The 60,948-nt window shown below is 49.8% G+C and overlaps 1 protein-coding gene across 1 annotated transcript; it reads left to right on the top strand.

Annotated features, from left to right (window-relative positions):
• The first annotated feature begins 246 nt into the window (after positions 1-246).
• On the top strand, positions 247-36,533 carry APOB (apolipoprotein B). The gene is made up of 29 exons (XM_081155922.1): positions 247-408; positions 750-788; positions 1,856-1,971; positions 3,226-3,371; positions 5,314-5,467; positions 6,280-6,435; positions 7,927-8,051; positions 8,714-8,799; positions 9,939-10,158; positions 10,829-11,056; positions 11,281-11,398; positions 11,506-11,652; positions 12,358-12,569; positions 12,835-13,072; positions 13,641-13,817; positions 15,146-15,337; positions 16,254-16,421; positions 16,898-17,112; positions 17,605-17,772; positions 18,575-18,705; positions 20,522-20,732; positions 21,291-21,466; positions 21,587-21,774; positions 22,250-22,395; positions 24,515-24,888; positions 25,407-32,960; positions 33,358-33,472; positions 33,575-33,755; positions 34,641-36,533. Exons 1-29 carry the CDS (start codon positions 345-347, stop codon positions 36,246-36,248), a joined length of 13,653 nt encoding a protein of 4,550 aa, XP_081012048.1. The 5' UTR covers positions 247-344; the 3' UTR covers positions 36,249-36,533.
• The last annotated feature ends 24,415 nt before the right edge of the window (positions 36,534-60,948 follow it).

Below are 60,948 nucleotides of genomic sequence, written 5' to 3'. Positions count from 1 at the left end.
CCCATGGCCTCACCCTCTGAGACCCCCCGCGAAAGGACAGACCAACCAGGGGAAAGGCCAGGTGTGGCCCTCGCCAGCCCCTCCTCAGGCTCAGAGAAGAGCCCAGTCTGGAAAAGCAAACAGGCCGGGAAGCTGCCCTTTGGACCTTTTGCAATTCGCTGGACGCACTCTAAGGCGGGCTGCCTGGCCCTGGGCGGGTGGCCTCATATAAATAGGGTGCGGACTCGGGGCGTGCATTCGCTCGGAGAGGCTGCCTGTGTGTACCCCTGCTTGTGGAGCCAGCAAGAGTAGTGACCCCAGGCCTAGCCAGCGAGACGCAAGGAGGGAGCCGACCCAGGGCGGCCATGGGCCCGCCAGGCCCCGCGCTGCTAGCCCTGCTGCTGCTCGTGGCAGCCAGCACCCGGGCAGGTGAGTGAGGCGGCCGCCACCGGCCCGCTGGGGCGCAGTGTCGTCGGGGTGTCCTGGAGTCCAGCCAGAGAGGGCAATGCCAGTGGCAGCTTGAACCTGGGTCAGATGGAGGGCAGTCACAATGGAGGGCCAGGGGGCCAGGGCAGGTGGGGGGGATCCGCAGGCCCCAGGATGGGGGTAGGAGTGGGGGCAGGGGAAGGAGGGCCTGGGGAGCAGGTTCTCCAGAACCTGAGTCCTCCTAAAAGAGCAAAGCCCTGTGCATGCAGAGGTCCTCCCTGTAAGACCCTAGGGCCCATCGGAAGACAGGAAAAACCCACAGCGTCTTTCTCCATTTCTTACAGAAGACAAAGTGCTGGAAAATGTGAGCCCGAGCTGTCCAAGTAAGGCATTTCCCCCGCTGGGCAAGGAAAGGCACCCCCAAACCCCACCCACCCACCTGCACCTCGGGGTGCTGATGGATGTGCACTGAGCTGAGCCCAAGAAGCCAGTTCCTTGGGCCCTCGCCCACCCCCAAGGGGTCTCAATTCTCTTCTACCTGACCTCCTGCTCTACCCAAAGCCAGGGGGTAGGGGGTAAGGGGTAGGGGGTAGGGGGTAGGGGGTAGGGGGTAGGGGGTAGGACGTAGGGGGTAGGGGGTAAGGGGTAGGGGGTAGGGGGTAGGGGGGAAAATGGAATGTCACTCGGTTGGTCCCTGGACATTTCCAGACATCACCGTCCTGTTTATCGGTGGCTAATCATTGATTCAAAGCAAATGAGGGTGAAGAAATGCTGACTTTAACCTTTGTGCGGAGACCCAGACCCCCACCCCTTTGTATTTACCTGACCCCCAGGGGTCAAGGGAGCTGGCCCTGCTGTGGTACCCAGAGTGTTCCCGGTGGAAGCTGGCCTCTGATGGGGAAGCACTGCCATCTCGTGGGCGCCTGCCTCACTGCATCTGGGCGCGTGTCTCAAATGTTCTTTTTCTGAAATTGTTCAGACAATTCCCCTCAAGCACCGTGGAAACACCCAGATATTCCTCCTTGGGGGTTTCTTCAGTCAGCCAGATGCTTAATGAACTTCGTCTCAGGTGTTTAGGAGAACCAAGAGAGAGCCACAGAACTTCGCTATTTTCCAGCTGAGAAATCATTAGCGATACCTGCTTTATGCTCTCCTCTTAATTTTTCAGTCTCTCCTATAGATTTTCTGAGCCCCATTACTTGAAAATCACCTCTTTGTATCTCAAGTGATATATTCAAGGAGCTCCAGCTAATTTGAACATTAGCCTCAGCAAAACATAATGGAGAAATTAAATCTATAAAAGAAAATTAAGTATAATACCAAGTCAATTAAAAAGAATTTGAGTTTAATTCCCTATTTTTATTATTGCCTCTGCCGCCGCCCCTCTCCGCCCGAGCTGGCCCCCAGGAGGGGTGTCTGCCACCCGCTGACCCCTCTCTCCGCATTCTAGAGGGTACCACCCGCTTCAAGCACCTCAGGAAGTACTTGTACAGCTATGAAGCCGAGAGCGCCAGCGGGGCCCCGGCCACCACCGACTCCAGAAGCGTCACCAAGATCAACTGCAAGGTATGGGGGGGGGGGGTTGGGGACCCGCTGGGGGCCCCGGAGCCCGCGGCTGAGCAAACCCAGCTCATGCCAGGACGGGACGGGACGGGACGGGACGGCTGTGACCTCGAAGCGCTGGGGGCTGGCCCTCCGTTTGAAAGTCAGCCACTTGGCTGGGAAGTTGTCTGCCACACACACAAAATTTCCAGCCAGATTTCTTTTCCCATCGGCTTCCGCAGCGTGGTTGCCACGCGTGACCTAGCATGTCAGCTCCCCCGGAGCGCAGCTCTAACGGGACGAGCGAAGCCCGGGGTGGGCGCAGGGTGGGCATCTCGGGAAGGCATCTGAGCACAGCGCTTTGTCATCTAAACCCAAGAGCTTCTTTTACTACGAACAAACGGGAAAGGGGGAAATGTCAACATGCAGTTTGTCCTCAGGTCCAGCTTTTCTTGTTGAGGCTGGTTGTGCTTTCTCATGGCCGTGTTCATTCGGGACAGGTCTGGTGGCCGCTGTGGGGCCCGTGCGGGAGATCAGGCCAGGGAGCTGCCCTCTTCTTTCTAAGGCCCCATTGTCTGTGTGGTCAATTGAGGTAGCCACTGGCCACATGTGACCGGTTAAGTGGAATAAAAGTAAAAATTCCATTTTGTAGTCACACAAGCCACATGTCCAGGGCCCCGTAGCCACCCGTGGCTGGTGGCTCCCATGTTAGTTGGTGCAAATAGAGAATCTTTCCATCATCCCAGAAAGTTCTTTGAACAGTTCTGGGTAACAACCAGGGATCTATTTAAACTCCGGCTACATGCGAAGGTTTGACTAGTCCCTGAGACTACACCGTTTTGAGTTTTCTGATTTTTTTGTGTGCGACTTTAAAGGCACCTTTGCTATTCAAACCAATGACAGCCCTCCTCCTGCGTCCTGTTTTTCTTCTTAACTCTCACTCCTAGGCTACATTTCTTCTCACCAGTCGTACCTCTTTATAATTGAAGTCAGTACACCTAGAGCCAATAATAAAAAGACGCCTTCCTTTACACGCGTAAGGGCAAGTTTAGAGGCTTGGGACCCAGAACCAAAGCTCAAAAGTAGGACTCCGTCCGAGTTGATTCCTGGAGAGCTCATGAGGCCTGTTGAGGACACATGGGGTATTGGGGTGTCGTCTCCCCAGCAGCATTCCCCTTGGCGTCCTGCTTAGGGAGTCAGCCCTGGGCCGCGCGGGTGGGGCTGGGGACCTCACATTCTTGATGGAGGGTCTTCATGAGCCGCTCCTCGGTCTCCTAGGTCGAGCTGGAGGTTCCCCAACTCTGCAGATTCATCCTGAAGACCAGCCAGTGCACCCTGAAAGAGGTGTACGACTTCAGCCCTGAGGGCAAGGCCTTGCTGAAGAAGACCAAGAACTCCGAGGAGTTTTCTGCAGCCATGTCCAGGTAAGGCGCTGGCCTGTGCCCATCCCTCCCTGGGCTTCCTGTGTAGTGAGTGAGGGTGTTGGTGTGCGTGTGTCCACTAAGGTACGAATGTGTGTGTGCACAGCAGGCACGTGTATGAGTGTGCCCGTATTCAGCGTGGATCGGGGAACTGCTGAGTTTTCACGCCAATCCATTGGAGGGAAGCGTTATTTACCCTCCCCTTGTGAAGTTCTAGTTACCATTTCAATGTGTTCCTAAAAGATCTCATGCTTAAACTTCTCGAGATCATAAAGCTGAGATGGTTTGGTTAAGCCTGGAAATTCTTGTTTAAAGAATTAAGCACGAGTGGGTGCATAGTGGTCTCCGGGAAGGGTCCCAGTGGGACTTGGTGCTGCGGCACACACAGTGCAGGTCTGGCCGGCAGGGGACAAGGCCTAGCCTCCGGGCGTCCGGGGAGAGCACAGGCCTGAGCATCTGCCAGCGCACGCTGACCAGGCCAGCCCTGTGGCTTACAGCTGGCATCTCTTCTGGCCGATCAGTGGCCATGTTATACCAGTTGCTGAACACTTTGAATGCCATCCCTGCCTCATCTTCAAATCACAGCGTATAAAGTCCTAAGAGTGAGGAAATACAGGCAGTCATAGATTTGGAAGCACTGGAAGCTCCATGCCCACCTTTCGGTGTGTTGACCGTTAGACCGGGAAGCCGGTCCTTTGTCGGCAGAAGAGGCCCTGACACTGCCGTCTCTCACCAGCGCACCTTGTTTTATGAGACTCAGGTGCGTATGGGGGAGCAGGTACGGTGACGGGAGAGAGTGAGCCGTCGTTACGCGTTGGCCCTTACCCTCGCCGAGCGAAAGGGACTCCTGCTCCTGGCCCCTCAGGGCTCTCCAAGCCCGCACTGCAGTGTCTGCAGCTTCCGGAGAGGGCGTAGAGCCGTGGGACACCTGCCTGCTCTCCGGGTCCTCCTTTTGACTTACTAAGGCAGGTGCAGCCTGGCGCCTTGAAACCCCCGAGGAGAAGTTCCCAAAGGAAAATCCCTGAGGTCAAAGTTGCCCTGAGCCTCAGACATGGCCTGAGACCAACCGTATCAAAGAGGGAATGTCCAACACATGTATGACAAGAAGGGCGGATGGACTCGTAGTCAGGAGACACAGGAAATGAAGCAAGATATTTATCGCCTTATACTCATAAGACTACAAAAATTGACACAGCTGTAGCCCCCTTGCTGGCGGGCCTGTGAGGGAAAGTGTGTTCTCCTGCGTTGCTGGTGGAATGAGAGCCATTAGCCAACATCCGCTATAATTAAAAACACTATAGCCTTTGATACAGTAACTTCAAACTGTGGGGCTCCAGCCCATAAGAAAAGCAGTAATGTGTGAAGGACCTAAGGATGTTCATTGCAGTGTTGTTTATGTAGGGGAAAAATCCAGGAAGGGAGAAAATGAATGCCATTAAGTAGGGGAATGTCTCAATAAATTCTATAAAAGCACAGAATTCAGTGTTTTGCAGGGTTTTTTTAGAAAGAATCTGTTAGAGCTCCACCAAATGACTCAGAAGGGTTTTCGTGGAGTAGAATTGAGAAACGGGAGATAAAGAAAATTGTGCATAATGTGATGACATCTGTACCAGACAGGCAGTGACAGAATCCTTCTGCACAGACGTTCACACCGGCACATCGGTGGAGGGCTGTCTGGGTGCGGAGGGCTGGCACCGGAGATGTGGGTGGAGCAGAGGACGGGTGAGCCAGTGTGGTAGGAAAAGAGATAAAGGAATGCCAACCACGTACACCCACGCTTGTATACCTTCTGAAGAGGTAGAGACATATTTATAAAGAAAAGATGTAAAAAAGAGAAACAGGTAAAAAAATAAATAAACGAAAGGCTGCAAAGCCACCCAGTTTATGTGCAACAGGCTCCTGATGGAGAAAGGACACCTCTGTGACCACCCTCTCTCTGGCACAGGTACGAGCTCAGGCTGGCCATTCCCGAAGGGAAGCAGTTGTTACTTTACCCCAACAAGGAGGAGCCAAAACACATCCTGAACATCAAGAGGGGCATCGTCTCCGCCCTCCTGGTGCCCCCGGAGACGGAAGAGGCCAAGCAAGTGTTGTTCCTGGTGAGAATTTAGGGAGCCGATAAGAACGGCCCTTTGTACTCACCTCCCCACCTCTGAGCTGGGCCCACCATCCACACAAAGCGAATCGTCGACTTAGCTTGGTGGCTGGTTACCCAGGAGGCCCTACCCCCTGTGAAACACCGGTGCCCAAGGCGTCCCTGTCCTCTGGGCTCACTGTGAGATCATCCCCAGCAGACCGAATTTTAAAGCAGTTTCTGGGGAGCCCGGGCCACCCTACTCCTTTGGGTGATTTTGTTCTTTGCCGACGGGTGTAGCATGGCGAAGCCTATGTGTGTTGCAAACATAGAAAAATAATTGACTCGGTTGCCAGCCTCGCTTAAGAATTTGAGGTTCCAACCCGAGAGAGAATTCAGTTTCCCTCAGTCCCATGACCTGTCCGGAGCCCTTGCTGTGTTCTCTGTCCTGCGCTGCACTACGCAGAGCTGCATCCCGCAGAGACATCCCAGGGTTTGGGGGAAGAGCCAAGACACCCAACACAAGGCAGACTGGAATATGTGTCATCGAGGAGTGCTGGAGGAACGCTCCGAGCGCACAGGGCGTAAAGCCGGGTTGGCTTGGTCCTAGGCGGCCAGGCCATTGTGCCTCAGGATCAAACCCCTTCCCTGGTGTCCTCACTGCACCTCTGGCTGCCAGGTGCCTGCAATGCCCACCCTCTGCCTGGGAGGAAGAAAGTCCCTCCAAATCCACGTCGCTCCCACCTTTCCTTCCAGGCTCCTTCCCTAGCCTTTCCCAAAGCCCCCGAGGATGTTTCCCCACGTCGAATACACCTGTTGTATCTTCTGCTCCCATAGGATACTGTGTATGGAAACTGTTCCAGTGACTTCACCGTCAAAACGAGGAAGGGCGATGTGGCGACAGAAATATCCATTGAGAGAGACCTGAAGAAGTGCGATCACTTCACGCCCGTTAGCACAGGAGTGAGCCCCCTTGCTTTGATCAAAGGCATGGTAAGTTTCACACCAGCTTTGCCATTCGCACTGTCCTCTTTGCTAGGAACATTCTGGAAGGCAGAGCTAGTGGGTGTCTCAGAGGAGGACCTGCCCAGCCTCCCCTTTGTACGGGCTATCGTGAGAAACTAGACAAGGAAAGGACTGCCGAGGCCACGCGGCCTGTTATTAATTGATCCAGGACCAGAATCAGGTTTCTGATCTCCAGTCCAGAACCCCAGTCCTTTTTGCTGTGTTTCTGACACTGGCACAAAACCTTCTGCCATCACTTGAGAGTAATGATTGTCTATCCCCGAGAAGTCTCCAAGACTCCCTGTAGGGGAGCAGGCCACCTACTGTTCCTTCCTGTGCAAGGGCTGGATGTCCACAGCTCTAAGCATCTAGCTCCAGGAAAGTCCCAAGACCTGGGTTCTGCTCTCGTCTCCCTAACTCCCATGGAGTGACATGACTGAGAGTGCTCCAGAGTCCTGTCTTTCCATGTATGACCCTGCTCCTGCCTGGGCCACCCCCCAGCACTAACCTTCTCTGATTTCCTCAGCAGAGGTCATGTAGCCTCACATTACCTGAGCTTGCCTAATGCCTTGTAATATCTTCTGGGACATGAACCACAGCCTTATCTCAGTAAACAAGAAGGATTTGAGCAATCATGCTGTGCCTGCCAATGCTTCTGGTCACTGTCCTTGGGCCCAAAAACAGGGAGTCTGGTGACCACAGGGCCATAGTCAGAAGAGGCCAGAGCACTGGTGTCTGTGTGTGTTTTTCTGAGCGACTCTGTATGCTCAGCTCCACTCTGGGCAGCGTGGAGGGAGGGGCAGTGGCAGATGAATGTGGACCTTCCCCTCGGGGCGTTTACAGTCTAATGCGGGAACATGGCTCATACACATGCCAATAAAGGACAGATAGAGCTTATCCGATAAAGTGATGAACTGAGCAGGGCAGACAAGCCCTGACCAGTCCTAGGCCTGACCGTGAAGGAAAAAGGACTTTTCACGCAGCCCATTGAGCAAAGCAGCTGGTAATTACAACCAGTTAGGAGAAATGATGGGTGAACATCCATGAGTCCAGCTCATAGTCTCACGGAGGAGGTAGAACATGAGACGGAAAGATACAATGGATGTGTCAACGGAAGAGAGACACAAGGATGGGCTTCCAGGAAAGGAAACACAGGGAGCGGTGGTGTGTGAAACACTAATGTGTGGTGGGGCAGGTATGTGTGGGATACCAGGCTATATATCCTCTGTGCAGGATGAGACATCCACTGGGGCGGAGTAGGAGTCTGTAGCTTGGTTCAGCTTTGGATCTGCCAAGTTGTTGCATCCCCTTGTCTAAATGTCAAGTGTTCTTCTTTACCTGAGTTTGTTAAGTGGTACAGAATCCCCACTCTCTCTCCACCCCACCCCTCCTTCCTTGAAGGTAAATGCCTGTGGCAGAAGACTCAAGTTCAAGGCCCAGAGACTGATCAAAGTGCTTTCCCCCCCATCTCATTCACAGACCCACACCTTGTCAACTCAGATCAGCAGCAGCCAGTCCTGCCAGTACACCCTGGACCCCAAGAGGAAGCATGTGTCAGAAGCCATCTGCAAGGAGCAACACCTGTTCCTGCCTTTCTCCCACAAGTAGGTCACCTGCTGCGCCCCTGATTCATCATTGATGGGGGGGGGGGGAGCTGAATGCTTCTCAGCTGCCCTGTTCCAGGCTAGGCCATGAAGAGGTGCAAAGCAGAGCCCATCCCTTGTCCCCCTTATCAAGCTAACAGGCCATTTGTTAGGAAAAATCTTAGACATGCAATACAATTTGAGGCCAATTAAAGATATCTGAGACCCAGACTTTAAGGTTTACAGATCAGGAAAAGCCAGGATCACTGCAGGCTGCCCTGGTTAGAAAGGCTTTGGGGAGTATTTAGAATGTAGATTGGATACCTATTTATTCAAATACATTTTGAAAATTGATCCAATTAACTACTGTTTATTGAATTAGTATTATATTCTTGGCACTGTGTGGTGGGAATTTTGAGGCACAGAGTTAATCCCTTACCCTTTAGACACTCCAGACTGGTTGAAGGTGTACGGTGCATATGTCCTTCAATGGAAGGACAGCTGTGTGACCAGGAGGGGGTGGGTGCTGTTCACTAGGGGGGGTCAGTATGTCTGGATTTAACCATGGTTTGAAAGGTGGGCAGGATTTGGGTAGAAGTGGAAATGGGGGTAACATTCGACATGAAAGATTGCTCTGGAGAGCTGGCCAACCTTTGTTACCTGATGTCCTTCCCTGTTTCCAGTAACAAGTATGGGATGATGGCACAGGTCACCCAGACTTTGAAACTTGAAGACACACCTAAGATCAATAGCCGCTTCTTTGATGAAGGTAAGGCTCTACACCCACATGTTTGCCAGGGCTGGGGAATCTGCCCAGCACAGTCCATGTGTCACGGCTCAGCTCCTTGCTGGGCCCCAGGAAACCTCTGCTGACTTCACTCATTAGTTAAGTGGGCCCCGGTGTCCTGGCTGTGGGCTACTCTAGTGAGAACGCATGGTCATTTGAGAATGTCAAAGTGACCATGGCATATGGGAAAGGGAGACGTTTCCCAAAGCTACCTAGGCTTTTATAAGTAGGGAACTGATCTCCTGAGTCTACCTTTTGTAGATATGACAACCTCATACACCCTGTGATAAGGCCTGGGACCTGGAGCAAGCGGCAGAGGGTCTTCAAGGTCAGGAATCCAGCTTTAGAGATGGAAGGGACCTCAGAGATCTCAAGCCCTACTCTAGCCCTGCATCTGTCTTGTATCTAAATGTGTTGTATGCAAAACCTCATGGCTCTCAGCAGCCTGTGGTGTCAGGTGGTAACAGTGTGGGCTGTTATATTCATTCTGCAGAAGGGACAATGGCACAGAGAGGCTTAGCGGTGTTCTCAAGGTCATGGAGTATGAGGTGGTACAAAATGAGCCCCAGGTCTAATCTAGGGCAGGACTCTTTCCAATACGACAAGCGTCCACGCTGAATTAACACCCCCTCCCTAGCAGGTCAGAGCAGGGTAATAGAGGGGCCACAGAAGGGTCTTCCCCTCCCCCACAAGCCGCTATTAGATTCAACTGGAAGAAACAATGGGTGAGCCTCAGCTGTGGCCACATCAGCAGCAGCATGATGTGGTTCTTTCGGACAAAGATAATCTGATACCACATCCCAACAAGCCTAGATTCCGCTCCAGCTCTGCCTCAGACCCAACCAGGTCTCAGATAAGGCGAGTCGCTCCAATCTGGGTGTTAGTTCTCTTATCTTTAAGTTGAGGACTGATACTCGCAGGGATAGTACAATGAGTTGGTGAAAACATTGAAGTCACACACCTAGCACAGAGCCAGGTACGTAGCAGGCACTGGGTACAGGACAGTGCTCTTTCCTTTCCCCCTTTGCTGACACCCCGCTGATTTCCAGTTTCCAGTAGACCAAGATAGGATCGAGATGCAGAGGTGAGCAAGAATTCCTTTGACACTTTCCTCCTTCCAGGTACCAAGGAGGTGGGCCTTGCCTTTGAGACCACCAAGTCCACACCACCGCCAAAGCAGGCCGAGGCCATTGTGAAGACCCTCCAGGAGCTACAGAAGCTGCAGGTCTCCGAGCAGAGCGCCCAGCGAGCTAACCTCTTCCGTAAACTGGTCACAGAGCTGCGAGGCCTCGACGACAAAGCGGTCGCAGCCCTCTTGCCAAAGCTGGTCCAGGTGTCCAGGTATTTCTTTAATGGCTGCAGCTCAGGCTTTCATAGGTTATAAACCTACGGCAGCTGCTGACCCTTGGCCCATCAGAGAATCTCGGGGACCATTGAAATATCAACCCAGTCAGTCAATTAGTCAATCAATTCATGTTTTCTGGATAAATAGCAAGCTAGCTGCCTAGAGTTCCATGGGGAACACACACACACATACACACGTTGCATCCAAGGCAGATACGTAGGTGTGTGTTTGTGTTAAAATAAGAGGGAAATATTCCCTACATTGTGATGGGTATCTTCTCATTCCTTGTTGTGTTACCCTAGAAGGTTTGAGAGACAGAAAAGTCTGGCCTTTGGGAAGCCTCTAGACTAGTGGAGAGAGAACTCAGGCAAACAAAACAACACCGTGATTTCTGCATCCTTCGAGGCACTGGCTCTTAGTGCCGTGAAGGTCAGAGGAGAAAGCGAGGGCTGAGACGAGACCAGGCCTCTTCCATGGGTAAAGCTCAGAGGGAAGACTTTCTGGTTCTCGGGATCACGGTCCTTGGGATATGAGTTGGATTTTGAAATATGGCTGGATTTGGACAGTGCATGAGGGGAATGAAGGCAGAGGGGAAATCACGGGCCAGGGAGCCTCTAGCTGCCTCAGAGGCGATCTGTGCAACCCTCTCTGCCCTTTCCTTCCCAGCCCCGTCACTTTGCAAGCCTTGGTTCAGTGCGGACAGCCCCAGTGTTACAATCACATCCTCCAGTGGCTGAGAACCGAGAGAGCCAACCCCCTTCTGATCGATGTTGTGACCTATTTGGTGGCGCTGATCCCGGAGCCCTCGGCCCAGAGGCTGCAGGAGATCTTTACCACGGCCAAGGAGCAGCAGAGCCGGGCTGCTTTCTATGCCCTGAGTCACGCGGTCATCAAGTGAGTTGTACCCTGGCTCCCCTCGTAGGCGCCGAGGGAGCCCCCACCTCTGTGTATTCAGATCGTCCCCTTCCTTCCTCGACTTTCAGACTCTGACGCTGACTCTCTTGTTTTTCTCCTGGTCTGTTTGAGGGTAATGACTTGAAATAAGAAACCAGCCAACCCAGTGTGGATTTTCAGATAAACCTAGCCGTGCTCACTGAGTCCTAACTCTTACTCCGCAGCTATCGTAAGACACACCCCACAGCGACGCAGGGGCTCCTGGACATTGCCGATTACCTGTCGGAGCAGATCCGCGACGACTGCACCGGGAGCGAAGACCACACCTACCTGATCCTGAGGGTACTTTCGTCTTTCGTATAATATGCATCACGGTGGGAGCACTTTTCCTCCTCACCTCTTCCTTCCCCTCCTGCACCCTGATCCCTTCTGGCTGCTTCGCCTCGCAGGTCATTGGGAACATCGGCGGAATCCTGGAGCCGCTAAGCCCGAGACTCACATCTTCAGTCTTGAGATGCGTCCGGAGCGCCACGCCGTCCCTGCTGGTCCAGAAGGCCGCCATCCAAGCCCTGCGGAAAATGGAGATTAAGGACGAGGTGAGGGCCGCAGGGGAGGCCTCACACGGAAAACTGTTCAGAATAGCATCCTAAATCCCGTCATTCCGCGGGCTTAGTTCTACCGCATTCTAACTGCAAGTCCTCAACAAGCCTGTTGACCTGACTGCCCAGCAGTATGTGGACAGGAGAGAAACGCTGACCTCGCTGCTGCTGCAGAAAGCAGAGTCCGAGATTTTCACCACGGGCTGCCCTCCTACCAGATCGCCCATCATGCTCACTCTCATCTTAGGAGAACAGGCCTGATTTTCCCTCATCTCCCTGATCTGGGATAGACAACCTGCCCCCACCTTAGGTGGCAATGGCTCCATATCTTTGGGCACTACCTTATTTATCAGCCCCACTCTCACTCTCCCTTTCCGCCTTTACCCTCATATTGAAATAATTTATGTTAAAAACAACTTTACTTTCAGTTAGTGGCAGGTCTCCAACAAGTCATAACTTGGCCATGACTTGCATACTTTAATGAAATTGAATTTGACATGCATTTGATAGGAGTCTTCTGAGAACCCTTCCTTGAGCCGGTTGCTCTGGGGAGCAAGAAGATTCAGTCCCAGCATTTGAAGTTATTAACGAGAAATTCAGCTTGCACATAGTAAATTGCTTGCAAACCATCCCAAATGTTTGCCAGGCTTGTTCTGTGTTCAACCAAAGGGCAGTGGTAACAGTCTCCTCTTTCGGCTCCAGGTCCGGGAGGTTCTCCTTCAGACTTTCCTGGATGACGCCGCTCCCGGGGATAAGCGACTGGCTGCTTATCTCATGCTGATGAGGGACCCTTCGCAGTCAGACATGAGCAAAATCACCCAACTTCTCCCAGGGGAACAGAATGAACAAGTGAAGAACTTTGTGGCCTCCCACATCGCCAACATCTTAAACTCACAAGAATTGTACGTCCAGCGGTAAGTCAGAGTAATTTTCCCCCACGTGTTATGAAGGGCTGAAATTCCAAATCTCATTTGGATTGAGCCATCTGGCCTGTTCTTTCTAGAGCATTCTTTCTTCCAGAGCAAACACTTGTTCTAAAGTCCAGCAGACCTGAGCCAAACTCTTGGGGTGAATGCATGAATTTGGTAGCAATTGGAAATCCATCTTTACTTGGGGGTGAGAGAGGCGATGCACAAGTTACATGATGTGTGGGCTCAAAATATACTCTTTTCCACCTAGTTTGAAAGAGTTAGTGACAGAAGCTCTGAAGGACTCTCAGCTTCCAACTGTCCTGGACTTCAGAAAATTTTCCCGGAACTACCAGTTTTCCAAATCTGTTTCTCTTCCGTCCCTCAACCCAGTCTCAGCCAAAGTCGAGGGCAATCTTATATTTGATCCAGATAATTACCTGCCTAAAGAAAGCATGCTGAAAACAACCCTCACAGTCTTTGGATTTGCTTCAGCTGATCTCTTCGAGGTAAGTGTGAGGCCGAAGAGAGCCTTATATTTTCTAGCCCATTCTGTTCTACTCCATAAATAGAAAGTCAAGAGAGCCATGAACCAGCCGGGACAAGAACGAGAATCATCAGGTCGTTAGTTCCACAATCGCTTTAAGGTTTTTTCTTCCCGCCACCCCGCCCTGCCTCCCTGCTAGGGGCTCATCTGAAGGATGAGTTCCTTTTATGAATGGAAATGCAGATGTCCCCAGAAGAGCCCTTAGACCCAAAACCCAAGGACGTGCATGGGATGTGCAGCCAGACAGACCTGGTTCGAACTCCAATTACACTCCCAACTCTGAATCTTTGGTTGAATTATCTGTCCTCTCTAAACCTTAGCTGCCTCTTCTGGGAAAAGGTAAATAATAAGTTCTGTCTTTCAAGATTCTGCTAAGATTTAAATAAGACCTCCTGCGGAGTGCCAGGCTCAGTTCCTGTCTCACGGCATTCATCAAATACTTGTTTAATGAAATGGACCTAAAGGGGGCTGGGAGGCTGACCTACCACGGGAAACCTGATCGCATGTTCCTGCCTGATTTTCTTTCGCAGCTTGGTTTGGAAGGAAACGGCTTTGAGCCAACGCTGGAGGCTCTCTTCGGGAAGCAAGGATTTTTCCCAGACAGTGTCAACAAGGCTCTGTACTGGGTTGATGGTAAAGTTCCTGATCGTGTCTCCAAGGTCCTGGTGGACCACTTTGGCTACACCAAAGATGAAAAACGGGAGCAGGTATGTGTCTGTTAAGTATCCTCTCGAGGAAAGCTTTGGGTCTCAGTGCAAAATCATTCTCATCTAAGCCTGGAAGTAATCAAGGAACTATTTAACTGAAGTGGACAGCTACGACTTTCATTAATCAGTCCTACGAACGTAAAAACCAGTATCCCTGCGGTTATGGGCCTCCTGGAGACTCAGCGTGCCCAGGAACCAGACCCGTTAGAGGCACTGAGGCCTACTGATAAGAGTGTGAACTCTGGGGCATGGGTTTGAATTCTAACCTCACTGCCCCGGGCATGTTGCTTGCTCTGATGTCTACCTGTTTCTGCATCCGCAGAGCACTAATAATAACCCATACCTCACAAGGTTATTAAAGACTAGGGGAAATAAAGTGTGTAAAACATTAAGCAGAGTGCCCGACCCTGGTACTGATTGTTCAATAAGCAGATACCATTATAATTTTTTAATTCCTATTTTCATTATTTTTAACTTCTTTCTTTGGCTCTCACTCACATCAGGGCAATAGCTAATGAAAGCAAAATCCACTTTGCAGCTAGCATAAGCCCCACTGAAGGAGTAGGAAATGGATTGTCTAATCTGGAGCTTCCTAGTCTTTAACTTCTTGCTACCCAGAGTGTGGTCCAGTCACGGGCATCCCATCAGAGCTTGTTAGAAATGCAGGTCCTCAAGCCCTACTGGGATTTACTGAATCTGAACCCGCACTTTAAGGAGGCCCCCAGGTGACTTGCAGGGCAGAGGTTCCTCCTAGGTGCTCGCAGAGGGCCCCACCTGCATCTTCTAATCTATTTTGGGGGTCTGTCAGTCACTCTTTTCTCTCTCACTCCCTAAGCATCAGCCTATGGAATTCTTCCAATCACTAAAAACTTGTCAAGTATCAGGTGTTTTTCAAGCTTTTGGCCAATTTATTTGGCAGCTAATTTTCCCAAGAAACCCTTACTATTCTATCCTAGTCAAAGGAGAGAGGGTGTAAGCAGGGGACGGGGTGGGAGACAGAGGGTCTTCTCATCTTGGGGAGCCATAGGAATCCTGCCATCCTGGAAAATAGAGACCCCCCTTCCCATGCAAACATTATTCAAGTTAAGAGCAGAGTGGGCACCGCTGTCCCTGACAAGACCTCAGGTTTTTTTTTCATCTCAATTTGGAGAAGCTCTTTATCTTTCAATAAGAGGTGAGAGCCTGATTTCAGTGTCTGCCCTGTATCCCCACCCAGAGGGTCTGTGTTTGGGTCCATCACAGCTGCAGCAGACAGACCCCGCGTCAGAAACCTAAGGGTGTTTGGCAGCGCTGACATCTCACTAGATATTTTGTTGTTAAAATCCCAGGACATGGTCAATGGAATCAGGCTCAATGTTGAGAAGCTAATAGAAGATTTGAAATCCAAAGAAATCCCAGAAGCCAGAGCCTACCTCCGCATCTTAGGAGAAGAGCTTGGCTTCGTCAGGCTCCACGACCTCCAGCTCCTGGGAAGGCTGCTCCTGAATGGTGTCCGTAGTCTGAGTGGGATCCCCCGGATGGTAAGTGGGCCCGGCCCCATCACGGGTGATGAGATTGGCCTGTGCTCTTTCTTAGATCTCTCAGGCTCCCTGAAGATGCTGGCCACACAAACCAGCAAAAGTGCTTATACTTTCTTCAAAGACACAGGTTTGCCTTGAATTTTAGTGAAGAAGGATCACAAGGAATTGGCAACATTTAGAAATTAAGCTCTTCATACTGTTCGATATATCTTTCAAGAGCATTCATTTGTTCACCTAGAAAACAATGTTAAGTGTGTCTCCCTCCACCTAGGCTACAGGATTGTTTTAATATTGAAATGATGTAATGATTATGAAAGAATGCATTTGGCAAGCTGTCGTCTACTATCTAAATATGAGCCATTGTTTTTATTAGTTTATTAAGAAGGGAGGAAATAAGGACACTTAATCTCTAGGATTTAATAAATAATAATGTTTGCTTTAAGAAAACATCTCAAGTTGTTTTCTAGATATGTCTTTAAAAAGAAAAACAAACAAACGCCAGTGCATACTAATATGTACATCTCAATAACTCGTGGGTTTCAAAAAATTAGTTTCATCGTAATATATTGTATTTCAAGTAAATCTTCATTTACATTTAGACTCCAAAAAAACAGAATGAAGCCAGGCCATGCAATGAGACTTCAGGTTCTGAAAGCTCTGAGGCCCAGCAATAGTCTGAAATGCCTTCCGAGTCACCAGTTGAAAACGATATATCTATCCAGGGCAATGTTTTGTATTCCACTGTGTTGAAATCAGTTATCATTCATGTTGACTTATTAAACTATTCAGCAAACTTAAGTATGCTAGACCCTTCCTTTCTGGATAAAGAAGATGATTGATGGGTGGGAGGGAGCATTTCACGAAGCCCGCTTCCATGGGCCTGACAGTTAGTGAGTCTCCCCTGTTGGATCTACAGATTGAAGAGGCCCTAAGGAAAGGTTCAAAGAACGACTTGTTTCTGCACTACATCTTCATGGACAACAACTTTGAACTCCCCACCGGACTCGGGTTACAGCTGCAAGTGTCCTCCTCTGGAGTCATCGCTCCCGGAATCCAGGCTGGGGTGAAACTGCAACTCAGAGATGTAAGACTCTGTTCACCTTTTGGGTCCTCCGGCTGTTCCTTTCCTCCTGGGTGGTGCCCTTGTGCAGTTTTCCAGTGAGTTTCCAGTTCAAGATGAGGCGCCTCATTGATAGAATCCCCTGGTTCCTTTTTGAATGAAAAGCGCGAGGGTTCCACTAGGAGGCGCCACCTCACTAGCTCCCACGGGGCGCGGGGGTCACATGGGAACTCAGCTACTCTTTCAGCACATGAGGATTCCTGTCATATTTTTATCTTGTGCTTAAAGTTAACGTGGGCACTCCCTAGTCCTCGGTATCAGCTTTATCGGACCCTGGAGAACTGAGAACTTGGCTTTTGTGCCTTCAAATAAATCACAGTCATGCTTCCTGAGGTGTGAGCTCTCCGGACATGTGGGCCCAGGGGTGGGAAGGGGGATGATCCGGCCGCAGGGGACCAAGGTACTTAACCAAGCTGAATAAGTCATTTTCTGACTTACAGGCCAGGCAAATGGAACTGGTGGCAAAGCCCTCCATGTCTGTGGAGTTTGTGACAAATATGGGCATCGCCATCCCAGACTTTGCTAGGAACGGGGTCCAGGTGAACATGAACTTCTTCCATGAGACAGACCTGGAGGCGCGACTCGCCCTAAACTCTGGGCGTCTGAAGTTCAGCATTCCAGCTCCAACGAGGCCAGTCAAGCTCCTCAGTGTCAGGTAATTCTTCCAGTTAACTCCGCCCGGCCAGTGTGAAAGAGGATGGAGCTAGACAGCTAATTGAGATCGTTCTGGCCCCAGTGGATCTGGGGTGACAGAGGGAGAAAAGGTACTAGATCACCCACTTTTAACCTAAATAATTACAGTTTCCCCGACCTGAGGTCAGGTCCCAGCCATGGTTACTTAACACCTCTGGGCCTCTGTTTCCAGTGTAAAATTAGGCCCCTAAAAATGCCCACCGTTGTGGGGACTACAGATAACAAATGTAAGGAACTTAGTGCAGCGTCTGAAACCTAGAGTCACTGTGATTGTTAGCCTCATTGATGTTCTTCTCACTATGATTTGTTTCTGAGTAAATAAAAAAAATTGAGGTGTGTGTGGACGGGGGGGAGATAGAGGGCAGGGTAAGGGGGCATTTGCACTGCGAGAGTTAGTGACGTTCACTGCGATTCATGACTTGAAGACAACTCAGGAGTTTTCTTTCCTCCCTAGTAACTCATTGCATTTGGTCTCTACCACCAAAACGGAAGTGGCTCCACCTCTAACGGAGAACAGGAATTCCTGGTCAACCTGCAGGCCTTTCTTCACGGGCCTGAGCTATTGCACCACAGGCACTTACTCCAACGCCAGCTCCTACTATCCTCTGATCGGAGACATCAGGTCAGACATGCTCACTGTCCCGCCCAGCATCTGCTTACCTTCTACACTGTGGCCACCTAGCGGGGCAAAGGAAAAAATGCTGTGTGTTGTAGGCCTGGGTCACCAGCCTCAGGGGGTTGCATCATCATTATTTAAACAGTGGTCCTCTACCCAGCACACCTGAGGGATACAGAAATTCCTGCCTAAACTTTGGGTCTAGGACTGGGCTCCTCCACGGGGGGAGGGGAGTGGCAGTGTTGGAAGGTGAGGAGTCGTGACCACTGAGGGAGGCCTTAGCCCAAAAATAAGTAGCCAAGTTGATTCTCTCATACTCGCCCAAGGGACCTGAGCCCACTGCCATTGAGAATCAGTCTTTTAAAAGCATTTCTTTATAGATTGTGTCCCCCTCTTTCACCTTATGCATTAGATGAGGGGATCAGAGCACAGACTCCGGTTTGCTTCTAACTCAGGGTCCGTGTTTCTGAGCCTCCAGACACGCTGGTATGGCCTTTCCTGGAGTCCACTGGTGTCCAAAGCCCTCACCATGCTTAAAAGCAACTTGTCGTCAGCGTCCCATTCCCCCACTTCCACCGCTTGTTCTCAGCTTTGCTGACACAACCAGCAACCCCTGGGGATCCTGGGCTCTGCCCTTGCCTTGGGCTCTTGGGAGAACTGAAAGGGATCGTAAAGCTCATCATTAGTTAAGGAGAAGAGTCAATGTTAAAATAAGGACCGTGTTTTTGGTGCCGTCGAGGCTGAGTTGCTTTGCTGACGCTCTCGCCCTCGGGGAAAGCTCTAACACCACTCCCCGCGTGCATCGCAGCATCTTTAGGTATGAGCTGGAACTGCGGCCTACGGGACAGGTGGAGCAGTACTCCACCAGCGCAACCTACGAGCTCCAGAAACAGGACGAGGCCTGGGTGCACAAGCTGGAGTTAGTAGCTCAGGCAGAAGGCAAGTATCCAGAAAAAGGGCTCCCCCACCTCTACCCTCAGTCTCGGCTCCAGAACTCACAGGGGGGACATCTTTAGGTTAATGCGTGTAACAACTGTGTGCTGAGTGCCTGGTAAGGGTCAGGCCTGTATTCTAAGAGCTGAGGCTGGAACAGTAAACAGAGGAGACTGTGTCTGCCCTCCCAGAGTTTATAGTAAATATCCAAACAAGTAAATATTTAGAGGGTCACATTGGTGCTGAGGAGAAAAATAGGGCACAGAGGAGTCCCGAGAATGCCGGGGATGGAGGGAGCAGGAAGGAAGAGGGGAGGCAGTGCCGCTTCGAATGATCCAGCCTCGCTGCTGGAGGGAGCGTGAAAGAGAGACTTGCAAGAAGTAATGGGGTACGCCAGGAGGCAAGAGCCCTACAGGCTGCGGAGCCAGCAGGTACAAAGGCCCTGAGGCAGGTGTATGGCTGCTGTGTGTGAGCAGAAGGAAGGGAGCCAGTATGGCTAAAGCAGAGAGAGCAGGGAGGAAAACGGTAGAAGGTGAGGTCAGAATGACGAGGGGAGGTGGGGGAAGGATAGTCTCATAGGTTTTGGTAAGGACGTCGGCTTTTAGTAAGTGAAATAAAGAACCGCTGGAGGGTTTTCATGATTTGATTTATGGTTATGCTGAGGAAAGACTTTCGGGGCACAAAGGCAGAGAAATTAGTACGGAGTTTATGGCAATAATCCAAGCCAAAGGTGGTGGGGCTCTGGATTAGAGCGGTGGCGAGGGGAGCCGAGACGCGGCTGGACTCCGGCCATCCTTTGAAGGCTAGGCTGACAAGAGATGCTGATATAGTGGGTGTTGAGTGCAAGGGAGAAAGGAATGGGGACCACGGTAAGTTCCTCGGCCCCGCGGCTGAAGAATGGGGTTGCCGTTTCCTGAGATGGAAAAGGCCACTAGAGGAGCGGGTTTTAGGGGATGGGGCAAATTTAGATGTTCACGTCCAAAGATTTTTTTTATGTAGGAATAGTGTGTCACCAGATTAAGCTAGAGAAACAAATCCATACGAGAAATCCACAGGGTGCATGCTGGAAAAAATATATATAACAATTTTACAAAAGGCATAAAATAGGTAAGCCTGTAAGAAAACATGGGAACCTGGTTACAGAGAGAGGAGCCGGGAGAGATGGAGCAGGGGCTGGGGGGAGGCAAGGAACCTGCAGGAGTGTCACTGGTGGAGAGTCATGTAGAGATGCCTCATCTGCCCGACACAGAAGGACCTCGAGCCCTTACTGCCCCCTGAACATGCCGAGCGCTCCCCGCAGCAGGTCCTTTGTATTTCTGATTCCCACGGCCTGGAATGCTCTCCTTCCAGAACGTACCATGGCTCAGCCCTTCTATTCATGCAAGTCTCTGCCCAAATATCCCCTCATCAGGGAAACCTTCTCTGACCACCACGGATGAAATAGCACCTCTTGTATTCCTTTCTAACTTTATTGTCTTATCCAGTTGTAGTTTCTTCAGAACATTATTTACCATCTGACATAAATAACTTGCCTGTTTATTGTCTATACTCCCCTACTAGGATGTAAGCTCCATGAGGGCAGGGACCGCACCCCACTCCCCCCAGTGCCAAGAGCAGTGCCTAGCCCATGATAGGCAATCAATAAATATTTGCAGATTGAGCAAGCACATGAGCACCACTGAGTTAAAAAATTAGGGTAAAATCCTGCAGTGTGTCCCCATTTAAGCCCCCAGAGTACTTGGTGTTCCCCCAGCTTTTCCTCCCTTTCCTTCCTAAACCAGCATCTGAAGACACGTGTTGATGATCTCGTACGTTCCTCCAGGTGTAGAGCAGACCGAGGCCAGGATGACCTTCAGATACAACCATCAGACCAGGACCTTGACCAGTGAAGCACAAATTCCAGACTTTGGCGTTGACCTTGGGACAGTCCTCAGGGTTAGTGATGAATCTTCTGAGGAAGAAATGTCTTACAAACTCACCCTGGACATTCAGAACAAGAAAATCACTGAGGTCGCCTTCACGGGCCACGTGAGGTAAGGAAGGCTAAGGGTGACCTGACCTGAGCTTCTGCCCTCCTGCCTGTTTCCTGTCTTCCTTTGCAGCTTTTAAAAGCCGACCAGGCGGGGCATTCCTGGTCCGCAGCCTGAGAGACAGAGCCCTCAACATTCTGACCCTCTGCACATGTCCAGTTAGATCCTTCTACCATTAACTGGGCACTGACTGTTCCTTAGGCACTGTGCTGGGTGCTTTAAAGAAATCGTCTTAGTCTTTGTAAATAAACTCCAAGGTAGGTAGGAGTTTCCCTGTTTTATAGATAAGGAGCCTGGAGCTCAGAGGGGTTAAATAATTTGGCCAAGACAAAGGAGCTGGTAAAGGGTAGAGCAGCGTCCAGTTTTCCTCCCATACTTCCCCGGAAAGTCCTGAATTTGTGCAGAAGTTGACTGCAGACGCTGATGAGTTTAATCTGCGGCCGTTTCTCTGAGCCATCCATTATCTTATCTTCGTTGCCACAAGCAGAACTTCTGCTTAATCCCACGTATCTCCTTGGAATGGACAAAGGCGCCAATGTCAACTGATTTTCTTTTCAACAGCTGTGACAGGAAGGAAGAAGGTAAAGTCAGAGCTGTTCTTTCCATACCCCTCTTGCAAGCAGAAGCCAGAAGCGAAACCCTCGCCCAGTGGTCCCCCACAAAACTGCTCCTCCAAATGGACTCATCCGCTACAGCTTATGGCTCAACAGTTTCCAACAAGATGGCCTGGCGTTACGGTGCGTACCCTTCCCCCAGGGCCGCTTCCAAGGCGCTCTGCCCTTGAGTGCCGTGTGGAGGGCCATTGGTTCAGCGCTGACCTGGTACCTCTGACAGCTGTTTCATGTGTGTGTTTTCAGATGAAGAGAAGACTGAATTTGAATGGAACACAGGCACCAACATGGATACCAAGAAAGCAGCTTCCAGTTTCCCCACGGACCTCCCTGACTATCCTAAAAGCTTGCAAACGTATGCCAACAGTCTCTTGGATCACAGAGTTCCTAAAACAGACGTGACTTTCCGGCACGTGGGTTCCAAATTGGTGGATGTAAGTACAAATCAGTCAATAAATACGTGGTTATAAGTGCTAATTACACACTCAACCCTGAGTGAGGTGAAGGAGGGGATCCAGAGATGGATACAGCGTGCTTCCTACCCCCAGGGAATTTCTGGGGAGAAAAGAAACATTCACGTGTGGTTACCCAGTTACACAAGGCTGTATACACTAAGTGCCAAATGAATATACTACTAAGGGGAAGAGTTTGCTGTGACTGAGATGTCAAAGGAAGCTTCAGGACACTGGCTAGGAGTCTGACGATGTTACATGTTCCCTTACTAAAAAACAGGAAGCGATGCATGACTGACAACCAACAATTCAGAATTTTCTGTGCTATATTTTTAACTTTCAGTGCATTCTCCTGCTTAGCTATTGATCTTTCAAATATGGATTGTCGCCTAATGTTAATTGTACCTTGAGGTCCACCTATGCCCATTGAAATCTGAAAATTTCTATTATTTTGTAGGCAACAAACACTTGGCTTCAGAAGGCATCCAGGACTCTTCCTTACACCAAGAATTTGCAAGATTACCTCAGTGGCCTAAAAGAGTTGAACCTCCAGAAGATGGGATTGCCAGAGTTCCACATCCCAGAAAATCTCTTCTTGAAAAGGTATAAAAAGAAACCAGAAAAAAAAAAAAATCCTTTTTTTTTTTATTGTTGACAGTGTTATAGGTGTTCCTCATTTTCCGCCCCCACTTTGCCCCCCTCCACCCAGCCCCTGCCCCACCCCAGGCATCAACCACACTATTGTCTGTCTCCTTGGGCTATGCATGTAGGCATATAAATTCCCTGGTTAATCTCTCCCTGCCTCCCCGCCCGCTCTGAGAGCTGTCAGTCTGTTCCGGCATCCATGCCGCGGGGCCTATTTTGTTCATCAGTTTATGATGTTCATTAGATTCCACACGTGAGAGCATGCGATGTTTGTCTTTCTCTGACTGGCTTATTTCACTTAGCATAATAATCTCTAGGTCCATCCCTGCTGTCACAAAGGGTAAGGGATCCTTCTTTTTCACAGCCGCCTAGTATTCCATGGTGTGAACATACCACGGCTTTTTTATCCACTCATCTACTGATGGGCACTTGGGCTGTTTCCAGATCTTGGCTATTATTGTAAATAGAAAGACTTTTTGAACCGCACAAAGTAAATGGAAGATTTTACATAGCATGGTTTAGACTCTAATTCACATTTTGAAGCGAAATATCTAAAGCATTTTAAGGAGATTAACAACCGTAGATAAACACCGTGGCATTTTTGCATTACTGAACACGAGATCGGAATGTGAATGCCAACCCGTCAGAAGGAGCCTAAGGAAGAGTGGAGGATTCTAGCACTGTCACCTAACATGCTTTATCCGGCCACTCCATTTCCCCCGTAAGTGAACCCGCCTTTGCTCAGGATCGGGATGCTCACACTCACAACTGTGAAGGGCTCTAGAGTGACCAGTGGAATTGCTGACCACAGGGCTGCCGTCGAGCGCCGGGGGCCCAGAAAACGCTTCTCTCTAGCCCTATAGCTCCATCCTCAGGGGGGAGTCAGACTCCAAACCGCTCGGGCCACTTGCATATGTACGGAAATACACGTAATGCTTTGCTTTATTTCATGGAATTTAAAAAAAAATCAGAGCCTGAGCTGTAAAGACAATGGTCTTTCCTCGATGGACTGTTGCCTGTGAGATCTCCAGGGTCAGGAAGACAAGTGGCCTGCGTCACGTGGGCCTTTCCCTAGTCCGCGGCTGAGCAGCAAAGTTCAATCGGCCAGACAAGTGCGAAAGGACTGGCTTCTGCCGAAGCCCTCGCACGGACGGGCCTGTTGAAGATGAAGACGAGGCGGCAGAGGCAGAGGGCCGGGAGCCTCTTGCTTCACACTAGGGCCTCCGACCGCAGTGTCCTTTGTGCTGCACTGAGAAGGCAGGACCCCCGGCCTTAGCATCATCGAGGTCTTACCAAGCACCCTTCTCCTCCTGGATGTCAGGACCCTGCGTGGGCCACACCCAGTCCCTGTTGCAGTAACGCAGCGAACAGTTGATTTACTTACAGAATTTAAAACTCTGCCACCCTCTCTTATTCTTATAACTTATTCTAATACAATAGTCCATGATCTGTGGGTAGTACTGAAAAGACCGCAAACTTGTTTAGGTATTTTTCTCATGTGCAGTTTAACTCCGTGAGGTCAGCAGAACGGGCACTGTGGTCCTCACTGCGACTCAGAAAGGTGAATTCACTGACACTTCCACCATCAGGAGGGGCTAACACTCCATCCCGCGCCCGGGTCCTTTCTGCCTGTCAAGTTGCTTGAATTCAGTTTAGCACACGTATCAAGTGTCCCCTACGTGCAAGATGTTAGACGAGGTGCAGTGAGAAGAAAAAACGGTCACCTTTCCTCCCAGGAAGATGCCGTGTAGACACGGACAAAGTGTGAGCAAACGAGCTCTAATTGTCTAAGCAGAGTTAGGACATGTCGTTGAGACAGGTGTGAGGGACTGTGTCACTCTCGGCACAAGGGAAATTAGCTGTGACTTAAACGCCTTGGGAGGGTTTGGAATGGATGTGAGGGCTGGACAGGTGGAGGTAACAGCAGAGGGATCCAGGCGCCCGGAGCAGCACGAGGAAACGTGAGGATGGGTTTGGGAACGGGGCGCCCGCACTGTCGCTTGGAAGGGCAGGCGGCCGGGAATTTTGAGTTCTTGATGTCTGACTGTGGGGACGTTGTCTTTGTTCTCTATTTCAGTGATGGCCGGGTCAGATACACCTTCAACAAGAACAGCGTGAAAATTGAGATTCCTTTGCCTTTGGGCGGCACACCCTCCAAAGACCTGAAGATGCTGGAGACTATCTGGATACCAGCCATCGGCTTACCATTTTTGGGATTCTACCGGCCGCCTCAAGAGGTCCAGGTGCCCGCTTTCACCATTCCCGAGTCGTATGAGCTGCGGGTGCCTCACCTGGGCGTTCTAGACCTCTCCGCGAACATCTACAGCAACGTGTACAACTGGTCCGCCTCCTACACCGCCGGCAACACCAGCACAGACCACTTCAGCCTTCAGGCTCGGTACCACATGAAAGCCGACTCGGCGGTTGACCTGCTGTCCTACAGTGTGCAAGGTGAGCCATGCTCAGGCAGAGGGTGCACAGGGCTGGGTTTTGCAGGCTCCGACGGCATAGCCTCCTCCAGGGAGACAAAGACTTGGGCTTTCTTACAGATATTTTTCTTGCTACTTGGATTTCTATTCAGTTTTTCATGCATTCAACCAATAGGAACATTTATGAAACATATCAAATACATCAAGTGTTCCGCGAGGCAGTAACAGAGAAAACAGACAGGTAAACTGGCAATTATCGTTCAGTGTAAGAGGTACTAGGAGAGGGTATCGTGTATAAGTGTAGGGTACAGAGGAAGCGCTCACTAAGGGAACCCGGCAAGGTCCGTCGTGGTCAGGGAAGGCTTCCTGTAGGAATACTTTCTGCTCTCAGGTTTTATGTTTCTGTTGTAGATGGAGGAGACTGTTACGCAGTTGACCCAGGTCAACGGGGCTTTATTATTGAAAACCTTACAACATAGAAATTGGTTGCCTGGAAATGTGTCGCCTAATTTAACCAATGGGATTTCATTTTTGTGTTAGGATCCGGAGAAGCAACATATGACCACAGGTACACGCTCACGTTATCGTGCGGAGGATCTCTACACCACAAACTTCTGGACTCGAACGTCAAACTCAGCCACGTGGAAAAGATTGGAAACAACCCAGCCTCCAAAGGCTTGCTGACATTCGACGCAGCCAGTGCCTGGGGACCACGGATGTCCGCGTCGGTACATTTGGACTCAAAGCAGAAAGAGCAGCTGTACGTCAAGGAAGTGAAGGTCGACGGGCAGCTCCGGGTCTTTTCTCTCCACGCGGACGGCGCCTACGGCCTGTCCTATCAAAGGGACCCTTCCACTGGCCGGCGAAGCGGAGAGTCCACCCTGAGGTTTAACTCCACCTACCTCCAGGGCACCAACCGGATAACGGGCAGGTACGAGGATGGCACCTTCTCCCTCACCTCCACCTCGGATCTGCAAGAGGGCACCGTTAAAAATACCGCCTCCCTGAAGTACGAGAACTACGAGCTGAGTCTGAAATCTGACACGGACGGGCACTACGAGGACTTCGCCACCTCCAACAAGGTGGACCTGTCCCTCTCGAGGCAAAGTGCGCTGCTGCGCTCCGAGTGCCAGGCCGGCTACAGGGACCTGCGCGTCTCCGCACTGCTGTCCGGGTCGCTGACCTTCCACGGCCTCGAAATCAACGCCGACGTGTCGGGCACCGGCAAAGCCAACACGGGCGTTCACAAAGCAACCCTGAGGATCTCCCGAGAGGGCATGTCCACCAGCGCGACCACCAGCTTGAAGTACAGTCCCCTGATGCTGGAGAACGAACTGAACGCAGCCCTTGGGCCCTCGGGGGCGTCTGCGAAGTTAACAGCCAACGGCCGCTTCAGGGAGCACAACGCGAAGTTCAGCCTGGATGGGAAAGCCGCCCTCACGGAGGTGTCCCTGGGGAGCGCGTACCAGGCCGTGATTCTGGGCGTCGACAGCAAAAACATTTTCAGCTTCAGGGTTAACGGGGAGGGACTCAAGCTTTCGAATGACATGATGGGCTCGTACGCGGAGATGAAGCTTCACCACACAAACAGCCTGAACGTGGCGGGGCTCTCGCTGGACTTCTCATCGAAACTCGACAACGTCTATAGTTCCGACAAGTCGTATAAGCAGACTTTTAACTTACAGCTACAGCCCTTTTCTCTTGTAACTACTCTAAAGAATGACCTGAAATTCAACGCTCTGGACCTGACCAACCACGGGAAATTACGGCTGGAACCCCTGAAGCTGAACGTGGGCGGGGACATAAAAGGAGCCTACCGAAATGACGAGATAAAACACGTCTACACCGTCTCTTACGCAGACCTGTCGGCCAGTTTCAAAGCAGACACTACCGCGAAGGTGCAGGGCGCCGAGCTCAGCCACGAGCTCAGCGCAGACATCGCCGGGCTATCTTCGGCCTTGGACATCAGCACAAACTACAATTCAGAGGCGCTGCGCTTCAGCAACGTTTTCCAGTCCGTCATGGCCCCGTTTATGGTGACCATCGACACCCATACGAGCGGCAACGGGAAACTGGTTCTCTGGGGAGAACACAGCGGGCAGCTGTACAGTAAATTCCTCCTGAAGGCCGAACCTCTGGCCCTGACTTTCTCTCATGATTACAAAGGATCCACAGGTCACCATCTCAGGTCCAGAAGGAGCATTAGTACCGCTCTTGATCACAAGGCCAGTGCCCTGCTCACTCCAGCTGAGCAGACAGCCACCTGGAAACTCAAGACCCAACTGAACAAAAATGAATACAGCCACGAGTTTGATGCTTACAATACGAAAGACAAAGTCGGTGTGGAGCTTACTGGGCGAGCCCTGGCTGACCTCACCGTGCTAGACTCCCCGATTGAAGTGCCTTATTTAGCCGATGGTCCTATCAATGTAATTGATGTTTTGGAGATGAGGGATACTGTGGACCAGCCCCAGGAATTCACTATGGTAGCTTCTGTAAAATATGATAAGAACCAAGATGTTCACACTATCGACCTCCCATTCGTTCACCTCCTGCCAGAACATTTTGAGAAGGGTCGAACAGTAATTGTAACTGCGCTGGAAACCATACAGACAGAACTGAAACGTATCAATGTCGATCAGTTCATGAGGAAATACAGAGCAGCCTTGGACAAACTCTCACAGCAAATGAACGACCAGCTGAATGAAGTCAGTTGGGAGAAACGAGTTTCAAGCGTCAAGGAGAAACTAACTGCTTTCACAAAAAATTATGGAATTACAGAAAATGATCTAAAAATTGCATTGGACAATGCCCAAATCAATGTCAATGAAAAACTATCTCAACTACAAACCTATATGATACAAGTTGATCAGTATATTAAAGATAATTATGATTTGCATGATTTTAAAACAGCTATTGCTAAGATTATTGATCTAATCGTTGAAAAATTGAAAAGTCTTGATGAACATTATCATATCCGTGTAAATTTAGTAAAAACAATCCATGACTTACATTTGTTTGTTGAAAAGATTGATGTAAACGAAATGGGAAGTAATACACTATCTTGGGTTCAAAATGTGACTGCTAAGTATCAAATCAGATTCCGGATACAAGAAACATTGCAACAGCTCCAGACACAAATCCAGAATATTGACATCCAGCACCTTGCAGAAAAGTTAAAACAACAGATTGTCGCTATTAATGTCACAGTGCTTTTAGATCCGTTGAGAACTAAAATTCCATTTCAAAAAATAAAGCAACTGATTGAACATATCAAACACTATGTTAGAAATCTCATTGATGACTTTGAAGTAGCTGAGAAAATCAGTGCATTGAGAGCCATGGTTGACAAGTTAATTAATATGTATGAAATAGACCAACACATCAAGATTTTACTGGATAAATCAGTACAGTTGGCCCACAAGTATAAGTTGAAGGAGACTGTTCAGAAGTTGGGCAATGTCTTAAAACAAGTTGGGATAGAAGATCACTTTGAGAAATTGGTTGGGTTTATTGATGATGCTGTCACCCAGCTTAAAGCATTGTCTTTTCAAAAATTCATTGAAGATGTCAACAGGTTCCTTGGCATGGTGATAAAGAAATTAAGGTCATTCTGTTACCAACAGTTTGTAGAGGAAACCAATGTCAAAATCAGCGAGGTGACTCAGAGAATCAATGATGAGATCCAGGCCCTGGGCCTTCCACAAAAAGCTAAAGCTCTAAAACTGTTTGTAGAGGACGTCAAGGCCATGGTCTCCGTCCATCTGGAAAAACTAAACAGCACCAAAATAACCCTATTCATTGATTGGTTACAGGAGGCTTTAAGTTCATCATCTTTAAATGACATGAAAGTCAAATTCCTAGAAGATGTACGAGCCTCAGTGTATCAAATGGACCTTCAACAGAAAGTTCAGGGATACCTGGTCCTGGTAGGCCAAATTTACAACACACTTGTTACTTACATTTCTGACGTGTGGAGTCTTGCTGCTAAGAGCCTTACCGACTTTGCAGAACAGTATTCTATCCAAGGCTGGGCTGAAAAGCTGAAAGCACTGGTAGAAGAAGGGTTCACTGTGCCTGAAATCCAGACCACTTTTGGGACCATACCTGCCCTTGAAGTCAGTCTCCGTGTCCTTCAGGAAGCTACCTATCAGACTCCTGAGTTCACAGTCCCTCTAACAGATTTGAAGATTCCATCAGTTCAGATAAACTTCAAAAAGTTAGAAGATGTAAAAGTCCCACCCAGGTTTTCCACACCAGAATTTACTGTCCTCAACACCTTCCACATTCCTTCCTTTACAATCGACTTGGTAGAAATAAAAGCAAAGATCATCAGAATCATTGACCAGATGCTGAACAGTGAGCTGCAGTGGCCAGTTCCAGAACTGTACCTGAGGGATCTGATGGACGTGGACGCCATTCTTGCTAGAATCACGCTGCCAGACTTCCACGTACCAGAAATCACAATTCCAGAATTCTTAATCCCAAAACTTGACCTCAAAGATTTTCAAGTTCCTGACCTCCACATACCAGAATTCCAGCTTCCCAACATTTCACACACAATCGGAGTACCTGCTTTTGGCAAGCTGCATAGCATTTTGAAAATCCAATCTCCCCTTTTCACGTTAGATGCGAATGCCGACGTTCACAATGTAACGACGTCAGTGAACGAGTCAGGGATTACGGCTTCCATCACTGCCAAAGGAGACTCCAAGTTAGAAGCCCTCAAATTCAATCTCCAGGCACATGCACAACTTTCATACCCTAAGACGAATCCACACGTTCTGAAGGAATCTGTGAGTTTCTCGAGCAAGTACCTGAAAACAGAGCATAAGAGCGAAGTGCTATTTTTTGGAAATGCTATTGAGGGAAAATCAAACACAGTGGCAGGTTTACACACAGAAAAAAATACAGTGGAGCTTAGTAATGGTGTGGTCATCAAGATAAAGAACCAGATTACGTTGGACAGCAACACCAAGTACTTTCACAAATTGAACATCCCCAAACTGGACTTCTCCAGTCAGGCTGACCTACACAATGAAATCAAGACCCAGTTTGAAGCTCAGCATGTCGCATGGACTTCTTCTGGGACAGGATCATGGAAATGGGCCTGCCCTAAATTCTCAGATGAGGGAACACATGAATCAAAAATTAGCTTCACTGTGACAGGCCCCCTCACTGCCTTTGAATTGTCTAATAAGATCAATAGCAAACACCTGAGAGTAAACCAAACCTTGGCTTATGAATCCAGCTTTCTCAACCTTTATCAATTGGAGGTCCAGTCACAAGTTGAATCCCAGCATGTGGGCGACAGTGTTCTCACTGCTAAAGGCGCAGCGCTGCTTAGAGAAAGGAAGATAGAGGTAACTGGCAACCATGATGCTCATTTAAATGGAAAACTTAGTGGAACTTTGAAAAATTCTCTGTCCTTCTTAGCAACTCCATTTGAGGTTACTGCATCCACAAACAATGAAGGAAATCTGAAAGTTAGTTTTCCATTAAAATTGACAGGGAAAATAGACTTCCTGAATAATTATGCACTCTTCCTGAGTCCTAATGCCCAGCAGGCAAGTTGGCAAGCCAGTGCCAGGTTCAATCAGTATAAGTACAATCAAAGTTTCTCTGCTGGAAACAATGAGAACAGCACCGAGGCCCACATAGGAATGAGTGGAGAAGCCAACCTGGATTTCCTAAACAGCCCATTAACAATTCCTGAAATGACTCTACCTTATATAAAATTCAGAATTCCCCCAGTGAAAGAGTTCTCCTTATGGGAAAAAACAGGTTTGAAGGAATTCTTGAAAACAACAAAGCAATCCTTTGATTTAAGTGTAAAGGCTCAGTATAAGAAAAACAAAGACGAGCATTCCATCCCAATTCCTTTGGACAAGTTTTACGTGTTTATCAATCAAAACATCAATTCCTTCAACAGGCATTTTGAGAACGTCAGAGGCAAGGCATTAGATTTGTTTACCAAATCCTATAATGATGCAAGAATTAAGGTTAATAAGTACATGGTTGAAAAATCCCTGAACAAGGAACCCACAACCTTTCAGATTCCTGGATACACTATTCCAGTAGTCAACACTGAGCTCTCTCCGTTCGCAGTAAAGATGTGGACAGTCGGCTTTGAGATCAGCACCCCCAATGTCACCATCTCAGATTCTGGCTTCTCTGTGCCCTCGCATACAGTAGCCCTGCCTTCCCTAGAGCTGCCAGCCCTACATGTCCCTAGGAATTTTCTCCGGTTCTCTCTTCCACAATTGAAGGTATCAAGTACCCCAAGCAATATTTTAATTCCAGCCCTGGGCAATATTACCTATGATTTTTCCTTTAAGTCAAGCGTCATCACACTGAACACCAACGTTGGACTTTACAACCAATCGGATATCGTTGCTCACTTCCTTAGCACCTCCTCTTCTGTCGTGGACGCTCTGCAGTACAAATTGGAGGGCACCTCAAGTTTGACAGGAAAAAGAGGGTTGAAGTTAGCCACGGCTCTGTCTCTGAGCAACAAGTTCGTGGAAGGCAATCACGACAGCACCATCAGCTTAACCAGGAAAAACATGGAGGCTTCAGTGACAACAATGGCCAAAGTTCAAATTCCAGTTCTGAGAATGAATTTCAAGCAAGAACTGAATGGAAATGTCAAGTCAAAGCCTACTGTATCCTCATCTGTTGAAGTAGAGTATGACTTCAGTTCCACCAAGCTGTCCTCTACTGCCACAGGGACCGTTCACCACAAGCTCAGCTTAGAAAGCCTCACTTCTTACTTTTCCATGGAGTCATCTAACAAAGGAAATATCAAGGGTTCAGTCCTTTCACGGGAATATTCGGGAATGATTGACAGTGAGGTCAGCACTTATTTAAATGCCAAGGGTACTCGGTCTTCAGTGAAGCTACAAGGGGCTTCCAAAGTTGATGGTATCTGGGACCTTGAAGTGAAAGAAAGTGTTGCTGGAGAAGCCACTCTCCGACGCATATATGCCACCTGGGAACACAACACAGAAAACCAGTTCAGGCTACCGCACCTCTTCACAACATCCGGAAGGCAGACAAGCAAAGCCATCCTGGACCTCTCCCCCTGGAAAATGTCAGCCCTTGTTCAGGTCCGTGCAAGTCAGCCCAATTCCTTCCTTGATCTCAATCACCTTGGCCAGGAAATGTCCCTGAACGTTAACACTGAGAACCAGAAGGCCAGCTGGAAAAGTGAGATCCAGGTTGACTCCTTGTCTCTTCAGGGCGATGTACAACTTTCCAATGACCAAGAAGAGGCACGCCTTGACATTGCAGGTTCCTTAGAAGGGCACCTACGGTTCCTCGACAGTATCGCTCTACCAGTTTATGACAAGACTTTATGGGAATTTCTAAAGTTGGACGTAACCACCAGCATGGATAGCAAACAGTATCTGCGTGCTTCAACGGCACTTGTATACACCAAAAACCCTAATGGCTACACTTTCTCTGTCCCTGTGCAAGAATTGGCTGATAAATTTATTATTCCTGGACTGAAACTAAATAATCTGAACTCAGTTCTTGCCACACCTACGTTCCAAGTCCCGTTTACAGATCTTCAGGTTCCATCCTACACACTTGACTTCAGTGAAATAAAAATCTACAAGAAGCTAAGTACTTCGCCATTTGCCCTCAATGTGCCAGCACTACCCAAAGTAAAATTCCCTGAAGTTGACGTGTTAACAAAGTATTCTGGATCAGAGGACTCCTCAGTACCCTTTTTTGAGATCACCGTGCCTGAATTTCAGTTAACTATGCCCCAGTTTACCTACCCACACAGCATTTCCATTGGTGCCACTGTTTTGGATCTCAATGAGCTGGCCGGCAAGATTGCAGACTTCAGGTTGCCAAACATCACCTTGCCTGAGCAGACCATTGGGATTCCTTCCGTTAAGTTCTCTGTACCTGCTGGAATGTACATCCCTTCCTTTGGCGCACTGACTGCGCGTTTCCGAGTGGCCTCACCCCTGTATAATGCTACTTGGAGCGCTGGTTTGGAAAACAAAGAAGGTCAGGTTGAAACATCCCTGGATTCCACATGCAGCTCAGTCGTAAAGTTCCTGGAATATGACCTTAAAGGTAAGGAAATGTCCCGACTCCCCCTGTATAAGAATTCTAAATGTTACATATTTTCAACGAGAGTTGTGAATCAATAATTATGTAGTTAGATATGACTAGAGGCATGATTACTCTCTGTAGCAAAGTTTAAAAGAAGAGATTCATATATACCCACACATAACATCCTGTAGAAACCTACTGACATTTAAGAGAAAAAGGTTCATAGAAAATAGACTTTTCTGTAATGACTTTAGGACTGATAATATCTTCTATTTGTTTGGTGTGTTTTTTAATGTGGGCTGCATGTTTCAAATATATAAGCAAACCATTTAAGTTAAGATAGATTTCTCCTGGTTTTCGCAATGAAAAGGTCCGTGTCCTACAGTTATTAATCAAATGAAAAATCTCTCCTTTACAGCTGTGGGAACACAGAAGATTGAAGGTGGCACGTTAGTCTATAAGACTAAAGGAACATTTACACACCGTGACATCAGCGTAGAATATAAAGAAGATGGCAGATACCAAGGAGCTCTGTATAGAACTTTTGTTGAAACTTCATTCCTTTTCAGATCATTGTGATTTTTGCCCCTTTGTCCCCCTTTCATGATGGCTCGCCTGCTTTTTCCTGCTTGCAGGGACTGGGAAGGAGAGGCTCGCCTGGACGTCACCAGCCCAGCGTTCACCGATGTCCATCTGCGCTACCAAGCAGGTAAAAATATCTACTACTCGGCAGCCTCTCCAGCCATAGGCACGGTGGCCACTGACTTGGAAGCAAATAATGATACCATAAAATACAACTTCTACTACCGCCCTCAGGTGAGTACACACCTTAGCAGCAAGTAGAGATTTGGGGAAGATAAATGTAATTCAGCACAAAGTATTTTCTCAGGGCTTTCCCAGGTTAGGTGAAGCGTGGCAATGAGCGCATTGAAATTCTCTGAGGTCCTATTCTCCAGGAAATATTACAATGAGTCTTTTATGGATTTTAATTATTAGATGTACATATGACATCATATTACTACTGTTATTTTATTTCTCTTGGGCAAATCTAGAAAGAGGAGGGTTATGACTCCCCACCTGAGTCATGAGCAAACTCTGCCATATGCTGAGTACATTTTCCGATAGTGGTTTCAGGAGTATTTGAGGCTTCAAAATGCTTCCCCACAATAGAATTTTCAGGTGAGCTATGCCAGATCTGTCTCGTGTACTTTACAAGTTCTGCCCGCGCCAGATCAAAGCATGCCAGCAGATTTCGTGGACAGGCTTGGAGAGTGAATGGCTCCTGATGCTGGTGTTCTAGATCTCTGCTGGATGGCCTTTGGCCATTGTTCTGTTTTACTACTTCTTTTTACTCTGAATTAGTCTTTTCCTGCCTCTTTCCCCCCTCCCTCCCCCTTCCCCTGTTTCTCTGCTCTTCAGTCCTGGGAAGGCCCTAATGTTAAAGTCTAGCTGTGTAAATGCCGTAAATGCATAATTCTGTCCTTTCTGAGACATGTGATAAAGAGGAATTAACAACAGTAGACTTGTTTAACCATAAGACAAACACAGGAACTGACCTAAGAAAGATAAATTCCCTTCAGAATGTGAAAGATCCTCTGATCTTCACTTTTAACTGCTAAGGAAGTTTTAGTGTCGTATATTATGTAATCGGGATAATTGAAAACATGTTCTTCGTATCTTTTTTTTTCTTCCTGCTTTTAGTCATCTCCAGATAAAAAACTCAGCATAATCAAGATTGAGTTTAGGTACCCATGCTCTGAATCAAATGAGAAATTTCAGACGAAAGTTAACTGGGAAAGAGAGGCAGTGTCTGAACTGCTAAGCTCTGTGAAAGACAACATCCCCAAGGCAACAGTGGCCCTTTATAACTATGTCGACAAGTGCCACCAGGAGTACACAGGGCTTAATCTGAGAGAGGTGTCTTTAAAGCTGAGAAGAAGTCTGCAGAACACTGCTAAGCAGACCTACCAAGGAGCACTGAGTCTCATCGATGAGGTGGACAAGACACTCGAACTCAAGAGGGTAGCCAGAGGCGCTAATAGGACCTACCAGCTGTGGAATGACAAGGCCCAGATTCTGTACCAGGAGCTCTTGGATCAGGAGGGCCACGTCAATCTCCAGAGACTCCAAAATAAGGTGCTTGACAGCCTAATAAGAGTTACTGAGAAATATGAAAAAATAGTCAAGCATCTGATTGACTTCTTCATTGATTACCTGAAGTCGTCCAGATTCCAGCTCCCAGGAAGAGCCGGATCGTACTCTGGAGATGAACTCTGCACTATGGTTATGAAGGAGGTAGGGAAGGTACTGTCCCAGGTACATTCAAAAATCCATAATGGGTTAGAAATACTGTTTTCTTATTTCCAAGACCTGATGGAGAAATCTGAATTAACTGAGTACCTAAAGATTAAATTTCCTTTTGATCCAACCACTCTTAAACTAGCAAATGTAACCCTGGTGCTCAGGAAAGATTTGAACACTTTATCACAAATGGTCCGAGGGGTATTGAATGCCCTCCAAGTTAACAGAACTACAGAGATACTAGGTGATCTTCAGAGATGTTTACAAGGTGCTTTCGAATACATAGAAAAAGAAATTAACCACCTAAAGACGAAGAACCTCATTAATGATATCAAACACCAGATCAACACCATCTTCAACAGTTATGGTCAATATGTTTCTAGATTCCTGAAAAAAACCTCACACCTTGACTTTGATAAGATTAATGAACTGGTTCAGAACAAACTTCAAGAAGCTTCTCATGAGTTAGAGCAGATCTGTAAATTCGTAAAGGCTCTTCGCAAAGAATATTTTGATCCAACTGTGGTGAGCTGGAGAGTGAAATATTATGAACTTGAAGAAAACATAATCAGCCTAATCAAGAAGTTAGTAGATGTCCTTAAGGACTTGCATTCCAGATACACTCTCAGTGCTGCTGGCTTCACTTCCCAACTCTCAGGTGATATCCAGGAATATCTTCTCACCCTTGCTGATGCAAACTCAAAAGGGAGAGAGAAGATTGTAGACCTTTCTACCAGTGCTCAGAGAATAATTAAAAACTCAACCGTTGCAATGAAGGAAATCATTTCTGATTACCACCAGCAGTTCAAATATAAACTACAGAATTCTTCAGACCAGCTCTCTGGTTATTATGAAAACTTCATTGCTAAGTCCCAAAGATTGATTGACCTGCACATTGAAATATATCAAATACTTCTGACACATATCACTGACTTACTAAAAGCGCTGCAATCGGCCCTAGCCAATTACCTAAAGGTTGCTCCAGGAGAATTAATTATCACCTTCTAATTTTTGTAAAGCAATTCTCATTTATTCTTCTACTCCAATTAAGCTTCTGCATAGCAGGAAAAAATTCAAACTGTATGCATTGTATAATTATACACTGAGCCAGTCCTGCAGCAGGCAGCTGACTACGGGCCGCAGCTCAAGGCAACTGGACCTGCACTGAGGCTGGTGGAAGGTGTCTGAAGATCTCTGAACTCTGGGAAACAACATTTTTTTGCAAGTTAAGGAAATCAGAATCTGAACTCTTTTGCTAACCTTGAGGGAGGGTGGGGAAAACAAATAAATGAATTCTTTATTGTGTACCACTCGTTATGGTTCATTCATATTGAAAGATAGCAAAACAACAGTCCTGATTCACGTGCCTGATGTTTCAAAACCTCCAGAACATCTCACACTGTATTTAAAGTGACGTGGGAGAAAGGGAGAATTTGTGGAGGGAAATATTTTGCCACTTAAAAAAAAAAAAAAAAAGGTAACTGATCTCAGGGGTTGTATTTGCCAAGTAGAAAGGAAAAACTATTTGCAATATTGTTTTGCGAATAATTTGATCCCCAGAAGCATCTCATTTGTCCTCATGTGCCACGCAGCCTTGCTCACCAACACTCTGCCTTTGCCAGACAAGGCCCTCTGATAGGTTCTGAGGTAAACCAACACGCCCTTTATTTCACTCCACCCTCTAAGAGTGAAGAGGGGCGGCTGAGAAGTCCTGGCTCCCAGGGCTTCCTGGCAGCAGGGATCCCAGAAGTCTCCCTGCGTGACGCTCAGCCAGGATCCGTTCAATGCAAAGAAAGTAAGGGTGGAAGAGAAGGCAGTGGGGACAAGGATTCCTTACATTTCTGGGACCAGCACTTATTTATTCCCTTGAATGTCCATATTTTTCCAAATTTAATATCTAACAATCCCAAGTGCCATTAAGACCCGAGGATTTCCCTTGCCTCGTCTGCTTGCTTCAAGCTCTGATCGTCAGCATTGGCAAGGTCCAGTCGGAGCATCCTAGCTGAGCTTTAGTAAGGGAAAGACCCTGTGCAGCACGGCTCTCACTAATATCCTTGGGAGGGCTAAGTATGGCTTTTCTTTCAATGGCACTGAAGAACAGAGGGGGGCTGTGTAACCTTGGGGGAATAGGAAATTAGAGATCACCCCCCCCACCCCCCAAGTCTTACATGAGGTCTCTTTGGAAAAGACCCTTTTTATCCAAAAATACCTTCAATCTCCACCATCCTTTCATTAAGCCTTCACATTCTCTTGGTGAAGCCCACTGTTAAAATGCACAAGTATTACCTGGAAAAGAAAACACATTAGCCCACTGAGAGCTTCTTGGGATTCTTCTGCCTGGAACTGAAGAGCCAGAAAGAATCCTAGGGACATGGAATACGTGGCAGTGTATGGATCTGGTACTCAAGAAAAGTCTGCTGGATAATGAATCCATGGATAGATATGAATGAATGAATGAATGAATGAATGAATGAATGAATGAATGAATGAGTAAATAAAGGGTCAGTTCCAAGTGTGAGAAAATGGGGAAGATTAGGCCTGATTCCAGAGTTTCCTGATGAGTTCCGAGCAACAAACATCTACTGAGTGTTCAAATTGAAAGGAGGCCTGGAGTTATGATTCATGGTGGGAATCATGACTTAATTTGGAGGGGAAGGAGGAGTCGAAGGTTCCTGGTGCTCACATGATGATATGTGTATCTGGGGCTGAAAGGAACAAAACTGACACAAATTTAAAATGATCATGTAATCACACAGCACCAGCTGCCCAGCTCCCTGACGGGTACCCTATGTGAGGTGCCCCCCGGCTGGCTTAGAATATTCTCATCACACTCTGTAAAGTGGGAAGACCGAGGCGTCCTTGGCAGGGCTTGGACTTCACTTGCCCTCTTCGTTGGCCATCATCAGCATATCAGGATACTTCTCTGGGTTTGATTAATGGCTACATTCCTTACTTGCTTGTAGCTTTGAGCAACTTATTCCCCCCCTGGGAGCCTTGGTTTCGAATCTGTAAAATGAGAATGAAACCTATCCTGCCTGCCATGAAGGGCTGTTCATGAAAATCAAATGGGAAAGAGTTTAATAACTTATAATGTTATATAGAAACAAAGTGCCAGTATCATCAGATAATTATTTAAATGAATTATTGGCAAGGAGAGAGAATGGAGTCAGGGAGACCTCTGCAGTGCAATGAACAGTCACGAAATGCTCCTGTGTGCTGAGCACAAAAGTTCGAGAGAGGAGACAGAGATCAGTAAGACGCAGTTCCTGGATATCTGTCTGTGTCTGTCAGAGGTGGGACGTGTTGTCCCATGCTGGGTACAAACCAAGTACTATGAGGGTTTCTATCAGGAAAAGATGGGGATCCAGAATGTTCACAAAGAAGGTTGAAGCGTAGCTTGAAGATACACAGATTTTGACAAGTGATAAGGGAGAAAGGACGTTGCAGGGAGAAGAGAAACAGGAGGGAAGATAGGTGGGTGTGTCTGAAGGACACTGGATCATCTAGTGTAACAAGAGCATCGGATATTTACCGGAAAAAGTTATCTATCGAAGAGGCTTAAAAGCTGACGTGAAAGCTCTTACTCTCTTTGCTAAAATAGGGCATCCAATGAAAGGTTTTGAGCAGGAGGGTGATACGAGCTGTGATTTATACAAAACTGATATGGTAACTCATGCAGGGTGAACTGTAAAGGGACGGATCTTGGGATGAGACTGCCAGGGTCCAAGTAGGAGATGCTGGGCATTCGACCAAGTCGCAGATGCTGGGAATGGTGAGGAGGGGTTAATACAAGAAGCGTCATAAGGGCACAGTCAACAGACTTGGAGGGCTGATTGCTTCGAATAGAAGAGACGGGTGCAAAAGCTGCTAGAGGCGGAGCTGCCTTGGTAAGGCACTGGGGCCTAGAATTGGAGAGGCAAGAAGCGCAAGGACAAAGATTGAGGAATCAGACTTCAGAGTTAATGGAATTTTGAACCTGCATAACTTGAAGAGTTGTGGGGCACCAATAGAAACAGGACGGCCATGTGGGGGAGAGGGAGATTCAGAGCCAGAAAGGGACTGTGAGGTCACATAGTGAGTTTCAAGTTTCAGTGGTATGTCCAAGCAGAAATATCTAGCAGGCTATTAAATTGGAAATGTGGGCTAGAGAAACAACATCCAAAGGAATATTTTAACCAATCATTGCATTGATTTGATGTTCTTATAAGTACCTTTACAAGCTAAACAAGAAAACAGCTTTTCCTCTTGTACAATTAGTTGGCCAATTGTCCTGAGAGTCAGCCAACGTGTACATCTCCTGAGAGCATACTGTGCGATGACGTAGGAAGACCTGCTATAAACACAGATATCCCTCCTGTAAAACAAACATCCAAAGTTTAAAACCAAAGGAGAAATGAAATTGTGGAGCCCAGCCCAGGTTCATGGAACCTTGGAAGAACTTTCGAGCTGTGTGCTCTGATTTGACTCCCACATCCTGCCTAGACTAGTCACGCTGTCCCCAGAATATGCCTTGTCATCCATGGGTCAGCGGGGAGTGGGCATCACCAGGTGCATTCAAAACTCCCTCCATTTCCTTTGCTTTCCACTTGAAGGCTGGTCAGCTGAGGAGCCCAATTGCCCTTTTTTTGGTGAGATGAGCAAAGTCCCCTCTGATTTCATAGTCTAGGTCCCTCTTATGGCTCTAATTTATGACTTAGTCCCAATTCAGTCAGAGAAGGGGCCACGCTGGCCTTCAAATGGGACCGGCATTATGGGAGCCAGCGTGGACAAACAGATGTTCCCTCTAAAAGTGTCTAATAACCAGAGATAAATGTGCAGAAACAGACCCTACCTCTCTTTTTTTCCCAAATATATCTTTATTGATTTCAGAGAAAGGAAATGAGAGGGAGAGAGAGATAGGAACATCAATGATGAGAGAGTCATTGATCGGCTGCCTCCTGCACGCCCCCAACTGGGGATCGAGCCCACAACCTGGGCATGTGCCCTGACCGGGAATCGAACCCTGATCGCCTGGATCCTAGGTCGACCCTCAAAGGCTGAGCCATGCATGGCCGGGCCCAGACCCCACCTCTTAGCTCACCTCCTTGTCTTGCTCTTTCACATTAAGAGGTCAGCGACAACCCCCTTTAGAGCACTCCTTTTGTTGGTTGGATGGCTCAGTGGTCATCAACAAATAGCATTCCAGGGCCTCATCAAAGTTGGTGGAGTAGGTACACGTTTCTGCAAGGAGAGGGCCCTGTCCTTCTTCTATGGTACAAACTGATTCACACCTGCCTCAGATCTGAGCAGGGCATCAGGTTGGTGACAGGGGGCACTAGGCACTAAGCTCTGACCCTCGTGTCAATTTTACCCCTTGACTGGCGCGCCGGGGCCCAGTCTCGGGTAAGGGGAGTATCTCAAACCTTGGAGTTGGCCTGGCCTGTGAGCTGTCGGCCTGTGTCCCATCCTGTTTTTTAAGCTATGGCTAGGGCTGCGGCTATACCTAAAGCCACGCTGAGCAGAGGCCTCCAGAGTTTAGACCCTAAACTAGAGTCTGGCCTAAGGAAAGGGCAGCTTAGTCAACAGCCCAGCTCCACCAACTTTCCTCAGTTGCCCAAGTTGACTCTCCACTTCTTTTCTAGCCCATCATGCAAGACCCAACCAGGCTGGCATGTAGGTCCCTGTAGAGCAGCGGGCCCAGGATAACTCCAGAAGACCTAGGGCCCTTGTCCGGGGGCTGGGCTAGCTGGCTTGGAGCTTGCATCATTAGAACACGTCTGAAATTACATGACGCGTGGGGATATTGTGGAAAGAACAGCAGGGAGAAGGCGGGAGTGTTGCCTGCGGCTCTACTGTGCTGAGGTCGAGAAGCCTGGGGCAGCCAATATGTCTCTCTTTTCAAAAGAAGGCCTGAGCTCTGAGACCAAATGCAGGTGTCACCACCGGTGAGCTATGTAACCTCAGGAAAGTTACCTAATATTTCTGACTCTCAGTGTCATCTTTAAAATGGGGATCCTGAAAGAATAGGTTGAAGCACTCTGAGCAAGAGTAGAAAGTGGTTCCCTCTTCTGTTACAGGGTTGTAATGACGATTAAATGAACTAATGTAAGTCAAGAGCCTGCACACAGAGTGGATAAATTGGTCGTACCACGTTGACAGAAGTTATGAAAATGAATGAAGTACAATTAAAATTATATACAACGATAGGGAGGAATTTTACCAGTATGATATGGAGTAAAAAGGGAAGTCCCAGAAAATTAAACACAACACTATACCCTTTTAATAAAGTTAGAATCAACTAAAACCAAACAACTTGTTTTCTAGGATTATAGTTTTAAAGAAAGGGAATGATAAACTCAAGATTCATGGTAAGTTACATCTGGTGGAGAGAGGCAGGGGAAAGAATGGGGGTATTATTCAGAGTTCTCCAGAGAAATAGGACCGAAAGGTATATACAGAGCAAGAGATCAGAGGAGATTCATTATAGAAATCGTCTAGGAAATGGAAGCTGAGGAACCCCACTATCTGCTCTCTGCAACCTGGAGAACTAGGAAAGCTGGTGGTGGTCAAATTTGGAGGCCTAAGAATCTGGAAGTCAATGGTGTAAGTCCTAGTCAGAGCCCGAAGGCCCAAGAACCAGGAGCACCAGTGTCCGAGGGCAGGAGATGGATGCCCAGTGCAGAGAGAGAGCTAATTCTCCCTTCCCCACCTATTCTTCTATTCAGGCCTCAACAGACTGGTTGATGCCCACTTACATGTGTGAGGACTCAGTCTACTAATTCAAATGCTGCTCTTTTCTGGAAACACCCATGGAGTCCTGGGAGACCCCAGTGGAAACCTGCCCCCCCAGGAGTCCTTCATCCGGCCAGTGGGTCATTTCCAAGCTGGGGCCACTACTCAGGAGAGCTTCACCACCGCAGGCATGAATCGGGCAGCACCCCACCCGGCAACGAGAAGGGCCTCCTGAGAGACCCTGCACGCTGGAAGCTTTTATCAGAAGAAGGGTGGGCAAGAGATCTCTTGCAAAAGAAAAGATGTCCTCTACCCAGGACATCTTTTGGGTAGAGGAGAATTCCAGGTTTTTATCATGCAGATTGTTTCCTCTGCCTGTGGAGGGGATGGAGAGGGGCCACCCCTGAGCCCAACTATCTTACTGGCCCTTAACCAGGAAGTTCCTGACCCGTCGATCAAGACTATATTTCGGAGGGAGGTTGAAATTGCAATTAGGTCAGGTATTGCCTAGGTTTGGCATCATGGACTTTAGCACAAGTGACACCATTCTGGGCCTGTGGTTTTCTCTTTAACAGTACATATGATACATTTTCCTCACAGGGGCCCCAGACTGACATGGGGAAAGGAGATGTTTCTTGTCACATCGTGATTGCTGACACATACTCGAGCATGACATTTCCTTGGGAGTCTGCTGATAAAGTTTCCACTCTCACCTCCAATCCTGGGTTCCTCCTGCCCATATGCTTTCTCACCCACCCCCAGGCTTTGCTTACCCCATTCCCTGTGCCTGGAACACCCTCCCCAGACTCTCTACGGAATATTTAAGGTCCTTTCAAGTCCCACCTCCTCCAGGAAGCCTTCTAAGACTAGCCAGCCCTCTCCTGAGCTCTGTTGGCCTTGACCATCTGTCTGCCCGCAGTGGAGCCCCGCCTTTCTCCATCAGGTCTGATGTTCCCTCCGTGCCTGGCACAGGCTGGTCGCCTCAGCACTACCAGCCTGGGTCATCTTGTCTGCAGGCCCTCTCTTCAGAGCGGGGATGAGGTTCCCTTCCCCACTCAGCCCCTGTGAGGACAGGATTTGGTTGTGTTCCCCCAAAGGAAGGTATGCACAGCCCAGCCCCGCCCCAGAGGTGGCCCTGCCTCAAGGCAGCCAGTAATTTCTTTGCGGTGGAAAGGGCAGGTTCGGTTAAAGCGAGACAGGACTTGGGGGTCAGGGGGACCGGGTTCTAATCTCAGCTCTGCCTCAGTCGTACCTTTGGCCTAAGTCTAGGAAGTGACATAATGTCCCTGAGCCTCTCTTCCTTCATCTGGTAAACTGTCCCTCTCACAAGAGCGCGGGAACTCCTGCTGACGGTAGGGCACACGCAGCCTCGCATCCTGCCCGCACAGGGCGACGCTCCGTAGAGGTGCGCCAAGGGGGTGAAGGACGGGCGTCAGGGGTCCTTGCTTTCCCGGAGCCCTGGGCCAGCCCCTGCCCGGCTCTGGCTCAGGAGCCGGCCCAACCCACCCACCTGGCCAGCCCGGGCCAGCCCTCGGCACTGTCTTGATTCGTGCAGAGACTTGCTCTGGTCAGGCCGAACACACGCTTCCCATCAGCTTTTATTTCTGCGAGGGCTTGCTTGCGAGCAGGGCATTCTGTTCTTGGAATTTCTTGTTAAAATATTTCATTTAATTAAATTTTTACAACCAGCTCTGCTTTGTGTCTGCCAGAAGGTAGGGGCCAGGGCAGCCCTCTCCTCAGCTCCCTGGGAGGCCGGGTCCCAGGCCTCTGGGGCGACGAGAGCCCAGGCCCAGGGCCGTGTCCCTAGGTCTCCGGTATTCTCACGCAGCCACGAGGCCTGGGATTGTCAAAGGCTAGAACTCCACCACAGACCCCACTGGGGACCCTGGTGCCACCGGCATGACTGCCTGAGCCCTCTTAGGTGGAAATATCTCAGCCCAGGAACTACCCTGCATTTGAGCTGCAAACACAAACAGTTCAGAGCAAATTCTGTGGACAATCGTAGCTACCTCTTAGCATCCCCAAAACTCCAGTCAAGACCCACACCATGTCCCCTTCCTTCCCAGGACCCCTCCTTAGCCAACTCCTCTGGCCTCTGCAAGCCTCACCCAATCCCTTCTCCCCTAGGACCTCCCCAAGTCAGAGCTGCCTCCCTGCTCCACCCACACGGCGCGGTGACTCTACCTCCTGCCAGACCTGGCCCTTTACCCCCCCTCACTCCCCCACCCAATGCGGGCACCCAGGCCTCAGCTGGGCACCTCTGTCTCCTGCACGGGCCCCAGCTCAGGGCCTTGCTGAGGAGGCCTCAGGAGGTGCTGAACTCAACAGAGCCTGTCCCTCCTCCCCACGGAGCCCACTGCCACAGGACAGGACTCTGTGGTCAGAGATGTGGCAGAATGTGCTGTTTTGAAAGGTTACAGACCATGTGTGCCCAACAGGCAGAGCAGGAGGTCACAGTGGGGAAGGGAGGTGCCCAGGTGAGCAGGTGAGCAGGTGGCTTTGTGCAGTGTCCCCAGCAGAGCTGTGGTTGCATCCAATACCTAGCACAGAGCCGTGGCAGACTCTTCACACCACAAACAGGCCAGTGCTTCCCTGTTCGTCTCCAGGGTCCTGTGGCCACGCTCCCCCAACCCTGCTGGAAAGCCAGGTCCCACGCGGAGAGGGTGCAGACGTGGGCCGCTCCTGAACCCTTCCCAGCTCACCACCGGGCTGCTAAGGACATGCCCTGGCCTGTCGCAGGGCAGCACTGGGGACCGCGGCGCGGCTTCCCTGGGCTCCTTCCCCACCACAGGCCTTCGCCTGACCAACCCATACCTGGCCTGAGGAAACCACCGTGGCCCCTGGATAATTCCAGGCTCCTCTGCTGTTGCTAGGAGCCCGGCTGCCACCTGTCAGGAATGTGCGGTCAGGGATGTGGCAGAATGCGCTGTTTTCCCACACTCGTATTTTAAAAGGTTACAGACCATGTGTGTATAACAGGCAGAACATTAGGTCACTTGTCTCACTTAGAACAATAATCCGTTTTGCTAGGGGTCAGGTTGACACAAAGAATCTGTCCAGACCAGGTCTCTGGATGGGACTTAGCCCTCCCCTCCAACTAATGAAATTTTCAACTCGTGGGTACTTGAGTTAATAAAGTGTGCCACGCATCTGCCCGGGCTGCTAACAGAAGAAAGCCCTGGGGTTCAATTTTGAGATCACTGACATAATGTTTGAGTGGCCTCCCGCTGGCACCCGGCGGGACACCAAATTAAGGAAAGCCGCACAATGAATGTGTGAGAAAAAACATTAGTGTATAAACAGAGGCCAAGGCTCCCCAAGGGGAGGGTGAGCCAGGGGAGGCCGCGAAATTACAGAGAGAGGGTCCCGTGGGGCTACCGCTGGGATTTCACACCAGTGGCCTACAGGTAATGAATTATTTTAAAGGAAATTGGCACCAACATGATCTTAGGTCAAAAAGGCGAAAAAATAGAAAGAGCACATTTTCTATGGCTGTTGAATTAAGTGCTAAAGTAGAAAGTGATCAGTTCTGAACAAAATAAAAAGCTGGAGGTGAAGATACAAGACAGCCCCAGGAGAGGCTAAGTTTCAAGCCCAGTGGGCCCCTCGGGATCCAGCCACCTCCCTCCCGTGCCCCCGCTTGGCTGGGGCGGATGGTGGGGCCTGACTGAGGCCTGCTCAGGGGCAGGGAGGAAGGAGCCCACCGCCCTGGGACAGAAACTCGCCACTGGCTTTCCCAGCTGCCCATAGATAGAAAATCAGATTTAAAATTCTTCAGGGTACACCAACCTCAGAGATGCGCCCATTCTGGCGAGGAAGGGGAGAGAGGCCCCCCTGGGGAAGAGGGAGAAGACTTATTCCACAGTCTGGCTCCCAGGAAATATTACCATTGGCTTCAAGGTCACTTTATACCAAAGTGAGGCTGGGGTGCGCGCACTGAGGGGGGCAGGGACCTCCCGCTGGCACCGCCCTGCATCGTCCCTGGTCTGGCCTGGTGGGAGGGTATGGGAGGGAGGGGGCGGAGGGCTCCCCATGGCCACAGACCAGGCCCCAGATGGGAACCTGGAGACTGTGTGGGCCGGAGAGGCACACAGTCTAGGTGAGGTCAGGGCCACAGGCCGGTCCCCACAGCTTGGCCAACCCCTACCACGCCAGGTGATCTGCTGGGGTGCTAAGGTCAGGGCAGGGAACTACCTGGTTACTCACCTTTAGTTCTTTTTTTCCTTCAAGTGCCTCCCATGTGCTTTGGGGCCTGCCCTGTGGGGTCACAGAGGGCAAGAGTGGTGCGAGGCACGGGTTGAATGAAGGAGCCTGCACAGCATCTCTGTGGCCAGCACCAAGAGGTGCTCACACATGAGGAAGGGGTTTAGAAAATGTGGCCTCAAACCCCGCTCCTCTCCTTTCCCAGGGACATGCCATACCTTGTCTGCCCACCTCCCAGGGTCCCCCACCTCTGGGGAGCCTTCTCTGACCCAGTTCCCCAACCACCAGGGCCCCCATCCTCTGAGCCATTAGCCCTCCCTTCTCCTGGCCCTGTGGCCTGTGCACTCCCCCAGGCAGGCTGGGCTTCACACATCTCGTCCCCTCTGAGCCCACCAGGCCCAGGTCCCTGGCAGGGGAGCAGCAAAACCTTGTAGATCAACCTTGGGGCACAGTTGGTCCCAACCACACACCTTGGGGAGTGCCAGAAGCCCACCTGCAAGGGAAAGCCGTGTTCCCTTTCCGGGTGAGAATTCAGCAAGTGAGAGAGGGGAAGCAGGGCGAGGTGGGGCTGGTCCCCAGGAGGGGCCACACCATGATTAATGATGCTCCCCGGAGGCTTCCAAGCAACTGCACGTGGCCGCCGTGGAATGCGCAGCGAGCCGCCTTTCCTAGCTGCCCGCCCCTCAGCGAGCTCCGGGGCTTCCCTCTTGCGGGAGAAATGCAAGCTTCCAGTTTCAGGCCCTCGGCCCAGATCTCCCCAAAGGGGAAAAATGAACTCTGGCCTTCAGTCCCATCCTCCAGCAGGTGACACAGAAAGAAGAGACTCCAGGGCCTGGCCTCCTGGATCTAACTCCAACTGCCTCGTGAGCCGGTGGGTGGCTATGAAGTCACCGGGCTATTCTGTATCTCCCTTTGGTCATGTGTAAAACTGGGATAATACAATTGTCCCCCTTGCACTGGGGACACCCATAGGTGCCTGACAGTTCATACAGTAAAACCATGTACTACGGTTTTTCTTATACATACATACACTTCGCAGCTTCCCTCTGGGGATTGCCAGCATCACTACTCTTGTGCTTTGGTACCATTGTCAAGTAAAATCAGGGTTCCTTAAATACAAGCACTGCAGGAGAAGGCCTTCCTCCCGGCCCAGGCCATAGGCTCGAGTGTCTCCAGGGAATCTCTCCCTCTAGTAAGATGCCGCTGAAATAAAACCCACCTCCTATAAAGATCTCCCGCCTGCCTGCCAGGGTCCTGACTGCTGGGGACATATGTCCAGGCACACACATGCTGTCTCTGTTTCATTCCAGGGAGAAGGGCCCGGGAATTTCAGAGATGACACTCATGAATGGAACCCATGAGGCCTGACTGCCAAGATCAACGGGGCTATTTGAAAACACCTCCAGCCACATTTCTGTGCTCTTTACCAGGAGCCGTTTACCAGGACTGCCGCCAGTGGGCCAAGCCACTCTCCACTGGGGCCACCTGCCTGTGTATACCTGAAGGAGATTTGTACTTTCCCAGCTTGCAAGGGACACATCCCATAGCATCTGCACCCCCAGCTCAGGACCAGGCACAGAGTAGCAACCCCATTAGCGTGCTGATCACATTTGCCTCCAGCAGAATCAGTTCAACAAAGGCAAGGTCTCTGATTCAGACCTTTTCCTGCACCCCATATGTCCTGTCTGTCTCCCTTTCCCTGCCACCCATCACCTCTCTCCTTGTGCCACCCTGCTCCAGGTCCACATTGGCTGAAGTAGTCAAGGCAGGTAGCCAGTGCCCTGGGTAGATAGCTCCTGCCTTCAAGGAGCTGACTCGAACCATCCCGCTGCTCACCTCCAGCCCCCCTCTGCACCTGCAGCCACTCCAGGCAGAGGAGGCAACATCTGCACACTGGCCGTCCCTGACCAGAGGAGACTGCTATTTATACACAGCCCGGAGGTGCAGGGAAGCCCACGACTGGCTCCAAGCCAACTTTTAAAATTGAGCTAAAGCTCAAAATGTGCCAAAAATGCTCAGCCCAAGATAGGAATTTACAGAGCACTGCCCAAGCCATGGGTGTTAAGCTGACATGGGTGTGCATTCCTCACTCGTGTGGAGCAGAAGACCTGGAGCTGCTCTTGGACCCCCGAGTCCACTCTGGAATGGGGATCTTCTCCCCTGACCTCGCCACCCAACCTTGCCATTCAGGGGGCCCTCTGTGTCTGGTCTCTGCAGTCCCTACCCTGACAACCAGCTGGACACCAGGGAGCCTCAGGCATGGCCAGTGGGAGGAGGATTTGCCGGGCAGCCTGCTGGACAGAGCTGCACCCTTGCTCTCTCCCCATGCTCACCAGACACAGAACAAGAATGGAAAAGACAAGAACAAGATGTTGCTTTGGCTCACTTTGGTGATATTTACCATTTCCTCCCTAGCAAACATACTTAGAAAAATTCAGCGCACTCAGTAGCATCAAGACTTTGCAAAACATAGAGTGGGCCCATTGACATGACAGCTACATGGAGGCCTGAACTCTGTACTCTGACCTCAGTGCCCAGAACAAGGTGGTCATTAGGCTTTCTATTGCCTGGCTGTAGAGGAGCCACCCCCTGTGATGCTCACAGCACCGTTCTAGAATTCTCCAATGAGGGACAGGAAACAAGCTGTTTCTTTTTATTTGCTTTTGGTTTTTGCCCGTTTTCACATCTCTCACCATGTTGCCCTGGCCAGTGTGGCTCAGCTGGGTGTCGTTCTATGCCCATGCTCAGGTTGCAGGCTTGAATCCCAGTGGGGGGGTGCAGGAGGCAGTAAATCAGTGTTTCAATCTCACACCGATGTTTCTCTCTCTCTCTCTCTCCCTTCCTCTCTCTCTAAAAATCTATAAAAAACATATATTTTTTAAAAATCTCACTATGTTATGTTTATGCCACACAAAGAAACTGTAGATCTCCTGCCCAGCCAAGAACACAGGCATCGTGGGGCTGGTGAGAATTCAGATTCACAGGAAATCTGCAGGACTAAATGCAGCCCTGGGCTGAGGGCCCCACACCCCACCATCCCCTGAGAGGAGCAAGCGAAGGCTGTTGGCTGCTTCTGTGGCTCCAACTCTCTGTATATACGTTAGGTTCTTCCTACTTCTAGCTTTTTATTCAATTATGCCTTCCATAATTATTGCCTGGAGGAAGAAATAACTTCTTGGTGGATGAAAAACTCAGGTACCACCAAATTTATCAGATATCTGGGGGCTCAAGAAAAATGTCCACTCACCACGTGGCAAATACAAGGACATCGGGAAATGATGGAGCTGGAGCGTGGCCAGGAGTCCTAGCTCTGCCCTCAACATCCCCTGAAATCTTGGGAAAGTCTCCACCTCCTTCTAGTCTTCCGTTTTCCTTAGTTTCTTCAGAGGGAGACCAAAGAGCAGAGGCTCTCTGCGGGGCCTGGAGAGCTGCCTCCCTGGGAAAAGGTGCTAAGGCAACTGGAGCCCAATTGGGGGGCATTCATGAGGCTACTGCGCTGGCTGAGTGGGGAGGACAGGACCCCTCCTCCTCCTTGGCCCTCGGAACCATACAGGCAGTCGGGTTCCCTAGACTCCCAAGGAAGACACAGGGAAATGAGAGGTGGGACTCCCAGTGGGGCCCTTCGTCCCAACTCTGGGGTATGTGACAGGCTTCCCAAGTCACTGCACATGGCAAAGTCCCCAGGGCGGTGACCTGGGCTGCACACGGCCCTCTCTTTTCCACCCAGCATTTGCGCTCAGGCTTCTACTGGGCAGAGGTCCAGCCAACCAGCCCGAGCCAACTGGCCTGTTCTGTGACCCTGTGCAAGTCACATGGGATTTTAGGCTCAAAAAGACCTCAAGTCACCATAACATAACCACTCTGAAGGTGAAAATGGATGGTAATCCTCATGTCCCAAGATCCACGTGGTGTTTCTGTGAGATGCCAACACTATACCAACCACTCTCTCCTACCTGCCTTCCCCCCCTCCGCCCTGGGAAACAAGGCCAGTGATGCGTTTGTGAATCAGGCAAGGGGAACTCGGGCTCCAGAAAGACAAGCGAAGAGCGGGCAGGGAATGAGGGGCGTGCTTGCCCACAGCCTGCTGCAAAACAAACGAAACCAGCACCTCCCTGATCTTCTCTCTGGCCCCTTTGCCCCAAGGAAGCCTAGGCCATGAGGATTCAAAAATGTGCCTCACAGGCATCCCTAGTCCCTGGCTTCTTATTAAACATTTCCATACTCATTTGGGCACAATCAGAATTTTTTAATCATCTTCCTGAGCATCAATTTTGGGGCATAGATCATTTCCAGATGTGATTGTACATACCGAAAAAAAGCACCCTCATTGATTAACAAATGATTTCTGGATGGAGAATACATGTGACTAGCCATCCCCGGTTGAAACTTGCATCAAATCCTGTGAGCGGGTCCCCCTGGGCTAGTCTGTCTCTTTGCAGCTGAGGTCTCTTCCCCAGGCTGGCTCCAGATGCTCCTGTTTCAGACCAGATCAAACAGGACTGGAGAGGGAGCTTTGGCCTTTATCAGCTTCTCTCTCTCACTTTTGTTAGTGATTTCCCACAGCCCCCATGCTTTGAGGCAAGGGCAGGGGCAAATGGTACGTGGAGGAAGAATTCAGAGTTGCTGATCAAAAGGTAGCTTTCTGGTCCATGCTCGACAACACCCTGCCCATGCGACCTTCGGGAAGACACATCCCCTTTCTGTTCTATCCGCTCTTCATGTGGCACTTCACTTTCAAGACATTTTCAAATCACTTACTGCGCGAGTCCCTGATTAGCCTGTGCCGAGTGTGCCCCTGTCTACGGCAGACTTTGCTAGTTGATGACTGCACCCTTGCCCAAAGATCCTTCACTTGGCATACCAAGCGCCCCCTAAAATTCTGCTCCTGCCTCATGCGCTCGATAGAAGGGAATCTTTTGGGGTTCAAAGCTGGGTTAGACTTCGTGTCCCCAGCCAGAGTTGGTAATTCAACGAACGAGACAGATCCAGGCACACCTGCCACAGAGGCGCATGAGAGCAAAGACTCAAGATTCCAGAAGCGGGGGGGGGGGGGGGGGGGGGTATTGGGCTCGGTGTTTGGGCTCTGATGAAGACACTTACTAGTTCAAAGAGAGATGTACCCACCTAGAAAGAAGATAAGAATCCAGAGGACTAGGGAGGACGACCCAGAGCCATTTGAAGCCACCAGACTGGACTTGGCACCAACAGCTGAGTCCTGTCCACTCAGGGGTGCACTCCGCTGCTTTCCTTGGCCTTTCAGAGCCCCCTCCCCCCCTTCCCCTGGATGCTCCACATTCCATCAGTTAATTGGTTTGTTCCTTCTGTGCTGTGCACAGCCGATGTCACGCGACATCTGCATTGCTCTCAAGCCTCTTTCAAAGGGTGTCGGCTCCTCCGGTGACCGTAAGTGAGTCTCAGTCCCTGCCTGCTTCCCGGGGCCGCGGGAAGGGCAGGCGCGCCTTTCGGAAAGGAAACACGTCTGCATCTTGGGCTGCAACCAAGCCACAACTTAATTTCCTCCTCTGGCTGTACTTCTCGAGAAGTAAATATGAAAAACGGGGCTGGGGTGACTTTGTCTCAGATAAAGAGGCCACGCTCTGTAGCTGGACAAACAAGGCGGTTGGCTGGGAAAAAGATGTTCTTTGGCTGGTGTCTCCACAACGTGAAAGATTCTTCCCAGATGCTATTCAAAGCATGTAGCGAGCTCTCCCTGCCTCGTGGCACTGCCGACACCAGCCTTTAATTTTCTTTTTAAATATGTTCTTATTGATTTTTAGAGAGAGAGGAAGGGAGAGGGATGGAGAGAGAGAAACATCAATGAGAGAGAAACAGCATCGATCGGCTGCCTCCTGCAACCTGGGACCTCTCGGTTCACGGGCCAGCGCTCACCCGCTGAGCCACTCCAGCCAGGTTGCACCAGCCCTTCAAGCTCAGGCGGAGAGCAAACATAGCACCAGTAACACTGACACTAGGAAAGCTAATTTTTCCAGTACAGACCAGGTAGCAGTCACTGGGAGAAGCATTTTGCCTGTGTTTTCTCATTGAATCCTCACTGCAACCCTCTGAAGTTGATATTATTAGCCCCATTTTTCAAGTGAGAAAACAGGCTCGGTAGGGGTAAAGCAAATTACTCCGAGACACACAGCTAGTGGGTGACGCAGCAGAGATTTGAACCCAAGACTAAGCCCAAAAGCTGTAGTCTGAATTGCTGAAGGCTTTGCCTGTGAATTCTATGTCCACCCCCCTACTGGCTACCCCATGCCCAGTGGGTCCTGGTTGAAACTTGTCACCATGACAATAAGCATTTATTTTGGTCACAGTGATTCAAAGGTTCTCAACAAATTAGAATTCCTTTCTGTTCTTCTTTGAGGAAGTTGGGGCCATGGTCTGCAGGGGGCCTCTGATGCCAGGAAAGCACAGTGGCTGCAGGGCCAGGTCTCTGCCTCAACAGAATCGTCATGGCTCTGGTGTAAGGGCAGGAATGTTTCTGATGAGCCGTGGAGCAGGCTGAGGGGAGGTATGTGGCTGGTTACTGCCTCACATTGGGGAAGGAAATGCAGTGCGAAGGCCAAACTACAGACCATTGACAATGTGCCACTTCCACAGCCAAAAAGTAGTTTTTTTAGGCAAAGCAGAAATTCTATATGGAACAGACCTCTCTGTCACAGCCCAGAATAATGACTTTCAAACACAAATATAAAATAATAACATGAAGAATTTGCCATGGATCACAGTTAATGATTCATTTTCACCCTCCAGGTATATCCATTACCCCTGGCGGGCACTTCCAGTGTGGTTTTTCTTTCCAGCTTCCTCTGTATCTCCAGGGCCCAAGCCAGAGAGGAGATGGGCTGGTGTGGTGCAGGCCCTTTTGAGCTTGCTGCCCAAGAACTTCCAGGCTCGTGGAAGGGCTGACATCTGCTGTCCTCATTATTGTCGCCAGAATCGAATGGCTTTTCCACGGGGCAAGCAGCTTCTCATTGAGCCATTATGGAGTCCCTGTGGGAGGAGAAGAATATCTTTTCTCTTCTAGGGGATTAGTTCAGCCGTGAACAAGTTTTCTGAGTTAAACTGGATTCTTTGGGTACAGGACAAAGTTCCCTGTGGACCATCTTTGGGAGGTCATAAGCTTGTCTTCCCTCCAAGTTTCCTTGGTCTTGGGGACTACCCAGGCTACAGAGAACATTCCTGGTGACTTGACCCTAGGTTTCCATCCTGGAAAGTTGCTGGGATTTTAAGCCCCTGAGGCTCTCCCCACTCTCCTTGGACCCTGGGGCTCACATGCTCTCTTTTATACTTATAGAGTTGCCCTGCTGTTTCCTCCAATACGCTTCTTCAGCTCTTCCCTGTGGCTACCCTCTTGCCTCTGGATTGGCCTTGAAATGAGGGCTTTCCCAACTATGAGCTCAGCTTCTAGCCAAACTTCGAATGACCTTTGAATAAGTAGAGTCCCTGTGGGGCTCCCAGTGCAAACTGGCTTTTTCTATTTCAATAGCCTCTTGAGGATCTTGGGACAAGTTTCCTGGGACTTGGACAAGACTGGATGAAACCAAGAGACCTGATTCTCCCCTCCCTTTCAGTGAGTAACCGATGTCTCACCCTCTCTCTGAAGGGTCTTGATCTCTGCATCCCAGGCTGCCTATCTGTCCCAGGAGTCTGTCCTGAAGAACCTGGCCTTATATGTTAGCGCCCCCTAGAGGGGGAGCATGAATGCAACTTCTGCACCTTCGTGAGCTTGGCTGGCCTGCCTATTCCAAAAGTGTCAAGCTCATTGAATCTAAAATCAATCTTCTCCTCATCACCCAAATGCTAAACAGAAAATCTAAGTAACTTCTCACTTTCTTCATACTCCCCATCTCAAGGATTGTCACCTTGGAGTCCCCCCATATGTCATCGGTCAATCACAACGCCTGGGAATTTCTCTCAATCATTCAACACACATTTGTGGCATAACTCTTGCATCTGCCTTTGCTGAAATATCCCCACTCCTCGAGCCTGGTCTTCACTTCCATTGAGCCCAGACTTTGGTCACCACACTTTGTCTGCACCTTCCCCTCAAATTGGGATTTTCTCAACTTCAGTACTATGGACATTTGGCGCTGGATAATTCTTTGTTGTTCTATTCAAAGATGTTTAGCAACATCCATGGTCCCTTCCCACTTCATGCCAGTAGCATCTTTCTCCCAGTAATGACAACTAAAAATATCTCCAGACATTGCCAGATGTTCCCTGGAGAGCAAAATAACCCCAGTTGAAAAACTACTTCTTTGGAGAGACACAAGCTCACCATCTCCCTGGGCCAGGCTCAGGCTCTATAAGGTGAAAATTTTTATTTCCAATCAGACAATGGGAATCATCTCAGGGCCCTCCTTTGAATATTCCCTGGAGCACTTGCCACCAGTGACCTCCTCAGGCCCAAAGGCTGAGAAATCTCATGTAAGCCTTCAGCCACCAGGGTCCTCTGGGGAACAGGATTCACTCTTCTAGGCCCTCTTCTCAATACTCTAACAGCCTAGATTCTCCAAGAAAGCTGAAATTCACAAACCCTATCTTACTGATCCCATCAATGAACATGTGTCATTACATATTTGACCCAGGAAACATGATTTTTGTACCCATGACACTCCCAGCCAACCAGGAGCTGCTGCATATGGTGCTGGTTAATCTCTCTCATTTGCATGATGGGACCTGCAATCTCCCAAAGGAACAAGTTCAAGAAGCTCATTCCAGCTTCTACTAGAGCGAGCTGCTAGGCCAGCCTCTGCTGCTTCTGTTTTTTGTAGGAGGACAAGGGGAGGGGAGAGACAGCCAACCTGCAGACAGACCCTCCCTTGATGGGACAGGCCCCAGAGTGAGGGCCCATGGCACCCATGGTGGTGATAACCCTGATGAGAGTGAGGAAGTATTAGAGGCATTGCTGGAAAACCTATGGTGATGGTGACATTCGTGATGGCAGGGAGGGTGATGGACCAGGTGGTGGAGGCAGAGACAGTGGATACACAGATTTTGGTGGGAATTAAGCATTCAGGAGCCACATGTGACCAGACCTCCTGACCTCAGCACACAAGGTAGCAACAGACAAATCATTTAGAGCAGCTTTTGAGCTTGCTGGCTGTTGCTGGCATTGCTGGATTCCCAGACACTTTCTGGATTAAATCAGTCTTGAATTGAGGAGTCCTCAGCCAAAGCAGTCCCTCGGGAGGAAACGTGAACCCTGACATACATTTTCGGAGGAAATGTTAAAGCTTCTTTTATATCCCAAGTTGAAAGAGAAATATGAGAGTTCCAGGCTGCTCCATATTTTCTGTTACAAGTGATGGTAGTGTGAGCTTGGCTAAGAGGTGGCACTGGAAGTGGGACTCTCTGAGGAGGGCTGGACAGGATCCATCTCCCCACATTCCCTGTGTGTCTTTAGAACTGAGTGCACTTTGGAAGTGTGGCAGACCCCAGCACGTGTCCCCAGTCCTGACCTAAACACCTGACAGCAAGCCAGACAAGTCACAGAGTTGGATGATGACCGTGTTCTCAACTGAGGAACATTTTCCCCATTTCCCATTCTTGTTTCCCAACATTTGTCTCTGCCTACAAAGCAAAGGAGAGCTGTGAGTGGCAGGGAGAGGAGGCAGGGATGGAAACCACTTCTTAACTGACTTGTTCCCACCTTGCCTTAGTTCTGAAACCTTCTTTGAGTTTAAGGTTGAGAACACTGGGTGGGGATGTTTTAAGGGATTCTGCCTTATACATCGGTGATAGTCTTTTGTCAGCTCAGAAGACAACACTGGTCATTAGTATGCCTTTGTTGAAAATGTGGAAAATGAAGTTACACCTGTCCAGATCTCCACAATCCAACAGCCAAGAGCCATGCACAAGCTTGGAAGGGTTCTCTGAACAGTGCTGCACAGTATGGGCCATGGAGCTCTTAGCCCTGGCCTCTTCCCCCCTCACTCCACGCCAAAGCAACCCAAACTCCGATACCTCAGAGCCCTGCAAACATCCTACTCTACATCTCTTTGTCTTTAGTCTTGCTCCTGTTGAACTTCTATTAATTCTTCAAAACCCAGCATTCATGGCACCTCCTTTTCTGCTCACTTTGCCCCTTCTCTTCATTAATTTAGGACTTCCATAAGTGCATTTTGCATTGCACTTTTCACCTATATTATAATTATCTAATTATGCATAGTTCCCGTACCAGACTTTATATTGGAAGAACAGAGGCATGACTTAATCATTGAGGCTGCCAGCGCCCAGCACAGACAGCATAGATGAATGTGTCTTCATTTGTGAAATCTGTGTTTTAATTGATGTTTTCAAGATTGCCGTAATAAAAACACCACTCAAACTGGCATGAATCAAGGGAATGAGGGATCTCGTGGCATCAAAGGGCAGAAACATAGTCAGGCCTCCAAGAAACCCAACTAGGCAAGAGAAAGCTCCAGAAACCAAAACCTGGCTCTCTCCTGCTCTCCTCCCCACTCCTTCCTTCATCTCTTGTGCCACCTTCTCTCTGCATGTGCAAGGAGGCTCTGACCACAGGGTGACTAGTCCTTGGGCCCTTACAAGGGTGCCCTGTGCTAGAGTATCAGGTTCCCAGCACATTAAGCTTCTGTCAAAACCCAGTCATGAAGCAGAAAGGCACAAGCCACAGAAGACACAGGCTTTCCACTGGCAAAGGGGAGCCTGTTCTTTGGAATGGCTCCTGAGAATCCAGAACTTTTGCATTTCAAGGAGACAAATTCTTCTTGCCAGTGTAGAAACGGCCTTAGGTACTGGTTGTGCTACAGGGAAAGGCCAACTGACCAATGCCCGGTGATGGGGCCAGCTGACCAATGCCCGGTGACCGGGCCTGCTGACCAATGCCCGGTGATCAGGGCCAGCTGACCAATGCCCGGTGACGGGGCCAGCTGGCCAATGCCCGGTGACCGGGGCCAGCTGACCAATGCCCGGTGATGGGGCCAGGTGACCAATGCCCGGTGACGGGGCCAGCTGACCAAGGCCCAGTGACCGGGGCCAGCTGACCAATGCCCGGTGACCGGGGCCAGCTGACCAATGCCCGGTGACGGGGCCAGCTGACCAATGCCCGGTGACGGGGCCAGGTGACCAATGCCCGGTGACGGGGCCAGCTGACCAATGCCCGGTGACGGGGCCAGGTGACCAATGCCCGGTGACGGGGCCAGCTGACCAATGCCCGGTGACGGGGCCAGCTGACCAATGCCCGGTGACGGGGCCAGCTGGCCAATGCCCGGTGACGGGGCCAGCTGGCCAATGTGCAGCCACTGCAGCCAGTATGAACAGGCCAACCAGCTGGGGCACATCCTATTTCCCAGCCGGGAGAAACCAAGGAAGGATGGATGTTGCCTCCTGGAAGAAGTGAGTTGTTGTTTTTAAAGAAGTGGGGGTTTTAGTAATAAACAGAATGCTTTGTTTATGTTTGTAACGGTAATGTTGTGAAAAATGAGCATTAATTTGTTTCTCTTGCTTCCCCTGCAGACGACCTGTTCCCTGGCCAGCTAAGGTGTGCACTGGTTGGGTGGGGTGGGCCGGGGGTGGCTAATATTGGCGTAGCAGGAGCGCACAGAGAAAGAGTTAATGTTCAGCTCGTGTTATTGAAATACAATTTCACAGTAAGACAATAGGCCCGAAAGCTGGGCATTGACAAGAGCAGAAAGGATGCTCTAAATCACCTCGGCTTCTATTCAGCACATTGGAAATCAACCAGGCGGGCGGGCGGCCCGGCGGCGATAGTTATCGAGCCCCTCCCCTGGACTACTCCAGAGGAACTGTGTTACCCTCAAGGCTCTTGGAGGAAAGAAACAGGGTGCAAATTAGCAGAAAAAGAGAGATAATGTTAGGGAGTGACAGTGCTATGAAGAAGGCAAAGCTGGATGGTGGTGTGTGTGTGAGGAAAGGCTGGTTGACAAGGTGGCACTTAATGAGACTTGAGTGATTAGATACCAACCAAGCAGAGGCCTAGAGAACACTGTTCCAAGCATAAGCTACAGCCAATTCAAAGCCCTGAGACAGGAACAAGTTTAGAAAACCGGAGGGACAGCCCAAGGACCATTGCTGTCGGGTTGATGTGAACGAGCAGAACGAGAAGCAGGCAACAGGCGAGGTTTACAGAGGGCAGGTTCCACGGGGCCTTGAAGGCGAGATTGCGAAGGCATTTGGGTGCGCGAGCCTGGAGGCCTGAGATCCAGGGAGGAGAGGGGCATAGATCTGAGAGGCAGCCACGCACCGTTGAAGAAATTCCGAACATAGAATTTTTTCGGTAGTGTAGACAGCCCATGAGACTGGCTGAGGCAGATACTATGTCGACGAAGGAAAAGCTAGACGTCTAGCCCTTCACGTCCTGAGGGATGGGGGGGAACAGGCAGAAGAGGCAGGAGGTGAGATGGGGGCTCCGATATATTAGACAATTGGAGGGAAAAGCCGGAAGAAAGGGTCTTTTATCCTGTTTCCCAACTGGGGCTCTGGGTTCATTTCCCTTCAAAGTCTCCTCTGGGCCCAGCATGGCAGGCACCACAGCAAAGGGGCTTAATTGATAAGCCACAGGCAAGGTGCTGCCCCAGGCGAGAAGCAGCCTTCAGCCGGGCAGTGGAGCTGTGACCGAGGCGCAGGCAGAGCCGGAGCGCACGGGCCTGCCCTCCAAGGCTACGACAGGGGCGCCGACCCAGCCGGGTCACTGGGTGGAGAGCTGGGGGTGGGGTGGGGGTGGGGATGTGGGGGTGGGGACGTGGGGGTGGGGGCGTGGGGGTGGGGGCGTGGGGGTGGGGGCGTGGGGGTGGGGACGTGGGGGTGGGACGTGGGGGTGGGACGTGGGGGTGGGACGTGGGGGTGGGACATGGGGGTGGGGATGTGGGGGTGGGGACGTGGGGGTGGGGACCTGGGGGTGGGACGTGGGGGTGGGGACGTGGGGGTGTACACAGCTAATACTCTGGACAGGAGCTCTCTTAAGCTGCACCCTACAGAACATGGGCTGCAGGCTTTGATTTATGACTTTGTGTCCTCATGTTATTGAGACACATTCCCTGTACACAAAATGAGACCAACTTGAAATTCCGAGCCTACGTCTCAGCCTTGCAATGAAGCAGAAACCCCGGCGCCTGGCCCTCGCTGTGGCTCTGGCACTTGCTCTGGAACCCGGGCAGTGCCCTTACCTCTCTGGCTCTTCCTTTCCGGGCCCCGGAGGGATTCAACCTGATGTTCTCTATCAGCCTTCCAACTTCGCCAACCTGGGCTTTGAAGAACAAACGTGGTGCCCAAGCAGGCTGCCCACTGCCCCCCTTAACTGCAGACAGCGAGGTGATAACCAGCCCCCCACACACACTCCTGGTCCTTAATTCTTTGACCTTCAGGAGACTTGGGGTCTCGCTTCTCTCCCAGATGTCATTTTCCGCCCTTGCAGAGCTGGCCTTGGGGACTGGTAAGACTCGAGGACATTTCCCCCCAGCGGTCAGGAAAGCCCATCAGAAAGAGCCCTGTTTCCCTTCTCAGAGTCCCCCAGTGCTCCCTGGAAGCTGAAGGGAATGACATCACACCAAAACAGAGTTGCCAAGACATACTCTACAAAAATGTCCTCACATGGTTACATTTTCTGCAAATTACAGCGTTTGGAGTATAAATCAGAGTAATTGTTTAAATCAGAGTGACTGTTGAAACAGATTTCCAGCGATCAAATCAAAAACGCAATCATTCCTGCGGTTCCCCCGGTGCTCAGAGCCCCACGTCCTTCTGAAACTGTCGGTTGTCAGTTACCCGGAGTGTTTACATTAACATGCGGCCCTAACAGAGAAAATATATATTTTAAGGAGAAAATGTGAATCCAGGGTTACAAGAATGTTTCTGAAACAGCTAAGTCATCTTGTTTCAAGTAAAACCAGATGTTTGCATCAAGAGAAAGCCAATCATTTCTTTTAATTATGCTCAATGGTCAGGCCACCAAGAATACCCACATGTGTGCACATGAGCCGGTGGAAATCAAAGGCTTTGTGACAGAGAAAGCAATCAGCAAGTCCCAGACCACCAAATGGCATCCCCAGCACCAGCTCTGGGCACTTTCCGAGTTTCTCCTCCAAGAGAGCCAGGGTCCAGAGCAAGGCCAGGCCCAGGAGTGGATTCTCTAGTCGAGACTAACGCTGCACACAAAAGGCACCTCGACAGTTAAGCTGTCCCCTTAAGTGCACTCCCAGGACACTTCTTTATCACTGAGACTCAGGAATTGAGCCAAGGCTGAGCCTGTTCCCCAGGCTTTATCCTGAAGGAGATGCGGGGGCCTCCCCGGGTGGTGGAGCCTGAGTCTGTGGAACGCATGCCTGTTAGCTTGTCCTCTGCTCGGAGCCACCGTGAGGTGTGAGGACCCTGGTGGACGGTCCCCCGAGGGCTAGGCAAGGATGCCTCTGACGGGGGTCAGAGGGGAAGGCTTTGGAGCTATTAGATTCCCTCTGAGGTCGAGCCTCGGTCTGAGAGAAGGACGGCTGTCCTGAGCAGACCTCACCACCTGCTGGGGGTCTTCATGGTGGACTCCCAGAGACTTGATCTAGAAAGATCCTGGCGTCACTATGTCCCCACAACTGGAGAGGGCAGCCATGCCCTTGAGGCTTCCTCCAACACAACCACAGTACCTGAGCCTTCCCCAAGTAGGTGGTAGGTCCTGACTATTTGTTCCCAGTGATACTCCAGAATACAAGATATTCCGAGCACGGCTTCTGTGAGTACCCAGAGTAATGCTCCCTTCGTATCTGCACCCCAGCCTTCACTGTTGAGGTACCAGCCTCACAACTTTTTACTATTTTAG

This window comes from Miniopterus schreibersii (genome assembly GCF_964146895.1).
Source record: "Miniopterus schreibersii genome assembly, chromosome: 13".
In the NCBI taxonomy this organism is placed as follows: domain Eukaryota; kingdom Metazoa; phylum Chordata; class Mammalia; order Chiroptera; family Miniopteridae; genus Miniopterus; species Miniopterus schreibersii.
This window is presented reverse-complemented; position numbering and strand designations above follow the sequence as displayed.

What these genes read in the sequence shown, in the direction of transcription:
- APOB (XM_081155922.1), top strand. Translation starts at nt 345, where the DNA reads ATGGGCCCGCCAGGCCCCGCGCTGCTAGCCCTGCTGCTGCTCGTGGCA. An exon ending in TAGCCGCTTCTTTGATGAAG is followed by an intron (nt 8,800 to 9,938) that starts GTAAGGCTCTAC and finishes TCCTCCTTCCAG; the next exon opens with GTACCAAGGAGGTGGGCCTT. An exon ending in ACACCTACCTGATCCTGAGG is followed by an intron (nt 11,399 to 11,505) that starts GTACTTTCGTCT and finishes TTCGCCTCGCAG; the next exon opens with GTCATTGGGAACATCGGCGG.